Source organism: Gymnodraco acuticeps, unplaced genomic scaffold, assembly GCF_902827175.1.
Source record: "Gymnodraco acuticeps unplaced genomic scaffold, fGymAcu1.1, whole genome shotgun sequence".
Classification (NCBI taxonomy): Eukaryota; Metazoa; Chordata; class Actinopteri; order Perciformes; family Bathydraconidae; genus Gymnodraco; species Gymnodraco acuticeps.
In genome coordinates this window covers 281759-332500 of record NW_022989766.1, presented here as the reverse complement: position 1 = coordinate 332500, position 50742 = coordinate 281759, and the positions used below count along the sequence as shown (strand labels likewise).

The following is a 50742-nucleotide window of genomic DNA, read 5'->3' as shown; positions in this document are numbered from 1 at the left end:
AGACACTACATACTGATATACACCTGAACATCAGCAGGAGAGGACTCTTTAAAGTAGAGACACTACATACTGATATACACCTGAACATCAGCAGGAGAGGACTCTTTAAAGTAGAGACACTACATACTGATATACACCTGAACATCAGCAGGAGAGGACTCTTTAAAGTAGAGACACTACATACTGATATACACCTGAACATCAGCAGGAGAGGACTCTTTAAAGTAGAGACACTACATACTGATATACACCTGAACATCAGCAGGAGAGGACTCTTTAAAGTAGAGACACTACATACTGATATACACCTGAACATCAGCAGGAGAGGACTCTTTAAAGTAGAGACACTACATACTGATATACACCTGAACATCAGCAGGAGAGGACTCTTTAAAGTAGAGACACTACATACTGATATACACCTGAACATCAGCAGGAGAGGACTCTTTAAAGTAGAGACACTACATACTGATATACACCTGAACATCAGCAGGAGAGGACTCTTTAAAGTAGAGACACTACATACTGATATACACCTGAACATCAGCAGGAGAGGACTCTTTAAAGTAGAGACACTACATACTGATATACACCTGAACATCAGCAGGAGAGGACTCTTTAAAGTAGAGACACTACATACTGATATACACCTGAACATCAGCAGGAGAGGACTCTTTAAAGTAGAGACACTACATACTGATATACACCTGAACATCAGCAGGAGAGGACTCTTTAAAGTAGAGACACTACATACTGATATACACCTGAACATCAGCAGGAGAGGACTCTTTAAAGTAGAGACACTACATACTGATATACACCTGAACATCAGCAGGAGAGGACTCTTTAAAGTAGAGACACTACATACTGATATACACCTGAACATCAGCAGGAGAGGACTCTTTAAAGTAGAGACACTACATACTGATATACACCTGAACATCAGCAGGAGAGGACTCTTTAAAGTAGAGACACTACATACTGATATACACCTGAACATCAGCAGGAGAGGACTCTTTAAAGTAGAGACACTACATACTGATATACACCTGAACATCAGCAGGAGAGGACTCTTTAAAGTAGAGACACTACATACTGATATACACCTGAACATCAGCAGGAGAGGACTCTTTAAAGTAGAGACACTACATACTGATATACACCTGAACATCAGCAGGAGAGGACTCTTTAAAGTAGAGACACTACATACTGATATACACCTGAACATCAGCAGGAGAGGACTCTTTAAAGTAGAGACACTACATACTGATATACACCTGAACATCAGCAGGAGAGGACTCTTTAAAGTAGAGACACTACATACTGATATACACCTGAACATCAGCAGGAGAGGACTCTTTAAAGTAGAGACACTACATACTGATATACACCTGAACATCAGCAGGAGAGGACTCTTTAAAGTAGAGACACTACATACTGATATACACCTGAACATCAGCAGGAGAGGACTCTTTAAAGTAGAGACACTACATACTGATATACACCTGAACATCAGCAGGAGAGGACTCTTTAAAGTAGAGACACTACATACTGATATACACCTGAACATCAGCAGGAGAGGACTCTTTAAAGTAGAGACACTACATACTGATATACACCTGAACATCAGCAGGAGAGGACTCTTTAAAGTAGAGACACTACATACTGATATACACCTGAACATCAGCAGGAGAGGACTCTTTAAAGTAGAGACACTACATACTGATATACACCTGAACATCAGCAGGAGAGGACTCTTTAAAGTAGAGACACTACATACTGATATACACCTGAACATCAGCAGGAGAGGACTCTTTAAAGTAGAGACACTACATACTGATATACACCTGAACATCAGCAGGAGAGGACTCTTTAAAGTAGAGACACTACATACTGATATACACCTGAACATCAGCAGGAGAGGACTCTTTAAAGTAGAGACACTACATACTGATATACACCTGAACATCAGCAGGAGAGGACTCTTTAAAGTAGAGACACTACATACTGATATACACCTGAACATCAGCAGGAGAGGACTCTTTAAAGTAGAGACACTACATACTGATATACACCTGAACATCAGCAGGAGAGGACTCTTTAAAGTAGAGACACTACATACTGATATACACCTGAACATCAGCAGGAGAGGACTCTTTAAATTAGAGACACTACATACTGATATACACCTGAACATCAGCAGGAGAGGACTCTTTAAAGTAGAGACACTACATACTGATATACACCTGAACATCAGCAGGAGAGGACTCTTTAAAGTAGAGACACTACATACTGATATACACCTGAACATCAGCAGGAGAGGACTCTTTAAAGTAGAGACACTACATACTGATATACACCTGAACATCAGCAGGAGAGGACTCTTTAAAGTAGAGACACTACATACTGATATACACCTGAACATCAGCAGGAGAGGACTCTTTAAAGTAGAGACACTACATACTGATATACACCTGAACATCAGCAGGAGAGGACTCTTTAAAGTAGAGACACTACATACTGATATACACCTGAACATCAGCAGGAGAGGACTCTTTAAAGTAGAGACACTACATACTGATATACACCTGAACATCAGCAGGAGAGGACTCTTTAAAGTAGAGACACTACATACTGATATACACCTGAACATCAGCAGGAGAGGACTCTTTAAAGTAGAGACACTACATACTGATATACACCTGAACATCAGCAGGAGAGGACTCTTTAAAGTAGAGACACTACATACTGATATACACCTGAACATCAGCAGGAGAGGACTCTTTAAAGTAGAGACACTACATACTGATATACACCTGAACATCAGCAGGAGAGGACTCTTTAAAGTAGAGACACTACATACTGATATACACCTGAACATCAGCAGGAGAGGACTCTTTAAAGTAGAGACACTACATACTGATATACACCTGAACATCAGCAGGAGAGGACTCTTTAAAGTAGAGACACTACATACTGATATACACCTGAACATCAGCAGGAGAGGACTCTTTAAAGTAGAGACACTACATACTGATATACACCTGAACATCAGCAGGAGAGGACTCTTTAAAGTAGAGACACTACATACTGATATACACCTGAACATCAGCAGGAGAGGACTCTTTAAAGTAGAGACACTACATACTGATATACACCTGAACATCAGCAGGAGAGGACTCTTTAAAGTAGAGACACTACATACTGATATACACCTGAACATCAGCAGGAGAGGACTCTTTAAAGTAGAGACACTACATACTGATATACACCTGAACATCAGCAGGAGAGGACTCTTTAAAGTAGAGACACTACATACTGATATACACCTGAACATCAGCAGGAGAGGACTCTTTAAAGTAGAGACACTACATACTGATATACACCTGAACATCAGCAGGAGAGGACTCTTTAAAGTAGAGACACTACATACTGATATACACCTGAACATCAGCAGGAGAGGACTCTTTAAAGTAGAGACACTACATACTGATATACACCTGAACATCAGCAGGAGAGGACTCTTTAAAGTAGAGACACTACATACTGATATACACCTGAACATCAGCAGGAGAGGACTCTTTAAAGTAGAGACACTACATACTGATATACACCTGAACATCAGCAGGAGAGGACTCTTTAAAGTAGAGACACTACATACTGATATACACCTGAACATCAGCAGGAGAGGACTCTTTAAAGTAGAGACACTACATACTGATATACACCTGAACATCAGCAGGAGAGGACTCTTTAAAGTAGAGACACTACATACTGATATACACCTGAACATCAGCAGGAGAGGACTCTTTAAAGTAGAGACACTACATACTGATATACACCTGAACATCAGCAGGAGAGGACTCTTTAAAGTAGAGACACTACATACTGATATACACCTGAACATCAGCAGGAGAGGACTCTTTAAAGTAGAGACACTACATACTGATATACACCTGAACATCAGCAGGAGAGGACTCTTTAAAGTAGAGACACTACATACTGATATACACCTGAACATCAGCAGGAGAGGACTCTTTAAAGTAGAGACACTACATACTGATATACACCTGAACATCAGCAGGAGAGGACTCTTTAAAGTAGAGACACTACATACTGATATACACCTGAACATCAGCAGGAGAGGACTCTTTAAAGTAGAGACACTACATACTGATATACACCTGAACATCAGCAGGAGAGGACTCTTTAAAGTAGAGACACTACATACTGATATACACCTGAACATCAGCAGGAGAGGACTCTTTAAAGTAGAGACACTACATACTGATATACACCTGAACATCAGCAGGAGAGGACTCTTTAAAGTAGAGACACTACATACTGATATACACCTGAACATCAGCAGGAGAGGACTCTTTAAAGTAGAGACACTACATACTGATATACACCTGAACATCAGCAGGAGAGGACTCTTTAAAGTAGAGACACTACATACTGATATACACCTGAACATCAGCAGGAGAGGACTCTTTAAAGTAGAGACACTACATACTGATATACACCTGAACATCAGCAGGAGAGGACTCTTTAAAGTAGAGACACTACATACTGATATACACCTGAACATCAGCAGGAGAGGACTCTTTAAAGTAGAGACACTACATACTGATATACACCTGAACATCAGCAGGAGAGGACTCTTTAAAGTAGAGACACTACATACTGATATACACCTGAACATCAGCAGGAGAGGACTCTTTAAAGTAGAGACACTACATACTGATATACACCTGAACATCAGCAGGAGAGGACTCTTTAAAGTAGAGACACTACATACTGATATACACCTGAACATCAGCAGGAGAGGACTCTTTAAAGTAGAGACACTACATACTGATATACACCTGAACATCAGCAGGAGAGGACTCTTTAAAGTAGAGACACTACATACTGATATACACCTGAACATCAGCAGGAGAGGACTCTTTAAAGTAGAGACACTACATACTGATATACACCTGAACATCAGCAGGAGAGGACTCTTTAAAGTAGAGACACTACATACTGATATACACCTGAACATCAGCAGGAGAGGACTCTTTAAAGTAGAGACACTACATACTGATATACACCTGAACATCAGCAGGAGAGGACTCTTTAAAGTAGAGACACTACATACTGATATACACCTGAACATCAGCAGGAGAGGACTCTTTAAAGTAGAGACACTACATACTGATATACACCTGAACATCAGCAGGAGAGGACTCTTTAAAGTAGAGACACTACATACTGATATACACCTGAACATCAGCAGGAGAGGACTCTTTAAAGTAGAGACACTACATACTGATATACACCTGAACATCAGCAGGAGAGGACTCTTTAAAGTAGAGACACTACATACTGATATACACCTGAACATCAGCAGGAGAGGACTCTTTAAAGTAGAGACACTACATACTGATATACACCTGAACATCAGCAGGAGAGGACTCTTTAAAGTAGAGACACTACATACTGATATACACCTGAACATCAGCAGGAGAGGACTCTTTAAAGTAGAGACACTACATACTGATATACACCTGAACATCAGCAGGAGAGGACTCTTTAAAGTAGAGACACTACATACTGATATACACCTGAACATCAGCAGGAGAGGACTCTTTAAAGTAGAGACACTACATACTGATATACACCTGAACATCAGCAGGAGAGGACTCTTTAAAGTAGAGACACTACATACTGATATACACCTGAACATCAGCAGGAGAGGACTCTTTAAAGTAGAGACACTACATACTGATATACACCTGAACATCAGCAGGAGAGGACTCTTTAAAGTAGAGACACTACATACTGATATACACCTGAACATCAGCAGGAGAGGACTCTTTAAAGTAGAGACACTACATACTGATATACACCTGAACATCAGCAGGAGAGGACTCTTTAAAGTAGAGACACTACATACTGATATACACCTGAACATCAGCAGGAGAGGACTCTTTAAAGTAGAGACACTACATACTGATATACACCTGAACATCAGCAGGAGAGGACTCTTTAAAGTAGAGACACTACATACTGATATACACCTGAACATCAGCAGGAGAGGACTCTTTAAAGTAGAGACACTACATACTGATATACACCTGAACATCAGCAGGAGAGGACTCTTTAAAGTAGAGACACTACATACTGATATACACCTGAACATCAGCAGGAGAGGACTCTTTAAAGTAGAGACACTACATACTGATATACACCTGAACATCAGCAGGAGAGGACTCTTTAAAGTAGAGACACTACATACTGATATACACCTGAACATCAGCAGGAGAGGACTCTTTAAAGTAGAGACACTACATACTGATATACACCTGAACATCAGCAGGAGAGGACTCTTTAAAGTAGAGACACTACATACTGATATACACCTGAACATCAGCAGGAGAGGACTCTTTAAAGTAGAGACACTACATACTGATATACACCTGAACATCAGCAGGAGAGGACTCTTTAAAGTAGAGACACTACATACTGATATACACCTGAACATCAGCAGGAGAGGACTCTTTAAAGTAGAGACACTACATACTGATATACACCTGAACATCAGCAGGAGAGGACTCTTTAAAGTAGAGACACTACATACTGATATACACCTGAACATCAGCAGGAGAGGACTCTTTAAAGTAGAGACACTACATACTGATATACACCTGAACATCAGCAGGAGAGGACTCTTTAAAGTAGAGACACTACATACTGATATACACCTGAACATCAGCAGGAGAGGACTCTTTAAAGTAGAGACACTACATACTGATATACACCTGAACATCAGCAGGAGAGGACTCTTTAAAGTAGAGACACTACATACTGATATACACCTGAACATCAGCAGGAGAGGACTCTTTAAAGTAGAGACACTACATACTGATATACACCTGAACATCAGCAGGAGAGGACTCTTTAAAGTAGAGACACTACATACTGATATACACCTGAACATCAGCAGGAGAGGACTCTTTAAAGTAGAGACACTACATACTGATATACACCTGAACATCAGCAGGAGAGGACTCTTTAAAGTAGAGACACTACATACTGATATACACCTGAACATCAGCAGGAGAGGACTCTTTAAAGTAGAGACACTACATACTGATATACACCTGAACATCAGCAGGAGAGGACTCTTTAAAGTAGAGACACTACATACTGATATACACCTGAACATCAGCAGGAGAGGACTCTTTAAAGTAGAGACACTACATACTGATATACACCTGAACATCAGCAGGAGAGGACTCTTTAAAGTAGAGACACTACATACTGATATACACCTGAACATCAGCAGGAGAGGACTCTTTAAAGTAGAGACACTACATACTGATATACCTGAACATCAGCAGGAGAGGACTCTTTAAAGTAGAGACACTACATACTGATATACACCTGAACATCAGCAGGAGAGGACTCTTTAAAGTAGAGACACTACATACTGATATACACCTGAACATCAGCAGGAGAGGACTCTTTAAAGTAGAGACACTACATACTGATATACACCTGAACATCAGCAGGAGAGGACTCTTTAAAGTAGAGACACTACATACTGATATACACCTGAACATCAGCAGGAGAGGACTCTTTAAAGTAGAGACACTACATACTGATATACACCTGAACATCAGCAGGAGAGGACTCTTTAAAGTAGAGACACTACATACTGATATACACCTGAACATCAGCAGGAGAGGACTCTTTAAAGTAGAGACACTACATACTGATATACACCTGAACATCAGCAGGAGAGGACTCTTTAAAGTAGAGACACTACATACTGATATACACCTGAACATCAGCAGGAGAGGACTCTTTAAAGTAGAGACACTACATACTGATATACACCTGAACATCAGCAGGAGAGGACTCTTTAAAGTAGAGACACTACATACTGATATACACCTGAACATCAGCAGGAGAGGACTCTTTAAAGTAGAGACACTACATACTGATATACACCTGAACATCAGCAGGAGAGGACTCTTTAAAGTAGAGACACTACATACTGATATACACCTGAACATCAGCAGGAGAGGACTCTTTAAAGTAGAGACACTACATACTGATATACACCTGAACATCAGCAGGAGAGGACTCTTTAAAGTAGAGACACTACATACTGATATACACCTGAACATCAGCAGGAGAGGACTCTTTAAAGTAGAGACACTACATACTGATATACACCTGAACATCAGCAGGAGAGGACTCTTTAAAGTAGAGACACTACATACTGATATACACCTGAACATCAGCAGGAGAGGACTCTTTAAAGTAGAGACACTACATACTGATATACACCTGAACATCAGCAGGAGAGGACTCTTTAAAGTAGAGACACTACATACTGATATACACCTGAACATCAGCAGGAGAGGACTCTTTAAAGTAGAGACACTACATACTGATATACACCTGAACATCAGCAGGAGAGGACTCTTTAAAGTAGAGACACTACATACTGATATACACCTGAACATCAGCAGGAGAGGACTCTTTAAAGTAGAGACACTACATACTGATATACACCTGAACATCAGCAGGAGAGGACTCTTTAAAGTAGAGACACTACATACTGATATACACCTGAACATCAGCAGGAGAGGACTCTTTAAAGTAGAGACACTACATACTGATATACACCTGAACATCAGCAGGAGAGGACTCTTTAAAGTAGAGACACTACATACTGATATACACCTGAACATCAGCAGGAGAGGACTCTTTAAAGTAGAGACACTACATACTGATATACACCTGAACATCAGCAGGAGAGGACTCTTTAAAGTAGAGACACTACATACTGATATACACCTGAACATCAGCAGGAGAGGACTCTTTAAAGTAGAGACACTACATACTGATATACACCTGAACATCAGCAGGAGAGGACTCTTTAAAGTAGAGACACTACATACTGATATACACCTGAACATCAGCAGGAGAGGACTCTTTAAAGTAGAGACACTACATACTGATATACACCTGAACATCAGCAGGAGAGGACTCTTTAAAGTAGAGACACTACATACTGATATACACCTGAACATCAGCAGGAGAGGACTCTTTAAAGTAGAGACACTACATACTGATATACACCTGAACATCAGCAGGAGAGGACTCTTTAAAGTAGAGACACTACATACTGATATACACCTGAACATCAGCAGGAGAGGACTCTTTAAAGTAGAGACACTACATACTGATATACACCTGAACATCAGCAGGAGAGGACTCTTTAAAGTAGAGACACTACATACTGATATACACCTGAACATCAGCAGGAGAGGACTCTTTAAAGTAGAGACACTACATACTGATATACACCTGAACATCAGCAGGAGAGGACTCTTTAAAGTAGAGACACTACATACTGATATACACCTGAACATCAGCAGGAGAGGACTCTTTAAAGTAGAGACACTACATACTGATATACACCTGAACATCAGCAGGAGAGGACTCTTTAAAGTAGAGACACTACATACTGATATACACCTGAACATCAGCAGGAGAGGACTCTTTAAAGTAGAGACACTACATACTGATATACACCTGAACATCAGCAGGAGAGGACTCTTTAAAGTAGAGACACTACATACTGATATACACCTGAACATCAGCAGGAGAGGACTCTTTAAAGTAGAGACACTACATACTGATATACACCTGAACATCAGCAGGAGAGGACTCTTTAAAGTAGAGACACTACATACTGATATACACCTGAACATCAGCAGGAGAGGACTCTTTAAAGTAGAGACACTACATACTGATATACACCTGAACATCAGCAGGAGAGGACTCTTTAAAGTAGAGACACTACATACTGATATACACCTGAACATCAGCAGGAGAGGACTCTTTAAAGTAGAGACACTACATACTGATATACACCTGAACATCAGCAGGAGAGGACTCTTTAAAGTAGAGACACTACATACTGATATACACCTGAACATCAGCAGGAGAGGACTCTTTAAAGTAGAGACACTACATACTGATATACACCTGAACATCAGCAGGAGAGGACTCTTTAAAGTAGAGACACTACATACTGATATACACCTGAACATCAGCAGGAGAGGACTCTTTAAAGTAGAGACACTACATACTGATATACACCTGAACATCAGCAGGAGAGGACTCTTTAAAGTAGAGACACTACATACTGATATACACCTGAACATCAGCAGGAGAGGACTCTTTAAAGTAGAGACACTACATACTGATATACACCTGAACATCAGCAGGAGAGGACTCTTTAAAGTAGAGACACTACATACTGATATACACCTGAACATCAGCAGGAGAGGACTCTTTAAAGTAGAGACACTACATACTGATATACACCTGAACATCAGCAGGAGAGGACTCTTTAAAGTAGAGACACTACATACTGATATACACCTGAACATCAGCAGGAGAGGACTCTTTAAAGTAGAGACACTACATACTGATATACACCTGAACATCAGCAGGAGAGGACTCTTTAAAGTAGAGACACTACATACTGATATACACCTGAACATCAGCAGGAGAGGACTCTTTAAAGTAGAGACACTACATACTGATATACACCTGAACATCAGCAGGAGAGGACTCTTTAAAGTAGAGACACTACATACTGATATACACCTGAACATCAGCAGGAGAGGACTCTTTAAAGTAGAGACACTACATACTGATATACACCTGAACATCAGCAGGAGAGGACTCTTTAAAGTAGAGACACTACATACTGATATACACCTGAACATCAGCAGGAGAGGACTCTTTAAAGTAGAGACACTACATACTGATATACACCTGAACATCAGCAGGAGAGGACTCTTTAAAGTAGAGACACTACATACTGATATACACCTGAACATCAGCAGGAGAGGACTCTTTAAAGTAGAGACACTACATACTGATATACACCTGAACATCAGCAGGAGAGGACTCTTTAAAGTAGAGACACTACATACTGATATACACCTGAACATCAGCAGGAGAGGACTCTTTAAAGTAGAGACACTACATACTGATATACACCTGAACATCAGCAGGAGAGGACTCTTTAAAGTAGAGACACTACATACTGATATACACCTGAACATCAGCAGGAGAGGACTCTTTAAAGTAGAGACACTACATACTGATATACACCTGAACATCAGCAGGAGAGGACTCTTTAAAGTAGAGACACTACATACTGATATACACCTGAACATCAGCAGGAGAGGACTCTTTAAAGTAGAGACACTACATACTGATATACACCTGAACATCAGCAGGAGAGGACTCTTTAAAGTAGAGACACTACATACTGATATACACCTGAACATCAGCAGGAGAGGACTCTTTAAAGTAGAGACACTACATACTGATATACACCTGAACATCAGCAGGAGAGGACTCTTTAAAGTAGAGACACTACATACTGATATACACCTGAACATCAGCAGGAGAGGACTCTTTAAAGTAGAGACACTACATACTGATATACACCTGAACATCAGCAGGAGAGGACTCTTTAAAGTAGAGACACTACATACTGATATACACCTGAACATCAGCAGGAGAGGACTCTTTAAAGTAGAGACACTACATACTGATATACACCTGAACATCAGCAGGAGAGGACTCTTTAAAGTAGAGACACTACATACTGATATACACCTGAACATCAGCAGGAGAGGACTCTTTAAAGTAGAGACACTACATACTGATATACACCTGAACATCAGCAGGAGAGGACTCTTTAAAGTAGAGACACTACATACTGATATACACCTGAACATCAGCAGGAGAGGACTCTTTAAAGTAGAGACACTACATACTGATATACACCTGAACATCAGCAGGAGAGGACTCTTTAAAGTAGAGACACTACATACTGATATACACCTGAACATCAGCAGGAGAGGACTCTTTAAAGTAGAGACACTACATACTGATATACACCTGAACATCAGCAGGAGAGGACTCTTTAAAGTAGAGACACTACATACTGATATACACCTGAACATCAGCAGGAGAGGACTCTTTAAAGTAGAGACACTACATACTGATATACACCTGAACATCAGCAGGAGAGGACTCTTTAAAGTAGAGACACTACATACTGATATACACCTGAACATCAGCAGGAGAGGACTCTTTAAAGTAGAGACACTACATACTGATATACACCTGAACATCAGCAGGAGAGGACTCTTTAAAGTAGAGACACTACATACTGATATACACCTGAACATCAGCAGGAGAGGACTCTTTAAAGTAGAGACACTACATACTGATATACACCTGAACATCAGCAGGAGAGGACTCTTTAAAGTAGAGACACTACATACTGATATACACCTGAACATCAGCAGGAGAGGACTCTTTAAAGTAGAGACACTACATACTGATATACACCTGAACATCAGCAGGAGAGGACTCTTTAAAGTAGAGACACTACATACTGATATACACCTGAACATCAGCAGGAGAGGACTCTTTAAAGTAGAGACACTACATACTGATATACACCTGAACATCAGCAGGAGAGGACTCTTTAAAGTAGAGACACTACATACTGATATACACCTGAACATCAGCAGGAGAGGACTCTTTAAAGTAGAGACACTACATACTGATATACACCTGAACATCAGCAGGAGAGGACTCTTTAAAGTAGAGACACTACATACTGATATACACCTGAACATCAGCAGGAGAGGACTCTTTAAAGTAGAGACACTACATACTGATATACACCTGAACATCAGCAGGAGAGGACTCTTTAAAGTAGAGACACTACATACTGATATACACCTGAACATCAGCAGGAGAGGACTCCTTAAAGTAGAGACACTACATACTGATATACACCTGAACCTCAGCAGGAGAGGACTCTTTAAAGTAGAGACACTACATACTGATATACACCTGAACATCAGCAGGAGAGGACTCTTTAAAGTAGAGACACTACATACTGATATACACCTGAACATCAGCAGGAGAGGACTCTTTAAAGTAGAGACACTACATACTGATATACACCTGAACATCAGCAGGAGAGGACTCTTTAAAGTAGAGACACTACATACTGATATACACCTGAACATCAGCAGGAGAGGACTCTTTAAAGTAGAGACACTACATACTGATATACACCTGAACATCAGCAGGAGAGGACTCTTTAAAGTAGAGACCCTACATACTGATATACACCTGAACATCAGCAGGAGAGGACTCTTTAAAGTAGAGACACTACATACTGATATACACCTGAACATCAGCAGGAGAGGACTCTTTAAAGTAGAGACACTACATACTGATATACACCTGAACATCAGCAGGAGAGGACTCTTTAAAGTAGAGACACTACATACTGATGTCATCCTGAAAATGAATGTAACAGGGCCCCTTTAACGTGTTGCAACAAACGTGTGATCACACTCAAGTTTGAAAATATGTTTGCAACACTTCACTTTTTCACATCCCCTCAACAGGTTTCTGTGTCACAAATCCAGCAAGTTCCCCACACCTCGAGGAACTAAATACTTTTACGTCACCCTTTTTTTTATTGAGTCATTCTGGTTGTGGGAAGTTTTTATATCTATAAATGATATACAAATAATACTCACGGGATTATGACATGACAACTTCCCCACGATCACATGACAATGTGATGAGCAGGAAATATCACAATGCAAATGAATCAACTCTTTATTTGCTTTCCCAGTCATGGATCAGGGCCGTTTCTTCCTATCGGCGGACTATGCAGATGCTTAGGGCCCCCGCGGCCACTAGGGGGCCCCAAAGCTGAAAGTTCAGGTTCAGCCTCAATATATTTGGGGAGAATTAAAACGAGCCGTCTTTATTTGTAGACAGCCAAGCCCCCTCCTGTGTTCGGTGAAGCATTATATGATTAAGAATCAAATGTAGGATATAAACACAACTAAACTGCAATGATAGCAAAGCTGTGGCTTGTGTTTTTGGGGTAATAAATTCCAAATCATCGTTCGGCTGTCACCCAATGAGTGACGTCTGAGGAAGAGGAAACATTTAAATTTAACATTGTTGTGAAAATGATGCATCTCTTGCATTTAAGAAATAGAGGAGCCTTATTGTTTACCTTTTTTTAATATCATTTTTTGTAAGTTTCAATTGCTGGGTTTTTATGAAATTAGCCTGTTTTCCTCTTAAAGTGTAACAGATTGATGCTTCTCCACAGATCATCTTAAAGGCTTCGGAATCCCGCAATTGTAGTTAAAAAAAACTAGGGCCCCCAAACAGCATCTTGCACAGGGCCCCCAAAAGGCTAGAAACGGCCCTGATCTGGACACACCAGTTTTATCTTTCTATCTTGTATTTCTTAGGAAGGGTAGTGACTGTTTGAGCTTCAGGGTTCATTTGAGAGTGTACATGTGGGAGGAAGCCAAGCGTGGTGTAATTTCAGATCCTTTTTATTTAAGGAACTGATGTCACTTACAGTCGAGCATTTGCATTGACAAGAAAAAGGAACAATGCACGGAACAGGTTTTTATTTATAATTTCTTTACAAAAGTAGATTAGATGCAAAGCTTGAGTATTTGTACAGATCAACATGTACGCCATCTTTTTCAGCCTCTACAGTTAAATATAAACCAAAGGGCATTTTAAACAGAAACATATGGAAAATATGTATTGCTTCATTATCCGGCTGAAATCTGACCATAAAACAAAATGCTGGTTGTCGTTTTTTTCGTTCTTATAACTAAAACTACCCTGTGGATTTTAATCAACTGAAGTTTCAGACTCTTATATTAAAACACACATATTTGTAATAAGAAAATAAAGTGCTAACCGCCTCCTTCGACAAACACAAAATGTTGAAGGAAGTGAAGGAAGTGGGAGGTAGATTGCAAGACAGGATATTACAGCATGGACAGGATTTCATTAAACAGGAAACGGATCTTTAATTGGTGGTAAATTATTTCTAAATAACTGCTCAAGCAATACATCATCAGACTATCAAAGGTACCCTGACTCTGGTTCAACATGTTTCAGGCAAGCTGACACAGGTGTCAAGCATCTGCCATAATTGACCCAGTTTAAGGCCTATAGCAAACTGTTTTATGGAACAAATCATATAAAATGCTGTTTTTTTTCTGACAGTTTAGATTTTTAACCAGTTGCCTAATCTTCCATTTAAATGTATTTCTTAATTCAAAGATTTCAGTCTTGCTCAATTTGTATTTCACAGCTTTAAAGTGTAACAGATACATTTAATTGTATTAATTTCTATGGTTTGAAATAGTGACATTGTCGATGTTCTGGTGACTAAAGCTACTGTAGCAAAAGCATTAACTTTATAATGATGGTATACACCATCTGTGGTTATGTTATTGTAATAATACTCACGAGGTAACGTCACCAAGATGTGTGCCGTTTTGAAAATTGCTTTTAGGACGGAATCAAGAAGTTGAGTTTAAGTTAAGGCTAAACACACAAAAGTGCTAGTTTTCAGCTACACACACACACACACACACACACACACACACACACACACACACACACACACACACACACACACACACACACACACACACACACCACACACACACACACACACACCACACCACACACACACACACACACACACACACACACACACACACACCCACACACACACACACACACACACACACACACACACACGGCTAACGGGAGCAATTTGGGGTTACGTATCTTCTGCAACTTCAAGTGTCGTTTATTGCCTTTGCATTCGTATCACTCAGGATCAGTTGTGTACTCAAGTACACATTTGAGGTTCTTCTACAATACTTTCACTTTTTACTCCACTGCTTTTTCTGTTATAACTCTGTAGTATTGCTACTGAAGTATAATATCTGAGCTCTATCAGGACAGACTCTGGATCAGAGCGGCGGTCAGACAACAAATAAGTAATTCTAATCCAATAAAATATATATGACTCTGCAATTAACCATTTTGCATTAATGTATTTTTGTTACTTTAAGTCTTTTTTTTTATCTAATACCTTTTTTTCAAGGTTTTGAATGCAGGACCTTAACTCTGTTGTATTGCTACTCCGGTCGAATATCTGAGGGTTTGGAGATCTACATTAGCAGTGGATAATGTGAAATGAACCCCACTTTTACCCAGAGAAACATTGAAATGTAACAAATCAGTAATTATAATCCAATAAAATGTAATGTACTTTTTGGTATTCTTCGAAGCTAATACCTGTTTTCTAAGGTTTTGAATACAGGGCTGTATTGCTACTCCAGTATAATATCTGAGGACTAACAGGACAGACTCTGGATCAGCGCGGCGGTCACACAGAGCCCCAGCAGCAGAGATGTTGATGTTTTGACCCCCGCTCTGCTCTCCAGCTGCAGTGTGTAGTCAGCCAGCACTCGGGTGTACCCCCTCTCCTCCGACACACACCTGTACCTGCCCTCCTGCTCCGGACTCATCCTGGGGATCAGCAGGAGGCCCGGAGAATCCTCCAGGCTCCAGGAGGTGTTTCTCTCCAGGTTGATCCAGGTGTATCTGGCCTGATGAGATGAAACTGGGCACTGCAGGAAGTATTTGGAGTTCAGAGGGAGCTTGATGCTCTTCGTCACATCGTCTCTTGCAGGTAGATATTTACTCACTGAGAAGAGAACACATACAATCATTTAAAACATATCATCTTATACTCCGATTGCCTTTTACACCGTTACATTGTATTTTTAGTCTTGTATGTGTTTAACAGAGACATATGTTAAGGATTTACATTTCTGGAGGGCAAAGGAAGTGTAAAAGGGGGGTTTTAAATGGCTAAGGACGAGGGGGTTTAATGGTGGGACGGGTGGCGCAGTGGTCTGTGCATCTGATCATCAGATCAAGGGGGGTGCTGGGGAACTCCAGTTCGAAACCCGCTCCTGCCGCCACTGCGTCAGGCCGTTGTGTCCTTGGGCAAGACACTTCACCCGGATTTGCTCCTGTGGGTAATGTCCACAGTACATGTATGATACTAATGTGTACTTGTAAAAGCGCCTCAATGACTTTGAGGCGTGAAGATGGACGGTGTGGCGCAGTGCGCTGTGCAATGATCATCAGATCAAGGGGTGAAACCCGCCGCTGCTGCGTCTGTAAAGCCGTTGTGTCCTTGGGCAAGACACTTCACCTGAACTTGCTCCTGTGGGTATTGTCCACAGTACATGACCATTGCATGTATGATATGTGTAATGTGTATTTGTAAAGCGCTTTGAGCATCTGGAAAAGCGCTATAATAAATGTAAGGAATTATTATTATTATTATTATTATTATAACGTTAGCTTAGCCAAGCTCCATTCAGAAAACACGCATTTTAAAAAGGTGTTTCACCTGCCGTCTGTCTGCAGACTTGTCAAAGCATTAATTCATGGTTTTTACTAACCGGTATCAGTATGTTGTTACTTCGGCATCATTTTGAAACGTGTATTACAATTAAATCACGGTCAAATATGTTCATCTTGTTGTAGTTGTAGCCCCCTTGCCAGCGATTCTCTCTCTAGTTTAGCATACTCAGCCCGACTCAGCCTGGTTGTTGGCCCGGAAAGAACCTCGATTTTATGGGGCCAGGAAAACTGTGAAATAGTACCCAATAGTGGAAACCCAACCAAAAACGGGCGGGGCACACAACGGCACACAACGGTACGTCCACACAGCAGCTTTTCAAAAATCTTGAAAATCTTGGAGCTGGGCGTGTCTGAAAGCTTGGGGATTTTTTGCGAGCAACGCGACCAACAACCAATCACATGAATCTCCCGCCCCCGACATACAAAGCAAAAAACCCCGGGGATTTTATGCGAGCAATATATATATATATATAAAAACTCCCCAAACAGGCGAAAACCTACCAGTTTCACCCACTGTCTCTGCCACCTCCCTCCTTGCCTGGTTCCTCCGGTTTGTATCCCGTTAATAGTTCTGGTCGTAAAGAACCGGGTGATTTGCTACCGTAATTTCTCGTTTGGAATATGAGGAAATTAACTGCGGTCTGGTTCTCCCTGCTTACACGCGGTTTGATTGGCTAGCGCTTCTACTGTCAGATTTGCATAAACGGGATTTGATTGGCTGACGCTTCCAGCTCAGCTTCAAAAGTTGAACATTGCTCAACTTTTGAATCCTGAAAATCCTGGAAATCTTCGCTTCGCTCCCCCACAATGCAGTTCGGCGAGAGGCGAAGTGACGTCATCCCCATTCAAAGTCAATGGGCAGAGAAGCGTTGGAAGATTTGTTTAAAGCTGCTGTGTGGACGTACCGTTACGGCCCCTACACACGGCGGCGTGCGTTGCCGCTTGGCGGTGGGCGTGTCTTGAGCTTGGGGAGTTTACGCGAGCAACGCAACCAACAACCAATCACATGAATCTCTCCTGTCAATTGCATAAAAGGTTTTACATGTCACACTTTATATGATGAACATTTATGACATTAATGCCTATGGTGCTATTTTACGCAACATTCCATGCTGGCTAAATACTGTCTATGCCTGCTAGCTGTCCATTCAAACGAAGTACACTGGATATAAACTCCCCAAACAGGCGAAAACCTACCAGTTTCCCCCACTGTCTCTGCCACCTCCCTCCATGCCTCCTCCGGTTTGTATCCCGGTAGGTGAACAGGGACTGATCATAAAGCACTGGGTGATTCCCTACCGCTACGATTATTTTGTCCTCCATTTTTTGGCATATGAGGAAATGAACTGCGGTCTGGCTCTCCCAGCATACACGCGGTTTGATTGGCTAGCGCTTGTACTGGCAGATTTGCATAAACGGGATTTGATTGGCTGACGCCTCCGTCGAGGCGGCAAAAGTAGAACATTGCTCGACTTTTGCAGCGAGCACCGCGAGAGAAGCTACACTTTGCTCCCACAATGCAGTTCGGCGAATCGTGACGTCACCCCATTCAAATTGAATGGGCAGAAGCGTTGAAGCGGCAACACACGCCACCATGTGTAGGGGCCGTTAAAGCGAGCTCTGCGCTGTAGTGGAAATGCGCCATTAGTATCAGCCACACAAACTGTCAAGTTTCCTCTGATTTTGGTGCAGCTTCTCCACTTGAGAAGGGACCCGAGGCATCTACTGGACTTTGATGAACAGGATTCCACTCCAATGACACAGATTTTCTTTTTAGACTCTTTATTTAGCAGTTCACTGAAGTCTCTTTGCTGACTGGGTCATTTTATTCAGATGAAAAACCGGCTGCCTGTCCTGACTTTGTAGAAATGCCTCCCGTCGACACGCTTCAGTCTCCCAGACTACGCACACAGCAACTATTTAAATCCTTCTCCAGGATGCAGCACTGGGCTCTGTGATTAGGGTGATCACACCCAGCTTGCCAGAGGAGGCAGGACTGCCTGCGATCATTTCACACCTGTTGTCTATCCCTATTAATTGGTGATTTGTATTTAAACGAAACAAATGTGTCGCTCTAATGATTTAACTTCTGATTAAAATTAGCCTATTTTGTTATTGGTATGTGTCAATATCTATTATTTTTCGACTACTTGTCATCTGTTTTTTATGTTATATGTATTAAAGCCTTAGGCTCTGTTTGACTTTACACAAACACAGCAACATTTAATAAGCCTGAAAGACGTGATGCAGCGGCAGAAGAGAACAACTGTAAATCTACTTTCATTTCTAATTTAGAGACAAGCTGCAGAGAGAAATTAGGCTAAAGTATGTATAAGAGTAGTATGAGTATCTTTAGAAGAAATACTAGGCGAGCTTAAATTAATTGGGTTTGAGCATCATACTATTCATTTGGTGATACATATGCATGTGTTGAGAGAAGGTGATTGATTTTCTCTCAGTGTCTAAAATTAAAATATAGTATTTATGCAGGCACACACACACACACACACACGTCAAATTGTATGATATTATAGGAGCACACACACCTCTCCGAAACACACATTTGACTGCCTTCCTGCACCCACTAAGCTTATCAGGCAGGGACATATGTAAAGCTCTGTATACTTTGACTAAAGGCAGTTATTACATGCGCAAAGCATTTGCATATTACTGTATGATCCTTTCTACAGAAAGATCTATGTTATCCTAATACAGGCCTACTGTGTTCCTGTGCGTGATGACAGAGTCAAGGCAGAGCTGCAGATGTGTGTTATATTCACATCCGAGTGCACAGACTTGTCTCGGAGACTCCTTACAAATATAGAACTTGCCAGAAGGCAGGGACAAAAGTAAAGGAAATAGTATTGGTTAGTCGGCCTACACTACAGCCTTAATGCCAGGATATCAAATGAAAAAAGAGTCAAAAGTTTCCTCCTTTGTTTTGTAGAAATACATGCAGACTATCCACTGATGTAAAGTTGCAGAAAACCACTTTTTGCAGAGTGGTAGATAACAGATCAAACCCGCTCTCATTCCTGTGTGTTAAATATAAATCCAGTAGCCTTTTAGCTTAGCGACTAGCAGTTTCCATCCTTTTCCAGGAACCTGGCTTTATCCAATGTTCACACAAGAGTTCTACATCCTGACACATCCTCCATCTACACTGTCTCAACTGAAAGAGGACCAGAAACACAATAAAAATATGATAACATGTGGAGACTTTGGATATTTATCTCCCACTCTTTTACTTTTTACAGACCAGACATGTCGTTGATGTCAATGTTTAACTACCACTTTTTCTGAAGAATGCATATATATGTTAAATACATGGTTTATACATGTAATTACTGGGGTTCCATTTCTTCTGATTACCTAATTTGGGCGTGTTAGGGAAATAATTGTCGTAGACTCCTAGATATGACGTGCATGACCAACCCTGACGTCTGTTATCTCCTTTAAGGAGATCGGCTGCTTCAGCCATAATGTTGTTGTTCCCATTCTATGACCGGGTAACTCTAGGTCACAGATGGTTTATTGTTGTGGGTACACTGGGACGCTTCCTTCTCTGTGTTTGTGGACTCCAAGGTGTGAAATCTTCGAGGCCATAAGTGTCAGACGCAAGTAACTCAGTGTTCCCAACTGTTTAGGCTATCTCCTCAAACATGTTGATTACTCTCTGCGAAACCAGTTAAATGGGCTAACGAGAGAAAGGCGCTCCAGAATTGACGTGGCAACTCTACCGTGAAGTCAGAACCTCTGGCTCTTGCACTTGTGATGTGAATTCTCCGGCCGAAGCTCCAAATAAACCATCAGTGTTTGACATCAGAGCTCCTGCTCTTCCCGTGTCTCCTTCCTGAGTCGGTGACTCCCACTGCATTGCTACACAGAAGTTTCCCTTACAGGGCGTGCACATTTGCACAACCTACCTCTTTTGGATTTGGAAAGGTTGGCATGTATGGACTTTCACAACTATGCGACACTAATGTAGTTTTGATAAAGCTATAAATAACTTCCTAAATTAAATAAGACTTCCCGATATTCATAACGAACCTGTTTGACCATGTGTTGTGTGACTTTAATTAACCACTTTATTACACGTCAAGCTGACATTGCAGTCACATGTTAGCACACGTGTTTTTATCTGTGTCCTCATTTCCCATCACAGCAACTTCTTGTTTTTCAGTACAACATTTACATTTCTCTGCTGACACACCTATTGATTTAAAACCAGATTGCAGTGCAAATATCTCCGTACCTGTTTGAGAGTGCTGAAACGTCCCTGGAGACACACAGATGTTGTGATCTGCTCGGCTCACGTCCTGAAGCATGTCTCTGTGAGGGAAAAAGGATGGCTTATTAAAAATAAATGAATGCAGAGTATTTTACTAGATAGTACACAACCTGGTTACAATGGATTTGAGCTATTAACACAATTTGAACAGCCCTAATATCATACAAGACTTTACTGGCAACAATACACCTTCAAAAATATAAAAGCACCAATCAGAAGAGGTTATAGAAAATATAGAAGAGCTCTGAACCCGTTTCTCTTTCGATCCAGTACAGATTCCCTCTCTGTCTGTGTCTGTGTATTCTCTTGTTCCGAATAACCCAGCCAAATATTTGTTCTTGTTTTGTATCTATATCTACGCCGGGATCCGGAGTCGAGGCTGATCCTCTTGCTGTAGTCCTGTGTCTTGGATCCTCTATCCTGAGTTCTGGATTAAGTCGTGGACTTCGGGTCGTGGCTGAACCTGTCTCTGCGGTCCTGCCTTGGGTCTCGTCATGTTGCTTCCCTGATGGCTTCCACAGGATTGTAGCTGACATCCTTGTGGATTCATCTTGGCTGGTGTTAAATTACAGGCTGTTTTTAACATTATTCAGACTCAGCTTGCTGAACTTAAGCTTATTTTAAATGTTGATAAAACCAAGGTAATGCTATTTTCAAAAGCTAAAAAGACACCAGAGCCTGTTTTGGATATTGTTATGCAAGGACAAGTACTTCAAGTGGTTACCAGTTATAAATACCTGGGTATCTGGCTTGATGATTGTCTTACTTTTAAACTTCATGTCAATAACCTGCTTAAAAAGCTGAGGGTTAGACTAGGTTTCTTTTACAGGAATAAGTCCTGTTTCTCTTTTGAAGCCAGGAAAAGGCTAGTCACTGTGACCTTTTGACCTGTGCTGGATTATGGTGATTTGTTGTATATGAATGCACCTGCCCATTGCCTGAACAAGTTAGATGCCGCCTATCACAGCGCACTGAGATTTGTCACAAATTGTAAAGCACTTACTCATCACTGTACCCTGTATGCCATCACTTACTGTAAAGAGGCTCAGTCATTGGTACACGTTTATTTATAAAGCTTTGTTGGGTAAACTCCCGTATTATATCTGCTCTCTGATCACACAGAGAGTTGCAAGCAGCTATTGTCTGAGATCGCATGATGTAGTATTGTTAGATGTGCCAAGAGCAAGGACTGTCTTAGGTAAGACAGCTTTTATGTGCGCAGCTCCACTTGCTTGGAACAATCTACAGCAAGAATTGAAACTGAGCAATCTCATTCCTCTGCATGTTTTTAAAGCTAGGCTAAATGAAATGCTCGTTGATACTATGGCCACTTGTAAATGTCTAACTATGTAAATGTATCCTGTAAATATAATGTATGATGTCCTTTATTGTTTTATGTTTCATGTGGAACCTATATGCTGCAGGTCTCCCTTGAAAAAGAGATGTATGATCTCAATGGGACCAATCTGGTTAAATAAAGGTTTGAAATGAAAATGAAAATCTTCTTATTACAGACACATGCATTTCCTAACATTCGGTCTATATGCTGTAAAATGTATTATCTCTTCGATTTACACACGGCATCTATTGCACGACTGTCCGTCCTGGGAGAGGGATCCCTCCTCTGTTGCTCTCCCTGAGGTTTCTCCCATGTTCCCTTTAAACTGTGGGTTTTCTCTGGAAGTGTTTCCTTGTACGATGTGAGGGTCTAAGGACAGAGGGTCTAAGGACAGAGGGTCTAATGACAGAGGGTCTGAGGACAGAGGGTCTAAGGACAGAGGGTGTCATTTTTCTCATACTGATATTCTGAACAATCTGTGCTGTTGTATTTGCTGTAAAGTGTCTCTACTGTAGGCTATTTTTATTATATGTACAGCACTTTGGCTCGACCAAAAATCGTTTATAAATGTGCTATATAAATAAAACTTGATTTGATTTGATTTGAGATTACTGCGTGCTTTTATTACCTGTAGAATTGATTTCTGTGTTGTTCTACTTTCTGGTCTAACCTAAAAAGAATATTGCTTAATTTCAACTCCTCATCAGTTTATAAGAAATCAGGTAACAGTGGTCTTCTCTTGCATCAACTTCTGCAAAGTAGGTGGGGGGGCTTAAAGGGGTCTTTTTGCAGTGCAACACTATAGATGCAGTTAGACACTTCTACTCAGAGCGGGTTCACACTACTCCTAACCGAGCTTCCATTCTCCGTCAGACTTCCTACAAGTGGGCAAACGTTCACTATCATTTCAAACACTATCATTTCGGCACATGGAGAAAGTATGTTTATGAAACTTGTTGTTGAACTGCTCAAAGTCATGAACCACATCACAGGAAGCAGATGTGTGGAAATATGAGTATGTGAGGGTTTGATGGGTGTGTGTGGTGTAGTATCAAAGTTTAAACACACATGCACAAGGGTTACTGAGAAATCTAATGTGATGCTTTTGCATTAACAAGAACTCCTTTTGGCAAAAAAAGTCTGGTTTACAGATAAGGTTCATGTGAAGTCTGTTATCATGTTGCTGCATATGTTAAAGTAAGAATGTAAAAATAATATCACTTAGTTTAGAGGTTATGTTAATTTCCAGGTGTATATCAGTATGTAGTGTCTCTACTTTAAAGAGTCCTCTCCTGCTGATGTTCAGGTGTATATCAGTATGTAGTGTCTCTACTTTAAAGAGTCCTCTCCTGCTGATGTTCAGGTGTATATCAGTATGTAGTGTCTCTACTTTAAAGAGTCCTCTCCTGCTGATGTTCAGGTGTATATCAGTATGTAGTGTCTCTACTTTAAAGAGTCCTCTCCTGCTGATGTTCAGGTGTATATCAGTATGTTGTGTCTCTACTTTAAAGAGTCCTCTCCTGCTGATGTTCAGGTGTATATCAGTATGTAGTGTCTCTATTTTAAAGAGTCCTCTCCTGCTGATGTTCAGGTGTATATCAGTATGTAGTGTCTCTACTTTAAAGAGTCCTCTCCTGCTGATGTTCAGGTGTATATCAGTATGTAGTGTCTCTACTTTAAAGAGTCCTCTCCTGCTGATGTTCAGGTGTATATCAGTATGTAGTGTCTCTACTTTAAAGAGTCCTCTCCTGCTGATGTTCAGGTGTATATCAGTATGTAGTGTCTCTACTTTAAAGAGTCCTCTCCTGCTGATGTTCAGGTGTATATCAGTATGTTGTGTCTCTACTTTAAAGAGTCCTCTCCTGCTGATGTTCAGGTGTATATCAGTATGTAGTGTCTCTATTTTAAAGAGTCCTCTCCTGCTGATGTTCAGGTGTATATCAGTATGTAGTGTCTCTACTCTTCTATGTCCCTTATACGTGTTATATTAAAAGTTATCAGAACGGCGTTTTCTTGTTTGGACGCAATCCTTTTATCATTTCACATGATCAGATGGTTGATATGCAAAATGTGTACAACCTCAAGAGATGAGTTCACTTCTATTTCCTGATAGATATAAAGTTCTGCAAAAAAAATTCCATTACATATTTTATTTATTGATAACATTTACTCCCCGTCAAAACTAGGTACTTTTTTGTGAAAGAAAAATTCCAACGTTACGGGTTTTGAGTGTCTGTTCAGAACAATAACACCATGTGACGCTGAGCTCTGCTGATTAGCTGCAATGTGTGTAAGGCTTTACTAAAACACACTACACCTTCTAATTAACATTGGTTCTGGTAAAACATCCTGTGTTGAACCAGTTTGGTTGCAGAATTGACCCAGTAGTGTTAAGAGACCTCAGAAATGAAAATGATGGCAGTACGTAAGAAACCACATAAATGCAATGTCTTTTTGAGTAGAAATAATATAGCATCATTTGAACTGTCATTTACTGATTGGTGACAATGGCCTAAAAAGACTCTTTAATATCATCTTGCTTGGACCATTTAAAATATACACAATTCTCTTTTTACTAGAGTGGAAGGTCGAGTTATGACTAGTTTAACCATCATGAACAACTTTACTCTGATCAGAGGTGCTCATTATGGGAAGTGATGACGCAAAGGTGGGTGCAGTCAGTTATTGCACTCTGGATGAACCTGTTGCACCATCACTGCTTCTGGTAAGGATATACCTTTTGTTTGTTTATCTGTAAGCAGGATTGTCGAAAAAACTACTTCTCCGACATTCCTGAGGCTTTGTTTCAGGTGAATTATGGACTTAGAAACATTCCAGTACATTTTGGAGCGCTTCGTCAATTATAGCGGATACACACCTTACGTTTTACTATTGTTAAAAACCAGAAAAAGAACTGCCTACCGCAGTGTGTGTGTGTGTGTGTGTGTGTGTGTGTGTGTGTGTGTGTGTGTGTGTGTGTGTGTGTGTGTGTGTGTGTGTGTGTGTGTGTGTGTGTGTGTGTGTGTGTGTGTGTGTGTGTGTGTGTGTGTGTGTGTGTGTGTGTGTGTGTGTGACAACACCTCCACTTTTAGGGTTGATGTAGACCAGGGTTGCCCAACCTTTTTTGAACCGAGAGCTACTTTTAAAGTTGCCGGTCTGCCAAGATCTACCAGTCCAAATAGAGAGGCGTAGCCATTACTGACAGCCTACTACCAGGTAAATACACACTTCTACTTGTATAAAACTGACCTTTGTACGATGAATACTTCATAAAATACTGCAGATCCTTTATTTTACCTCTTTCTAATCCAAGTACAAATACAAGTATTTAACTTAAGTTGCACAACAGTGTTGTTGATACAGAGTTGGAGTTTATTCACAAAAGTATAAATTAGGCTTACTACTAATAATAATAATGTAATAAGCTACAGAGGAATCTGCTGCCAAAGTGCAATAAAAAAGACAACATTAATAGAATCAAACCCTTTTTTGATGCATTTTAGTAGAATATAAACATAAATGCCTTTAAAATAGGATGCAAGCAACACTAGTTTCTTAACCTGAATTGATAATAGACTATAATCAATTTAAGTTTGCATTCTTATACCATTGTGTACAATAATTATAATGAATAAGTTCAAACAAACTAAAACTTACAGCTGATTTATAACGGTATCTAACTTGAGTTTTTATTATATCAAAAACCTGTTGAAATGCTACTGTTTTTTACTGTCCCCCAAAAGCGCGTCGGCAGCCTCCATGAATGCTTCTTTCACAACTTCGCCGTCTTTGAAAGACTTCATGTGTTTCGCAAGAACGTGACTGACACGTTAAGATGCTCTGGTAGCAGCCTTGCTCTTGTTGTTGGGCCTGGTGGAAATGGACTGCTGTGCATTTAGCTGTCCTCTCAGGCCCCTCCCCTTTTGGAGCGTAGGGCAGAATTAGGAGGGATTTCCGTCTCGTAGCGTTTGTGCACTGTTTTGAAATGCCGCTTCTAAATTACCCTTCTTCGATAAAGCAACGCTCGCATTGCAGATGAGACAGATGGACTTTGAATTGGAATAAATACAAAAATAATCATCCTCCCACTCGGAGTGAAAATTATATATTTTGGGCTTTTTTGCTTCTGCCACTGCCACTGCCCACCAGCCACGCCCCAACACATGGGATCACGCCGGCCAATCACAAAGCTGTGATGCGTTCAAGTGCATTATTCTGGCACAGGAAGATTATGTTATAGGACATTAACGATAAAACTGAATATTGTTGTTCTATTTTTAGACACATCTCGCGATCGACTGGTTGGGCACCCCTGACGTAGACCCACCCAAACGTCGCCCGGAGGCAGTGGTCGTGTTAACCGAATATTTTCAGTCTATGACGGAAAAATCTGAAAGCAGTCCGTAATTTTGACAGATTAGAACAAACTCGGAACAGCGCAAAAGTTTCCCCGCAGCAAGGCTCCGGCGTTATGCCGTGTTATGCATGCCCTCCAAAAAGGAAATGATAGTGTTTCCAAACCGTAATGATCACTGAAATGTCTGGGACTTTTTGCTTTACGCTGTGTGCGCTCCTGTGAGGTGCATGCATATCTCAGCGGGCATGGATAACACCGGCGCAACGGTTCACGAGCGTGCTCTCGCTAGCTGCAGTTTGGTTGCTAGGTTACTAGCTAGCTGTTCACTGATAAGGGGCCGGGGGGATGCAAAGTTAGTGATTACTGGTTCCATGTTGATTTAATTCAATATAATTTGTTGGGGGGAACTGAAAGGCTCTTACCGTACTGGTTACTTTGCAGCCCGGACATTTTCCCCAAAACAGAGTTAGACGTGATCGCAACACAGAGGTACCTTTCAAATCCCATCATATTTAAGACCTTTCTAAAAATGTTTATCATATTTAAGACTTTTTACGGCCTTAAATTCTGATGATCAAATGTAAGACTTTTTAAGACCCTGCGGGAACCCTGTATGATGTCATAACAATGTTTTGGCTTGTGTAACCATTAGCCAATCACCAACCAAGGTAACCACCCCCCCCCCCCCACCTTATCACCTGAATCTCCTCTAGAGCACCATTGAGTTCTTTTTAACCAAATCTCTCTCAGAGGGGCGTGGGGAGGGGCTCCTTATTTTCATCTAAAGTAACAGACAGAGAATCAGCACTTTGGAAACAGGGCTGAAACAGAGGGGATTATGGGTAATGCTGCAATGATCCGTTTGGTGTTTCAGCCAATCAGAGACAGGCTCTGTATATATCTGAGACCTGTGATGTATTGATGAAACACAGTATAATAGGAGACCTTTAAACGTCCATAGGTGTATAACGATGGGGGTCTTACTGAGTGTGGGGGGTGCAGTGGGAGCCGTTCCAGCCGCAGTAGGGGTCTCTGGAGAGGACACAATCCCCACATCTGTCTCCGTACTGGGCACAGTTTCCCACATCCAGCTGCACCAGTTCAGTCCTGGAGGTCAAATACAGCTTCATCTATAAAACACACAGTACAGGGGGAGGGGGGGACGGGGGGTTATTGTAACAAAGAAGAAGACAAAGTCATTAGAAAGTGTCCGGACTGAAAGAGGTATTAAGAAGCAATAACAGTGTAAAAATACTTTCAATTTTTTTTTTTTAAAGCCCTGCATTCATAACGTACTTTAGTAAAAGTGCATTGGGTATTAGCATCAAAATACCAGAAGTAAAAAGGTATTAATGATGCAGAATTGGCCATATCTAATCTAATAATATTATTTCTATCTTATTGGGTATTAAGATAAAGACAAGGCGTATTTTTTTTTCTTCTTTAGCTTTTATATTATATTCACATGTTCAACCATTTATTCCTCTTTGTGTTGACCTCGGAAATGATTGGGGTTTAAAGAGTAATACAGGAAATACAAAAATAGTACCCAATAAGCAAATAGTCTCTGCTAGATCACATTTAACAATGACATGTGACTCATTCAAGTAATAATTGATGTAAAGAAATCCGTTATAATAAAGACTTGTATTGCATATCCATTGCTTATCCAGGAAAATGTAAAAATAAAACAACTTTTCATTTCACCTGATTTGACCTCTATATTATGTTATCCTTTTTGTGACTCACTATAACCATTCCCACTTTGTTTCTTATCAAGTTACTCACAGTGGGGGGGTGGAGGAGGAAGGTGAGGACGTGGTGTCTGTGGTGGAAAGGTTGATACTCAGCGATGATGAAGGTCTCAGTTTCCTTCTGCACCACCTTATGAATGTCTCCCTTATCTGTTAGAAAAACAGAAACGATGATTAAATATCCAAACATGTGAAACACACCCATAAAAGACAAACCACCCACTCCTGTTTACCCACATCCCGATGACTCCTCCATTGAAACCCATGCAGTGGTCGGAGGAAATGTGTACCAGTAAGAGAGAGAACAGCTGCAGGATATGATGGTTTACTCTGAATTGGCCAATAGAGGATGAGTAATAGAGCCTCAGCCATCTCTTTCATCTACCTATTTGCTCTCAGGGTATTCATTTGACACCAAACCAGATCGTCCAAACCCTGCAAATGAATCCTAGGTGGCAAGACGCCATCGCACCGTTAGTAAGAAATCATGTTACCCCAGAGATGTGTCATGTTTAGGGCTCTTAAAGTCACAACAGCGCTTTCAAAAAGGTGAGATTGTGGGACAAAAAGCACCTAACCTTGACTCTCAAAAGAGATAAGGTCACAACAATTTACAGTTTGGGTCCCTATCGGTGTCCAAAAGATGTAAGAGATGGCAGAAAAGGTTGTCAGATTGTGATTTCAAACCTCCTTTTCTCTCTGTTATCCAACTTTAAAGGACGAGACACTTAAGAAAAGGAATCTAACTTAGTTTTAGACTCCACATTGGCTACCGGTTACCTTGACGTAAAAGATCAAATCATTCCCAGCGTTAGGATTACGATCTAAATGTGTTTTGAGATTTCTATTACCATTTATTTCATCTATCTATATTCTCTCAGCGTATTCATTCGACGCCTGATCCACTAAACCAGATCAACCAAAAGCTGCAAACACTATCAATTAATCCACGTGAACTTAGGTCTCTGTAAGTGTGCCTGGGGGGTCGGCAATTATGACCTGAGGCCAATGCCGGATTAACCATATGGGCAACCTGGGCAAGTGCCCAGGGGCCCTTGAGCAAAGAGGGTCCTCAGTTTTTTTTTTTCTTTTTCGGGCACAACCTCACTCATCATACATTGTTTTAAATTACATTCACTCTTCACCATAAATAACACAGCTTTTCTATAGGGTCAAATTAATATATTTTCTAAACCGTCTCTGTAGGTCTCACTATGTATGCGCTCAACTTTATTACTATGCGGCGGAATTCAGATATCTGGCCGAATCACAGCCGCACCCTCACTCATTTTTGACAGAAAGGGCAAAAGGCTAGACCTACTTTGGTTGAATTATGTCGCTGCGTCCCTGCGTCCCTGCTTTTGACAAATAGGTGTGCGATTTGACATGCCAGATTGACTGAAAATTCTAAATATTGGTCATGTTGGTAGGATTGGGTAGGCGTGGTGTTACTTGTTGGTACGTGGGTTGGGGGGGCCCATGAGCGCTCAGTGCCCAGGGGCCCCTGGAGGTACTAATCCGGCCTTGCCTGAGGCCTACTGTACTGTGTTAACCTACTTAACGGGAAGAAAGTAAGGATGAGTCTTTCTTTATTATGTATACTGCAGGCATGTCTTTACCTCCTGTGTTATTGTTTTGAATGTAAGTCTCACATGTCTTCATCTTGTTTTTCAGGAGTAAAACAAGGCCAAAGTCAATGATTCACATATTATGTTATTTAAGGAAGTGCAATAGAAACTGCTCATGAGATTCCCCGTGTTGCTCTCATCACATCTTGTGCGAAATAACAATAAAACTCCAACACACATAACACGAACGACCTCTCTTACGGGATCCAGTGGCATCTGAAAGAGTTTATTTTACAGACGTTTCATCCAAAGCCCTGCAGGTCTTTCTGAAAGTCCCTGCATCTGGAGAGGCAGGATATCCAATCTGTTGTTTGGGTATTAAATGTACTCCTTGTACATCTCTTCCTGGTTCAACTACAGGTTATCAGTCTCTAAACTGAGTCTTGTTCAGTCTTGTTCTGACTCTAGTTATAGTAATTCGTCTTTGTAACAGCTGCCAAGTCTTCTTGTTAGTTGAAATGTAAAACAAAGGTTGTTTAAATGCTTTTTTCTTCCAGTATAGCAGCTATTTTAGGAACAACCGGTGTGTATTGTCATGTGTACTCGGTCATTCTGTTGCTGCTTTAACGCCTGCATTTCCCTACGAGGATCAATAAAAGTCCATCCGGCATCCTGTCTCGCTTTGGAATAATTAACCTATGTGGTAAAAGGGAGAGTAAATACATTTAAGGAAATAGGGGACACTTTTCCTGGAGAGTGATCTAGTGGAAATTGATCAATGTCAAACACTGATCAAGAATAAGGAATAATACTAACGCTGCCTAAAATAATAACTATCTTTAATATAGAAATGATTCATGCTTTTATACTTGTCTTTTTAATTGTTGTACATATTAAGATATATTATCTATTTTACTATGGTGTGTGTGTGTGTGTGTGTGTGTGTGTGTGTGTGTGTGTGTGTGTGTGTGTGTGTGTGTGTGTGTGTGTGTGTGTGTGTGTGTGTGTGTTAGGGCTGCACGATTTGGGGAATAAATGGAATTGCGATTTTTCTGACAGTTATTGCGATTCGATTTGCGATATTTGTTTTTAAGCGACCCAACGGAAGTTTATTGTAAAATGCGGCCATAACTCCGGCTAGGAAGGTCGTATCAACGTGCTCCCGTCTCTAGCACCCCCGCAGCCCGAGCTACGAGTGAAAGTACATGAAACTTCCGTTGGGTTGCTTTAAAGTCAAGCTTCAGTTTCAGATTCACCCCGTGATAGAAACATGTGATGGAGCATTACTAACCTGACTCAGATGTTTCACCAAACCATCTACAGTAGGAAAGCTCCATTGGAAGCCATTTGGAAAGGGCAGGCACTTTCAAAAATACTTGGCAGGTGATTGGATCAATCTGTCTATCACCTTCTATCATGGGCCACTTCTGATTGGTTAACAATGGCTGGTACATGTGGAGCACAGCACTTCTGATTGGTTAACAATGGCTGGTACATGTGGAGCACAGCACTTCTGATTGGTTAACAATGGCTGGTACATGTGGAGCACAGCACTTCTGATTGGTTAACAATGGCTGGTACATGTGGAGCACAGCACTTCTGATTGGTTAACAATGGCTGGTACAGGTGGAGCACAGCACTTCTGATTGGTTAACAATGGCTGGTACATGTGGAGCACAGCACTTCTGATTGGTTAACAATGGCTGGTCGTGGGGAGCACAGCACTTCTGATTGGTGTGGATGACTGACACACAAGAAGAAAAAAGAAAAAATCGCAGGCTTTGATTTGATAATCGCATCATTTCAAATCGCGATTTCGATTTAAAATCGATTAATCGTTCAGCCCTAATATGTGTATTAGTTATTTATTTTTATATATATTATTTCAAGTTTTTTTGCTTATTCTCATTCCTTTACTTTATTTGGTCCTATTTCATTTCAATCTGAGAGTTCTCCCTGAATGTGACTGTATGTTTTTCCGATGTTTAAAATACAATACATGTAACAAATTAAAATAAAGGCCCATCTTATGTTATCTTAGATGTACATTACTCACGTAGAGAGAGGTAGAGCACGGTGTGTTTATCGCTCCTGTTGTTCTGAGAGTCGTCAACGTAGATGTGTGTGTAGTTGTGATGATTAAAGAGAATCGGACCGGAGTTATTGACGGGCCAAACCCATTCCTCCATCTCCGAGTTCTCCTTGATCTTGCTCAGGACGTCCATGTGAATCGCGCTGCTGTCCTGGACACACTGAAGGGGAAATATGATGTTACGGCACATGTTTAATGACGGTTCACCTACTGTTGGTATGCCTCGCTAGCTTTCTGATGCAAAATGTGGCCGTTTTTTAAGTAAAGTAGGATTTTGTTTCTAGATTTCAGAAGAAGACAAAAACTGCCTCTTCAATTGTAGTGATTAATAACCGAAGATTTAAAAGTCCTGATTGTTTCTTTAAATGCTGGAGATTCAGTTACACAGTGTCACCGTCATATTGTCTAATGGGTAAATGTTTTCGTTGACTTCTAAATAAAAACCCTTTTAAAATTGTACCTTAGATATTTTACAATTAATTGAATGGCTACAAACAAATTAGGCTCAAATTAAATGCATACAGTTCATTAACACCAAGGATGAGATGATGTTAGTGCATTGCTGTTTGATGCAGCCACTGTAAGAAGTGGGTGATTTCTACACATAGTGGTTTTAAAATAACAACAAAAAGAGAACAATGATTATGCATTTTTTTAAATGTAAAGTTATTTTTAACATATGCATGGTTCTGATTTGAAAAGATAAAAAGTCAAAATGATCCAAGAAGTGCAGACATAGAATTATCATGTTCTTTACTCATAAATAAATCTTCTACTTTGTGTCTGTATTCATGCACATAGTTTGAAAGCTTGCAGCTATAATGATACCGGGAACTATTTCTTAAAGTTATTATTTCAGTTGTTGTTGACACATACCGCTCTGGACCTGCCGGGTTGAGGGACTTTGCCTTTAAATGTGGACGTTGTGAAGATGCGTTCAATGTCTTTTATGGTGTAGACACACACCGCACTCATCCCCCTGCAGACACACACACACACACACACACACTCATCAGCTGATTCACACACACACATCTGCAGCAACAGGGAACTGTGGGAGGTCAGTTAAAAGTTGTGAGACAGATGAGCATACAGAAACCAAGATTAGGAAAAAGGAACTAACCAAGAAACTCTTTTGTGCATATGTCAGTAAAACGTTGATCTCATGGACCACCATGAGATCAAAATGTTACTGACATCAATCCACAGAAAGAAGTTCACACCAGTGTGGTTGTTTACTTTTGGTTAAATGAGCTGACATAAGCAATGACTCTGCAGTTTTAATAAAATACACCACAGCAAAGTCATGCTCTCACCACTGTGGCTGACTTTAATCTGATGATGCTGGACGTGTAGTCATGAGTCAAATGGGGATTATATTTCAGGAAAAAACACATTTGGTTAGGATCATGCAAGGTGACTCGAGTCCATATAAACTGTTCTTAGTATTTCATTTTATATTCTATTTGTATTGAATCTTACTCTGCTTTACATGAATATATTTTACCTATTTCTGCATTTTACTATACAATATCCTTTCTTATGACACGGCTTATTTGAATACGCGATTCTGATTGGTCAATTTAAACATTCCAGAGGTTGTTAATTTTCATTAACAGACTGTTGCTAAGCAGAACAGACTTTGTGCAGTCATATCAATCCGCAGAAAGAAGTCCTGTATACTAAACGTCGTCTTTGGACACCAAACATTACTTTTCCTCCATCAGAAAAACACCAGGGAATTATTTTTGAAAATTCGCTTTTATATTAATTGGAGAGCAGGAAACGTTGGATTCATGATGGCTAAACTGTCCTCAGTAAAGAAAAGAAAAAGCGGGTGAAGAGAAGGAAAGAGGTTAGAGGACAGAGAGCTGGACGACGGATAAATCAACAGAAGAAGACAGACAGGAAGTAAACACTAACAGGACTGGGCTCTGGCAGCATTTAAAGACTGGTTAATGCTAAAGAAAATGTTAACAGAAAACATCGATCAGTGCTGCCGTCATTTAAAGTTACGTTGCTGTAGCCGCAAAGTCATGCTGGCTTTTCACCTCTCAGAATTGTGGCCGACTTAAATCTGATGATTGTGGAAATGTAGTCATGAGTCAAATATGGATTGTATGTCAGGAAAAAACACATTTGGTTCGAATCATGCAAAGGTTAACTAAGTATATACACTTGCTTTGTTTTATCTTACCCCATTTTACATGTATATCGTTGACATATATCCAGGGCTGCACATAACTGGTGCGCAGGTGCGCATGCGCACCTCCGCCAAAAAAAGAGCACCGGGTCATTTGAAACAAAGCGCATTTGCGTACCAACATTGAGAGGGAGAGAGAGAAGAGAAAATAGAGAGATGAGAGAGAGAGAAAGATATTTGCGAGTTGCATATGAACCATGATATGAACTCAGGGCCGGCCCGTAGCACTGGCTAGATGTTCGCCTAGGGCGCCAGATCTGGGGAGTCGCTGCGCTGGCAGTTCTGGGAGGGAAAACAACATTTTGACCGTTGGGGCTCATCCTAATTTTCGGCCTTGATGTAACAATATGCACAATTAAGTAAATGTAACACCCTTTTCACCCCGGTTCCACCTTTCATTTGCCCTGTACGATGAAGTGATGAAAATGGGGGATGTTGGCTTATCTGGCGCCCGCAGCTCACAGACAAAATGCGAGGGAGGGTGGTACCAGCGCTGTTGTTATTATAATCTGGTGCCATGCTAGCTGCTCTAACGGAGCTAAGAAGAAGATGTTTCTACAATAATGTGGAGGGAGAGTCCTCTCCAGTCAGACTGAGAGGCTGATAAGTTAACTACAGCTCAGTGAGGTCAAGGACTCTTGAGTGTTTAGATAGTTCACTTTAGTCTAAGTTCAAACGGTTTGGTCACAATTTATGTAAACACATATTTCCAAGGCACTCCTTTGTAATTATTGGGATAAACAGGTTTGAAATCATTCCAATGTATACTATAGGACAGTAACCAAAAATATCCTTTAAAACTGGAGAGATAAAAAAAAAATGCATAAATAAATGTTAAGGTAAAATAAGATATGAATGAACAACACAAATAAAATAAGTTACATTAATTTGTTATTGGCTATGGTAGGTTATTGGTTATGTTCACATACTTATTTGATTACATCCACTTGTCTAAGATGACAACAGAGACTTTCAACCCAAACCCAGCTGTTGACTTGTGGATGCAAGCAGCTAATCACAGACTCAACCAGAGAGGAAGTAGTAGGCCTACATCATCAGCTACCATGTCTGACAGGAAGACAGTGAGGAGAACAGTCAGGAGGGTAGTGATGACAGCTTGTAGGATTACTGGTCGTGCTAATGTTGTCTTGTGTTCACCTCTGCATGTGTGTTCTGTGTTCACCTCTGCATGTGTGTTCAGTGCCGTGTGTCTGGCAAATAAAGTCAAGACCCCCTCAAAAGTTACGGTTTATTTCATTTTAAGGATGAGCACCAAGCAACATCTCCAGGTGCTCCTTTGAGAACCAGGGCAAAAAAGTGATGTGCACCCCTGCATATATGGTGTATTTTCGACCTTTCCGATCCAGACGAGATCTCTCTCTCCCGTCTGTGTGCGAGGGGGCGGGGCAGTTAACACACGCAGCTGCTACATGCAGCAACACACGGAGGAGATGGCGAAGAGAAGCGCTCCAAGGTGTGGTTAAATGTTACCCGTCTTGAGGTGGACAATGCTCCTTGCCAAGAGTGTTTAGCATGTGAGGGCGGTAACACGAGCAATTTGTCTAAACATTTATCAAAAGTGCTCCACATCCAGACGGAGGAATGCACCGGGTTCGACCGTCTTTCTAGTAGCTCTGTAGCCCCATCCACGAGTAACGTTTCCACGTCAGGTGTTATGTATGCTAGCAGCAACACACGCAGTTAACTACATGATACAAACATGGGTTAATGATTAGAGGTAACTGAGTTACTCTTTATTTTGTTAAAGTTTCAGCTATTCTGTTCACAGTTCTGTCATCAGATTATTTAATACGATTTGTTAAAACATTGTTGTTTCTTTTGATGTGAAATATTATTTATTTGATTTAAATAAAAAGCAATGTTAATTTGATTCACAATTTGTTAATTTAATAATATATGTATTTTTGAATCAAGTGTTCATCTGTATTGTCTTCATTGTTAGTTTCCACATGCCTAAAACAACCTCAAGCTAAATCTAAAAGTTGATGGCTAAATAAGAGCGTTTGAGAAATTGTGCAAGGCGTACAGTAATAGTCCGAATAGTCGATTAATCGTTTCATTAATCGATAGATTAATCGATTATCAAATTAGTCGTTTGTTGCAGCCCTATTGTAGTTATCCCATGTATAAATAAAACGTGTTATTCAGCAACCATTGCAATTTGAGATTATATTTTTGGTTGGTAGACCTCGGTGAGCTGGTCATTTCAAAAGTAGCTCACCAGCCAAAAAAGTGTGGGCACCCCTGACTTAGAGGAACAGCAGAAGAAGACAGACAGGAAGGAAACACTATCAGGAACAAGGCTATGGGCTCTGGTTTGTGTTTAAAAACTGGTTAATGGTAAAGAAAATGTGAACAGCCGTTGGTGTGAACCATTTTTTCTTAGCGTAAGCAATACGATCGACTTAAAATCAACTAAATCCTTTAAAAATGAATATAGAGACAAGGTAAACTTAACTAATGTGCATTTAAAAAAGAGGAATAGTTTTGGCGAAATCTAAAAGGTACCATGGGGTCAGATTAGAATGTTCCAAAGGGGCGTTCGTTTAGCATGAAATAAATAAAGGACAAGTTAAAAAAGAAAGTAGAAAGGACGTGAGGTCATAGAAAACTATTTCTGCTAAAAAGTGAGCAATGATTGAGAGTCAGAGCTGAACATTTCAGATGTGTGTTTCTCACACTGCTCTGTAACTTAAATTCATGTTCCTTTGATATTCATGTTTTATCATCTTTGCTTTTAAATTAGTGTTTTTAAATGCCATTTGATCAAATGTTTCTTACCGTCTTTCATTTTTGTAAAGCACTTTGAATTGCCTTGTGTTGAAAGGTGCGATATAAATAAACTTGCCTTGCCTTATCCCTCACTTGAATGCATGATAACGGGTTCCTACCATTCATTTCTGAAGAGTGCATAGACTCTGGTGTCCTCCCACTGCTCTTTCTCCACAGTAGCTACATCCACCAGCTCAGAGAAATGCCTTCGGCTCTCAGGCTCTCCGCAGAACAGCCGAGCGTTCATCTGGGACGTCCAACTGAACTGCAGAAAGTTCTTCGGACCGCCACGATCTCCCTGGAAGAAAATGCATTGATTACTCGATCAAAATTCACATGCAATGAATAATTTGGAGCATATATAATGAATTAGGGCTGCACGATATATACTGTCGTGGCAATATTCACATCGCATTTTCAAATGTTAAAAAAAAATGTACGACGTGCGATATTAAGTAGGCAAATGAACTCAAAGACGTCATGTTACAATTCTTTTGCTGCTTGCTACAAAAGGAAAACTCGCGCGGCTCTCATGTCAGGGTTTCTTGAGTGAGTGACCGCAAACCACCATCAAATCAAATCATCAAATCAAATCTCTAAAGCAAACGGACCCGGTGATGAAAGATCAAAACACTGAATAAAGTAGTATCATGTGTTTCTCCAGGGCAGTTCGGCGCTGCTAACCGAGCTAGCTCAGCTTGTTGCTCTGATAACTTAAGATCCAGACGTCCGTGACTGAAATCCTTCATCCGGTTAAATATAGTTAGAAAAATACCAATTGTAACGCATTAAAGTTCAAGAAAGGATGGTTTGTGAGAAAAAAATAAACGGTCTTTTCTTCAATTCCTGTATTTTTTCATATCGCAGAGGAAGAAAATATCGCAATGTCAGTTTTTTCCAATATCGTGCAGCCCTATAATGAATATAATAATAAACGTTATTTGTATAGCACCTTTCATGCACAAAGCAGCCCAAAGTGCTTAACAGAACAAGAAGAAAACATAATATTAAAATAGTTTGACTGGAAAAAAAGATCTGAACAGGTTATTTCAAGGGGGCAGAAGTAACACAAATGTCCTCTGACTGACCAGAGGGGTTTTTTTGTATTGCAATTCTAGCGTACTGTATACATTTAGGAGAAAATCCTTCACCGAATTCAGTTTGTACAGGACATTTTTAAACATGACACAGTAAGAGAGAGGGTATATTTTGAGGTAAGTAGTTTCACAGGAAACTAGGTCTTTACAAGTTATTTTTAAAAAGATTGAAAAAAATCAACATCCTCTTCACGACCACTGATCTCACTTTATGGCTTCAATTTCAACCCAAGCTATTTTGTGCACATATCTGCTTCTAAAAGAGTGTTTCTATTCTTGAAATCTAGCTTCAAACATTACAAATTAAATATGCAATCCTTATTATTTAGTCCTGCAGGTCTTACCATGCACACTCGGGTCACAAAGGGGATCCACATATTACTGTACAGGTCTGGATCTTTGTTTTTCTCCTTATAGAAGCCGAACACTTTGCCCTGAAAGGGGTCATCTCTCCGTCTGCTGGGCACCAAACCCACATAGTGCTGCTCTGAAGACGGAAAGTCAATATGAGTCTAATAATCTGGGTTAACATCATTTAATTAACCCAACATCTCGAGGCATTTACCTCTATCGTGCATCGTGGGTCCAACTCTGTTCCACCCAAACCTGTGGATGCCAACATCACCTTTAGATCCAGAGTATGTGACGTAGAGGTTACTGTCTGCTGATTCTGCAAACACACAAGGTGTTATTTTTAGAAAGATATCACAACACCATCGAGGGGCTTTTGGTTTGCATCAGATGCCCTTTTTAAATGACATGTCTCTCCTGTATGAAAAACTGCTTTCTGATAAGCAAGACTTGTTTAGAAGATTGAATAGGAGTGTGAAGACAGAGGGAGTGTAGAGTCAATATTAAAAAGTATCATCGTGATGTTTGTTTTCCTTGTATCGTGTCTTAATATTTGTCCTCGTATCGTATCGTTATCAGTGGTGAAATAAGTGTTAAGATAACATGGTGTCCGAGGAGTGGAGACCTTTTCATTGCACCCTCTACAATAAAAACTATTGGAGGATAAACAATGGGTGTGCAAAGGTCGAACTTTCATTGAACACATCTTATACATTACACAGTGGGTGGAAGTGTTGCACCACTTCGGCACAGACAGATATTTCTCAACAAATATTGCATTAATTGTTTCACGTTCACCGTTTTCCTCCAGTGCCAACATCGACTTTACATTTTGCTTTTTTGTTTAATATCTCAAGTACATTTGGATGCATTTTCTCGAGATTTGGTAAACATACTATCTGTCCTCTGACAAAAAGGGAATGTAGAGTGAATATTAAAAAGGATAATCGTGATGCTATGTGATGTTTGTTTTCCATGTATCGTTAATATTTGTACTCATATCATATCGCATCTTATATCTGTATCAGTGGTGAAAGAAGAATTAAGATATTTAAGTATTACTTAAAAGAAGCATTATCCCAGTGTGGATTTACTTGAAAGACATGCATTCAATATCGAACTTAACTAGAAGTACCAAATATGCATAAATAAACTAAATACAGTTTAGGAAATCAGAAAGCAGACACTTTGTGTACGGAAACTCACCCACGAGAGCGGCTGGTTCTCCTTCCTTTATGATGAAACCCTGGATACTCTTTTTTATGTTCTGGATCTTTGCAGAGGACATGCACCTGGGGGTCTTCTCTGATAAGTCCTACAGGAAAACAGACAGAAAACATTGTGCGAAACAGATGTTATTTAGAGATTTAGTATACCAAATGAACACAAGCTGGTGCATCTCACAGGTAAAGAAAAGCAGAAGTTAATTTACTTTTTCGTGAGACAAACACAGAAGAAGAAGTGACACATGAGAAGTGAAGCTCTCCCAGCGATGGCCGCCTGAAGCTGAATCTTTCACACAATGCATGTTTATTGTTTAATGTGCTTAACGACTGACTGTGTGACATATTAAATCAACCAGCTTTAGTGTATTGAATGAGATAAATCACACTACAAATATCTGTGTTATCAGAGAGTCAACAACAACATATGCTGATGTTCAGGTGTATATCAGTATGTAGTGTCTCTACTTTAAAGAGTCCTCTCCTGCTGATGTTCAGGTGTATATCAGTATGTAGTGTCTCTACTTTAAAGAGTCCTCTCCTGCTGATGTTCAGGTGTATATCAGTATGTCGTGTCTCTACTTTAAAGAGTCCTCTCCTGCTGATGTTCAGGTGTATATCAGTATGTAGTGTCTCTACTTTAAAGAGTCCTCTCCTGCTGATGTTCAGGTGTATATCAGTATGTAGTGTCTCTACTTTAAAAGAGTCCTCTCCTGCTGATGTTCAGGTGTATATCAGTATGTAGTGTCTCTACTTTAAAGAGTCCTCTCCTGCTGATGTTCAGGTGTATATCAGTATGTAGTGTCTCTACTTTAAAGAGTCCTCTCCTGCTGATGTTCAGGTGTATATCAGAATGTGGTGTCTCTACTTTAAAGAGTCCTCTCCTGCTGATGTTCAGGTGTATATCAGTATGTAGTGTCTCTACTTGAAAGAGTCCTCTCCTGCTGATGTTCAGGTGTATATCAGTATGTAGTGTCTCTACTTTAAAGAGTCCTCTCCTGCTGATGTTCAGGTGTATATCAGTATGTAGTGTCTCTACTTTAAAAAGTCCTCTCCTGCTGATGTTCAGGTGTATATCAGTATGTAGTGTCTCTACTTTAAAGAGTCCTCTCCTGCTGATGTTCAGGTGTATATCAGTATGTAGTGTCTCTACTTTAAAGAGTCCTCTCCTGCTGATGTTCAGGTGTATATCAGTATGTAGTGTCTCTACTTTAAAGAGTCCTCTCCTGCTGATGTTCAGGTGTATATCAGTATGTAGTGTCTCTACTTTAAAGAGTCCTCTCCTGCTGATGTTCAGGTGTATATCAGAATGTGGTGTCTCTACTTTAAAGAGTCCTCTCCTGCTGATGTTCAGGTGTATATCAGTATGTAGTGTCTCTACTTTAAAGAGTCCTCTCCTGCTGATGTTCAGGTGTATATCAGTATGTAGTGTCTCTACTTTAAAGAGTCCTCTCCTGCTGATGTTCAGGTGTATATCAGTATGTAGTGTCTCTACTTTAAAGAGTCCTCTCCTGCTGATGTTCAGGTGTATATCAGTATGTAGTGTCTCTACTTTAAAGAGTCCTCTCCTGCTGATGCTCAGGTGTATATCAGTATGTAGTGTCTCTACTTTAAAGAGTTCTCTCCTGCTGATGTTCAGGTGTATATCAGTATGTAGTGTCTCTACTTTAAAGAGTCCTCTCCTGCTGATGTTCAGGTGTATATCAGTATGTAGTGTCTCTACTTTAAAGAGTCCTCTCCTGCTGATGTTCAGGTGTATATCAGTATTTAGTGTCTCTACTTTAAAGAGTCCTCTCCTGCTGATGTTCAGGTGTATATCAGTATGTAGTGTCTCTACTTTAAAGAGTCCTCTCCTGCTGATGTTCAGGTGTATATCAGTATGTAGTGTCTCTACTTTAAAGAGTCCTCTCCTGCTGATGTTCAGGTGTATATCAGCATGTAGTGTCTCTACTTTAAAGAGTCCTCTCCTGCTGATGTTCAGGTGTATATCAGTACGTAGTGTCTCTACTTTAAAGAGTCCTCTCCCGCTTAGAGATGTCCCGCCCCTTAGCGTATCACGTACATAGTGATGTCACTCCCGTCTCAGGACCATACTCCCTGCAGAACCTCACCATATCACAGCATGCCGTTCCCTTCCCATCGGTTCCACACAGGAACAACTTGTTAGCTTCCATCTTCTGGACAAGATAAATGTTAAAGCTGCAATCCTAAATGAAAAGAGTATTTGTGGTTTTACAATCCAATCCCACCAACGTTTAACAGTCTGCTTTTTGCTTTCATCTTTTGTTTTTTGTTACCGCTTTCACTGTCTGCTGAGGATCACTTTTGTTGCACTCTGTCCACGGTACATGTATTTCTACTGGAGTCTGGGAGGAGAAGAAAATGGTTGTGGTGTCAGTCATTTTTACACTTTTATGTCATTTATTGTATTGTTAGTATGATACTGTCTGTATAAATGTTTGTAGCATGAAGGGGCTAAAGCTTACATTTCAAAGTGTAGGTTGTATGTGGATAATGCATTAATGTGAGTGACATTTTAGTTGAAAAGTGTGAATTATTGTACGCTTAAATGCTTTTAATTAGGACTCTTGGACTCTTTTGCATCACTATAACTCGATTGCAGATATTTACTTAATGTCATTAAAACAGTGTCAGAGATCTATGTTACCTCGTGAGGGTTTTGGAAGTTGAATGATTTCAGGCGTTTCTGTTCAGCAGATATGACCGTGTTCGGCTCTTTTTCCAGAACAATCCCTGCAGGTACATGGTGTCCGAGGAGAGGAAACCTCTTCATTGCGGTCTCTGCAACACAAAATATTAAAGGATACGTACCTTGAACACACCTTAGTATATACAGCAAACAGTGAGTGGAAATGTTGCTCCACCACTTCAGTTCAAACGGATGTTTCTTCAACAAATATTGCATTCATCGTTTTTGTCCAGTGCTTACATTGACTTTACATTTCGCTTTTTTGTTTAATATCTCAAGTACATTTGGATGCATTTTCTCGACATTTGGTACACGTACTATCTGCCCTCTGACAAAACATCCCCACAAGTTTGGAGATCCTCTGGCTTTTCCCACCAGTGCTACCAGAAGGTCAAATATTTCACTTGTACAGTAAATATCTCAACACTTGATAGATCGCCTTTTTTTTTCAGAGATGGCAAAACAAAAGCCTTTTCTTTTATAGAAATGCAGTATTTTTCTCTATTTTTCCGTATATTGTAATGAGAATTCCAGTTTCCTGTTAGCAAGTCTAATTTATTTTAAATAGCTTCAATGTAATATGGTCCTCTGACTCCTAATCAATGCAGCATTGTATTACTACAATGGACAAAGACCGATGTGATGTCTGTTCGTGATGCAGCAATTCTCCCATGGGAGACAAACAATACAAGACAATTTATCCAGATACTACTAATACACAGTGGTGTCAAGTAACTAAGTACATTTACTTAAGTATACTTTTGAAGTAGCTTACTCGAGTATTTCCATTGTATGCTATACTTTGTACTTCTACTCCACTACAATTCAGAGGTAAATGGTGTACTTTTACTCCACTACGTGTATTTAATACATTTAGTTACTTTACAGATGTGGATGAATGATGTGAAATATATATTTTGATGATAATACTTTTCTACTTTTACTTGAGGAACATTTTTTAATGCAGGACTTTTACTGTAACAGAGTATTCCTACACTCTGGTACTTCTACTTTTATTCAAGAACAAGATCTGAGTACTTATACTTTTATTCAAGAACAAGATCTGAGTACTTCTACTTTTACTCAAGTACAAGATCTGAGTACTTCTACTTTTACTCAAGTACAAGATCTGAGTACTTCTACTTTTACTCAAGTACAAGATCTGAGTACTTCTCCAGCTCTGCTGATGTAAATGTGTTCCTCTATAAACACAGTTTCCTCTTACAGAGAGTGAAGGACAATAACTGCATGAATCCTCTGAATTTGGCGCCAGAGAATCACTTTAGAGATTAAAGCAGCTCTCTCATGCCTGTCTTGTGATCCAGATTAACATGTAGGACAGACCTGCTCCTGGTTTATCCCCGCGATATTAAACGCGGTCCCATGCGTCCAGGCAGGGTAGAGGATGCGGAGGGTTTCCTACCTCTGAGAGTGAAGGTCATCCTGGCTGCAGGCTTTGAGGTCGCCTCGGTCAAAGTGTGAAGGCGGGAACATAATAAATAAAGTTTAAATAACAAGAGAAGCATTCTTCCTGTGAAATGTGTGAGGCTCTGCTCGGAAACACACAGCTGCAGTGCAGAGAGGTAGTGCGTTTGTCTGCGGAATCATTTATAAACTCCACCCAGGGCCGTTTCTTCCTATAGGCGGACTATGCGGGGGCATAGGGCCCCCGTGGTCACTAGGGGGCCCCCAAGCTGAAAGTATTTTTATTTTTTTTATTCATCCGAAAAACAAAAACAGTTTAATTCATACACACAAAGATGAACAAAATTAGTAGAAGCGGGAGGGCTGAAGCATAGCTTGTGGAAAGTAGCCCTCCCGTGCATCATCCTAATACAGCGGCATTATTGCGTCAAAGACATATAGAAATGAAGGAGTACAAAGAAATAAAGAAAACAGGAGAAAAAATTAAATAAAAGTTAGGGCAGGAAAACAATAAATGATAAAGGGTCATTTTCTGCACATGTCAATAGCAGTTTCAACTATCTTTTTTTGGAAATACTATATATAAATATATACATAGGTATATACACACATGTACTTGGCAAATGAATAATAATAATATATGCATAATTGCATATAAACATTGTGAACACTTATTTTCAAGTGACTTTTTTTACATTCATATGTTCACGCTGTGGTTTGGAACTGCTTTTGAATGTTATTAGGCATTTTCTTATGGAAAATGTTGTGCATAATCAGTACTGTTTTAAGCTGTACTATCTCAACACATTTTAATAGATTGAGTTTTTTTAAATATGGGAGTTGTGTGTTCATATTTACCAACACCACAGACTATTCGTAATACTTTTTTTTGGGATGTTATTCTTTTTTATAGATTTGTTGAGTACGTGTTTCCACATATTTCGGAGCAGTAGTAAAGGTAAGGGAGAAATAGACTGTTATAAAGAGTATCTTTTCTTCAAGAATGTTCTTAGTATGATACAAAATATCTATTGTTTTTGACAGTTTAGTCTGTACATAATTGATATGGTGCTTCCAATTGAGTTTTTCGTCAACAAGCAGTCCTAAAAATGTACATGCACCAACTTTTTCTATCTCTGTATTGCAAATCCGTATAATGCAGTCATTTCTACTCTCAGACTTTATATTGAATAACATGTCATTTGTTTTGGCCACATTAAGGGATCATTTATTAACTGCAAACCAGTTACATAGTATTTTTAATTCTGCATTCACAATGTTAACAAGATCGCCAAGATTATGATGGGAGCAGAGAATTCAAAGTTCAGGTTCAACCTCAATATATTTGGAGGGAATTCAAATGAGCCGTCTTTATTTGGAGACAGCCAAGCCCCCTCCTGTGTTCGCAGTGGCGTTTATATATGTACAAAAGTGGTGGGGCACAAAAAACGTAGATGTCTATATACGTATAAGCTTCTGCAGTGAGGTTCATGGCTGGTGAGGCACTGGCACTGACTCTTCAGGTTTACAATTATATTTTGACCTAAATCAAAATATAATATTATTTTCAAAAGCTTTTTTTGGTCTGATGCTTCGATTAATTTTAAACAAACAGTTCAACAAAAGGATACCCAAAAAATGTAATTTTATCATTTACATATTGAATTGTTCTCTCTTAGTAAGATCCCATTTTCAATAAAATGGTGGTCTTACCTTGACTTGAAGATGAAGTCCATTTGCCTATCCTTCTGGACAAAAATCTCTATTACTTTTTTGTAAAAGTCCTCCTTATCTTCTTGTAGTTTCAAAAGTCTATCATAAATCTAATCGATAGATTTATGATTAGAAAATTATAAAAGTAGGGTAGACTTTTTTTTAGTCCAGGCTCTCGTCATCTCACGCCTAGACTACTGCAACTCCCTCCTGGCTGGTCTACCTGCATGTGCCATCCGACCTCTGCAGCTCATCCAGAATGCAGCGGCTCGTCTGGTCTTCAACCTTCCTAAATTCTCCCACACCACGCCGCTCCTCCGCTCCCTTCACTGGCTTCCGATAACTGCTAGAATCCACTTCAAGACAATGGTACTTGCGTACCATGCTGCGAATGGATCTGGCCCTTCCTACATCCAGGACATGGTTAAACCGTACACCCCAGCACGTGCGCTCCGCTCTGCATCAACCAAACGGCTCGCTGCACCCTCGCTGCGAAGGGGACCCAAGTTCCCATCAGCAAAAACACGTGGGTTTGCTATCCTGGCTCCAAAATGGTGGAATGAGCTCCCCATTGACATCAGGACAGCAGATAGCTTACACACCTTCCGGCGCAGACTGAAAACTCATCTCTTTCGACTCCACTTCGAGCGATAGAACTATTAACAAAGCACTTATATACTAATAAAGGGCTGGCTTATCTAAAGCCATTTGAGTAGCACTTGAAATGTTTTTGCTCTATGAAGCTTGATGTACTTATATGATTCTGTTTTCTTCAAGTTTGTATTCTGTTGGTCGAACGCACTTATTGTAAGTCGCTTTGGATAAAAGCGTCAGCTAAATGCAATGTAATGTAATGTAATGTAATGTAATGTAGACATGTGGATATTATCCGGCTGAACAAAACGTGCATTTATCTAACAGGTACGTTTCCCACAGATCTTATTTTGAGCTATTTTCTAAAATCCCATGGAGAAATCTCATTGCTTTTTTGTGGAGTGAAGCCATGCGCAGCTTACTTCCTGGTTTTAGGACACGTCTCTCTCCTCTTCTTCACACACCACACTTGTTGCGGCACACGTACTTACAGCCAATCAGCTCTGAATTATGTGAGATGACGTATGGTGGGGATGACAGCTCTATGCCCCTATGGTCATTATTTGTTTGCCACACACATTAAATAGGAAAATACTCTGAGCATGCGCAGTGTAGTTTTTACAGTCACCCTTGACTTAAACAGGGAGAGGGAGGGGCAGGATCGGGTTTTGTCCCACATGGCTCTAAACAGCTTAATAGGCACACACTGTAGACACTAATTAGAAGAACATAGACTAAAACAGCAATGTACAGACGAATCAGATGATTAACCAGGATCTTAAAATATATTTTATATATTTTTGTTATTTATTTTTTGCATTTTTTTGTAATCATTATTTGTAATACTTTCTGCTGACACTGGGGCTATGCCCCTAATGACCAGTCGCCACTGTGTGTTCACATTTACTCAATGTGGAGGAAACTTCTGTGTAGCAATGCAGTGGGAGTCACCGACTCATGAAGGAGACACGGGACGAGCCGGAGTTCTGATGTCAAACATTGATATTTAATAGAAGCATCGGCCGGAGAAATTCACATCACAAGTCACACAGTCAAAGGTTCTGACTGCACGGTTGGTTTGCCATGTCAAGTCTGATCAGCCTCGCATCTTGGTAGACCTTTTAACTAGTTTACAGAGAGTCAAATTCACATATTGGGGATGGGCGTAAACCATGGCGTAAACACATCTGCAGACACAGGAGATGTCTCTCCCATCTCTGGAGCTTAGAAGCTAGCGTTCTCACACTCGCAAAACCTCTCTATGCCCTGTAGGTCAAGCTGTAAAACCTAGGATCAACATACGACTGCATCAACACATCTCTTATGGGAGATTAAAGCAGGGATGGTCGTACATGTCAACACACAAAATAAGGTTAAATGTCTAGGAGTAAAGACAAAATGAATCCCTAACACTCAAGTCCTGTACTTTTAAGTGCACGTTAGAGGTACTTGTACCTTTTGAATAATGTAAATAATGTCCTGCTTTATATTGCGTCTAAAACCAATAGTATTTTATCGTCAGAGTTTATAGATTTTGTATTTTATACTTTGTAATGCTGCTTTAATTATATTTTGAGATGTTTAAATTATTGTATTGTTAATTTCTACTCTATAGTTTCTACTTATGTGCAATGCCTTGTTTTGTTTTGTTATTTATTTATGTATAAGTTTCCCGAATTGGGATCAATAAAGTACTTCTTATCTTATCTAATCTTATTATTTACTCCACTACATTTATTTAATACATTATACTTTGAAGATGTGTGTACTTCTACTTTTATTACAAGATCTGAGTACTTCTACCCTCTCAGGATTTAACATTAATAAAAAGAAAAAACGTTTCATTATTTCCTGAGTGCGGAGGGATACGAGGGATCTAGTAATCCCATATTTTATGTCATAAATAATATAATTGTGCGACTAGAGAGTTGAAATAGGTTGCGTGGCAATGTGTGCAGGTTCATTTTGAATAATGCCTTTCATCCCTTCTGATCACGTCCATGAGATAATAAAAGACGGATGGATAATAAAACGATAAAAGGTTCAACACCGCTATAAAGTTAGTTTATGATGGATATACAACGACAGACATTCACTGCGCTTCTCTTTTAGTTAGGGACCGTCAACAAATGACTGTTTGAGTGAGATGTAAAGACAATGTTAATGTTAAGACCCTCCGTGCCAACTTGCTCATATTAGTACAAAATGCACTAAAGACATGTAATAAACATGTCTTGTGTGGCACACCTTTTTTGATCACTGAAAAATAAAATGTATAGAGTTAATAGTTAATTGCTGTTTTTTTTCAATAGCTGCCATATCTGCTAATCCATACATGATATCAGTGGCGAACCGTCAGGGCCTTCAAGGTATTCAGAGAATACCCTGGAACACTCAGATAAAACAAACAAAACATCGATTTAATTATATAAATAAAATGTAATAAAATGAATAAATGAGAATCGTATCTGTGTTGTTGATCTGTAATATTACAGTGTTACGTTGATTTGTTTGTCCTTCTCGGACCATGCACTACGCATTTCAGTGGTTTTGTGTTAGAAAAGAAAGCAACCAATCAGATCTGTTTCTGGGTCTCTGGGTAGAATATCCTTCAACCAAGGTATTCTACATCCTTGATAGAATGCCCTGGCCGTTGCACTGAATGAGAGCGTATGTTTGGACTGACAGTTTGATCAACCAATCATATATTGATTTGTAGCCAATGGTTGTATATCCTAGAAGGCCCGCTAGTTAACTGGAGAGAGACAGAGGATATATTATAGATGAATGCGACGAAGCAATTCATGCCGTTTTATTGTTTGTAACGTTGAAATGGCAAGTGCAACAGGTGAAGATGAAGTTGTTGCGGAATTGTTGTGAGTACCCTTTTCAAGACGACAATTCAGTGAAAAGACGGACATTATAATGCCGCGGGGGGGCGGGGGGGGGGGGGGGGGGGGCGACCTTCTGTGTGTCTACAGAAGGTCCAGTTGTGATAGCCACGGTTCGCCACTGCATTATATCAACAGAGAAAATTAGAGACCACTCTTTTTAATTGGTTTAAAACATATTTCTTTCAATTTTATATGTAAATCGTTTTGAATAAATAAGCATTTTATAATTAAGAAATCGTATTCTTATTTCAGTAGCTCCCTTTTGATGTGACCAAATTGTGGCAGATACTGAACAAGTTGGACACACCTCTCTTAATTGGATTCCTCAATGATTAGTTTTAAAACTCAAAACACACACTTTTCTATACGTAGGAAAAGGGCGTTTCTTATAATTATTGTAAGTGATTATGAATATTGTAACAAACATTCAGGGGTTTTCTCATTGAAAAATCTCTGTTTAAAAGCTTCCAAGTCATGTGACCTATTGACTCCAAATCTATTGCAGATTTCTATTTTTAATAGCACACCTCTTTCTATTGGGTTTAAGGGTTTATTTTATTTCAAATACATCTTGTTATTAAACTGTATTTGTTTATGGAAACGTCTAATTTATTTACAACAGCTTCCAAATCATGTGACCTATTGCCTCTGCTCCATAAGGTTTAATAATATCTACAATTAAATCATCCTTGAAATAACATTCACCTTTAAAGGGGACCTATCATGCAAAATGCACTTTTTGATGTATTGTCTATAAATATGTGTCCCCGGTGTGTCAGGGAACTCACGCAGCATCAGTAAATAAAACCCTCTCTCTTTTCCTCCGTACCCAAATCTCTAAAAACGGGGAACAACGGAGCTGATCCAGATTTGCGTCCGATATGACGTAATATCTGAAATGTGGACCCACGGCCCAATCAGAAACGTTGCTA

General features: G+C 40.0%; 1 protein-coding gene across 1 annotated transcript; it reads right to left on the bottom strand.

The window, feature by feature from the left end:
• Positions 1-15618: 15618 nt before the first annotated feature.
• On the bottom strand, positions 15619-44783 carry LOC117546289 (semaphorin-7A-like). Its single transcript, XM_034216474.1, has 14 exons — positions 44608-44783; positions 43143-43276; positions 42772-42840; positions 42586-42681; positions 40458-40566; positions 39466-39570; positions 39245-39387; positions 37923-38101; positions 33684-33786; positions 32772-32967; positions 29182-29297; positions 28378-28523; positions 21662-21738; positions 15619-16675 (listed from the first exon to the last, which is right to left on the bottom strand). Exons 1-14 carry the CDS (start codon positions 44708-44710, stop codon positions 16323-16325), a joined length of 1929 nt encoding a protein of 642 aa, XP_034072365.1. The 5' UTR covers positions 44711-44783; the 3' UTR covers positions 15619-16322.
• Between the last annotated feature and the right edge of the window lie 5959 nt (positions 44784-50742).

What these genes read in the sequence shown, in the direction of transcription:
- LOC117546289 (XM_034216474.1), bottom strand. Translation starts at nt 44,710, where the DNA reads ATGCTTCTCTTGTTATTTAAACTTTATTTATTATGTTCCCGCCTTCAC. An exon ending in GCACTCTTCAGAAATGAATG is followed by an intron (nt 33,787 to 37,922) that starts GTAGGAACCCGT and finishes GTGTGTCTGCAG; the next exon opens with GGGGATGAGTGCGGTGTGTG. An exon ending in GTTTCAGCACTCTCAAACAG is followed by an intron (nt 16,676 to 21,661) that starts GTACGGAGATAT and finishes TTCTCTTCTCAG; the next exon opens with TGAGTAAATATCTACCTGCA.